Source organism: Pleurodeles waltl, chromosome 7, assembly GCF_031143425.1.
Source record: "Pleurodeles waltl isolate 20211129_DDA chromosome 7, aPleWal1.hap1.20221129, whole genome shotgun sequence".
Lineage (NCBI taxonomy): Eukaryota > Metazoa > Chordata > Amphibia > Caudata > Salamandridae > Pleurodeles > Pleurodeles waltl.
In genome coordinates this window covers 1,407,561,496-1,407,633,584 of record NC_090446.1, presented here as the reverse complement: position 1 = coordinate 1,407,633,584, position 72,089 = coordinate 1,407,561,496, and positions in this window count along the sequence as shown.

Below are 72,089 nucleotides of genomic sequence, written 5' to 3'. Positions count from 1 at the left end.
GCTATTTGACATTTTTAAATTTTAAATCCGGTCACTTTTAGTACTGTTTCTTATAGGTTTGATGGTTAGTGTAATTTTAGCATGGCCAATTCAAATTTTGCCAACATAAATGCTTTCTTGCCACATCCTGGCAAGTCAGCAGTTAAGTGGTGCTTGTGGTTACATGCTTTCAGGAAATATGTAATTGCTGTTGGTGCAGATGACTTTGAACCGAAACGAAAAGCTGCCATCCTGTACAGTCTTTTGGGGCAATAAGGGCAACAAGTGTTTGATAATTTTCCCGTTGTTCCTCATTGTCCAGAATCTGCTGCTGATTGGGATGAGTTTGCGGAGGCTATTGCATGTCTGCAAAATAAATTTTCGGAGGAACCCAGTATTCTTCGGTTAAGATTTAATTTCTATAAAAGGAAGCAAGCTGCAGATGAATCTGTTGAAGAGTTCGTTTCTGCATTGAGACATTTAGCTTCCACGTGTAATTTTGGTGTATCATTAGACATTTCTTTGCGTGATCAATATGTGTATGGCTGTTATTCAAGAAAGGTTGCTTACATGTAGAGATCCAACTTTAAATGAAGTTTTAGATTTGGCAAAAAGTATAGAAAGTTCTATTGTTTCTACAAGTGCAATGGCAATGAATAGCTCTGCAATGTTTTCCACGGCTATTAATTCACTTAATGATCAGGTTGGTTCAGTCCAACTCAAGCTTAATAGAAATGTTAAAAGTTACCCTATGAAAAAATAATTATTTTTGTTACAGGTGTGGTTCAAAGTCACATTTGGGTCATTTTCAAAATGCAGGGAAATTGGGCACTTTCTTGCTGTGATTAGGATGGGCAAAGGGGTAATGAAAGTTCATAGTGTTGAGGTGCCAGTTGAAGAGGTGCCTTGTGATTTGTCCAATTTAGTCTTAACTCTGGATGTTGATAATGAATTGGACGGCAAGATCAGGGACTCTGTTTGTCTGGTGAATCTGGGGAATGTTATTACTATTCAAATGTTGTGTGACTCGCGTGCCCCTATCACCGTCATTTCTGATACTTTGTTCAATTTACATTGGAAAGGTTCTGTGATATTGAGAGATTCTGATGTACAACATAAGGCGTATGGTGACCAAGACATTGACATGGTGGGATATTTTGAACAACAAATTGCTTGTTTAGGTCGGCAAGCAATAATAAAGCTTTATGTAGCAGTTAATGGTCGGGATATTATTGGGTGGAGAGACCTAGAAAAATTAAGCATTTTTCGTTATTGGATCTCAAGTATGCTTACCATCATATTCCTCTTGATGACATGTCACAAGATTTGACTACATTTGTCACCCCGTTTGGAACTTTTAAATTTACTAGATTACCTTTTGGATTAGCTTTGGCGGCTAGTGTCTTTCAGAGGTTGATGGATACAGTTTTAGATGGTATTGTTGGAGTTCAGGCTTTTCAGGATGATATTCTTGTATTTGCAAATAGTGTCTCTGAACATAACGGAATTTTAGCTAAAGTGTTTGACAGATTCAGAGAGTATGGTATTACTTTTTGTGCTGACAAATGTAGATTTAATGTTCAGAATTCTGACAACTTGGGGCATAGCATGAGTCCAGAAGGTATTTCTCCAAAGTTCTCACTTATTAAGGCTCTTCAGGATGCACAACCTTCCAGAGATAAAGATACTCTGAGATCGTTTTTAGGTTTAAGTGAAAATTATTCACGCTTTGTTAAGGGTTATGCTTACATTGCGCAACCATTAAGAAATTTACTAGAAAACGGGTCTAAGGCCCTCATTACAACCCTGGCAGTAAAGGCCGCTGACCGCCGTGCTGAAGGCCACCAACATACTGTGGCCACGGCAGAAATCCGCTACAGGTATTATGACCCACATCTAGAAATACCCCACAATACAGACACCCACACAAGTCCGCCACACCAAAGGTCAGTGATAGCAAAACCCACACCGTTACGCCAACAGGAATATGCCCACACGATCACGACCCACGAATCAATGCGTCGGTCTTTCAACCACGGTAATCCATTTGCGGTACACACAGCCACGCTCAAAATACACACACTTACAAAACACAACCACATTGGACTATTCAAAATACACACACCTGACACACATACACACACCACACCCACACACTCACACCACTATAAAACACACACTCACATTACCCACAACCCCTTAGAACGACATTTTTGGAAGAAGCAGAGAGAGAGAATAGCAAAGATAACACCAGCATCCAGAGGCACACAACACCATCACTCATACACCATCCACGCACCTCAAAGAACACACCCCAACACATCACCCCACACATCACATCAACCATCACCTCACACATCACCCACACCACATCATGGCACCTCAAAGACACCCCAGGTTTTCTGAGGAGGAGCTCATGGTCATGGTGGAGGAAATCAATCGGGTAGAGCCACAGCTATTCGGATCACAGGTGCAGCAGACATCCATTGCAAGGAAGATGGAGCTATGGCGGAGAATTGTTGACAGGGTCAACGCAGTGGGACAGCACACAAGAACACGTGATGACATCAGGAAGAGGTGGAACGACCTACTGGGGAAGGTGCGTTCCGTGGTATCCAGACACCAGGTGGCAGTACAGAGGACTGGCGGGGGACCCCTACCTCTTCCCCCACAACTAACAACATGGGAGGAGCAAGTCTTGGTGATCATGCATCCTGAGGGCCTTGCAGGAGTAGCTGGAGGACTGGACTCTCATAAGGCAAATCTTTACTATTATATCCTCCACCCTACCTGCATGCCATCACAAACACCTACCCCTACCCTCACACCCATCACCCCAACACCTCACAGATACCCCACTATCACAACCCACACATTCAAATACCAAGCCCTGCATGTCACAACAATGCATGGACACCCATCACAGACCTGCATGGACACCCATCACCAAAGCATGTCCAGTAGAGAGACTCAGCCAGGGCACACAATCACCACTCACACAAGGGTCAAGGCGATAATACAAGCACAGGAGTAGAGGGAAACTCACCCATTGCACAAGATGGCACACACAGATACAATAACTATGCATCTACACCCCAACAGGACCCCTACCCAACGTAACCGGACAGGAGGTGCCAGCCATATCCAGTCCACGCACAGAAGAGGCCCACAGTGATGACAGCAGCTCTGCACGCCTGGATCAAGATGACCAGCCCGGCCCATCAGGGACCTCTGGACAGTCAGTTAGCCTGCCACAGTCCCAAACAACCACTGAACCTCCCCCCTCAGGAAACACCACCACAGCACCCACCCAGCAGGCCCATGCCACTGTCCCCAGGACACGTCAATCAGCAGTGTGTCCACCACTACAGGGACACCAGGCAAACCCACTAACCCAGGACGATCAGGGGCCTGGGGTCAGTGGCAGTGGGCACACGGTTCAGGGGACAGAGGCACAGGACAACAGGGAAGCTGGGAGGACTGCTGTGCGACAGGGGGAGGACAGGCCCAGGGAACCCACTCTCCACGAGGCACTCTTCAACATCATGGGAGCTTACCACCATTCCCAGGAGACCATGGGCACGGTACTGGCCAAGTTTCAGGAGACCCAGCGGCTGCAGGAGGAACAGTACCTGGGGATCAGGGAGGACTTGAAGTCCACTAACACCACGCTGGTCACCATAGCAGGGGTGCTGGCAGACATGGCCAATACCATGAGGGAGACAGTAGCATAACAAAGGGCGCCTGACACCAGCTCGAACGATGAACAGCCCTCCACGTCTGCCGGCGCTAGTGGACAGGAGGTCCCGCCACAGGACCAACAGGCCACCAGCACCCCACCCCCTGCAGAAGGAGAACCACCACGCAAACGGTCCTTGTGATCCAGGCACAAGACAGAGAACATTGCCAAGACACCCGCCAGGAAATAAGACTCTCCTGATTGTCACCCTTCTGTCCCACTATGTCACCCTGACCACCCTGAACTGCCATTGCTCCACTTCCTCTGCCCCCTTGGACAATGCACCTGTGATACAAAGAGACTGGACTCTACCATGGTGTGAAGGGCCGGCTTCGGATCGCCCGCACATGGACGGGACTAGTGCTGGCACTGCCACTTGTGATCCTGACCTTCCCGGCCTCCGGGCCCGTGATTGGTGGACTGGACTATGGGCGCGGGATGCCGGGAGGTCAAGTACCCCGGTATCAGAACACACAGGCGGTGGAGGAGGAAGAAGTGACGGGACTGAGGAGCAGGAGGAGGACGGCGAAACCCAAGCAGACGAGGAAGACAGAAGTTGGATCCTGGAGCGGAGTTTGGAGATGAGGAACCCAGGTTCGGCGCAGAGAGAAGTTCAAGGCTTCCAACGGGATCCCTGACAGCAGGCAACCGGGAGGACGGAGAGCTGCGCCTGCCACGCTTCTGGAGAAGCGTAGCAGTTCCAGGTGCGTGGGCCTGAAGGGGGATTCACAAATAAGGGCACTGGGAGAAAAGGTGAGAGGGCGGGGGGAAGAACTGGGGAGCACTATCACTAAAGCACACCAAAGTACAGTAGCAACTATAGCTATCACCCAAGGCACCGAGCGCATGATCCTACAGCCACAGAAGAAGGTAGACAATGCATAGACCCAGATAAGAAGAAAAAATGAAAAGACGAAAGAGAGAAAAAGAATAGCTTAGAAAGCACTGTTAAAGAGAAAAACCCAGAGAAAGAGTATCAGAGAAGACAAGAACATAAGGGAGAGAAAGCAAAGGATGCTCACCAAGAAAAGAGACAGGAAGAGAGAATAATAAGTCTTACTGAGAGAGAAAAAAAACCTGACCACTAACCTCTGTTGTTCTGTTCTCTCCACATACGCTTCCCGGGGACACCTGTGAGACGAGGAGACGAAAGAGAAGAGTGAAGGACAGACTACGAGAGATAAACCCACCCTATCCACGTCCGGAGAAGATAGACTCAAATCTACCTTGACTGTAACCTACAAAAACCTGCTAATAAAACCCTTGTATATAGCACACGTGGGTCCAGAGTGATTCCACTGTGCCAATACGGTTACACATGGATATTCCTCCACCATCAACCCAGCCCATTGCACATCCCCCTCCACTTATTAGCACTTAAATAAACACCCTTGAATCACAAAACAATCTGGAGTCAGTCTGTACTTTCACAAATGTGTTATTACAACCTCTTTAACAAATCTCAATGTTAATGTTCATTTGCACATACCAAAGTATGACCGTTGTTGGGTAGCAGTGAACATAGCAGATGGGAGAATATGGTACCCAGATTTGTGAAAAGGAAAGCCAAAGTGAACTGTCAGGGTCCATACACAGAGGTAAAAAGGCAGACTTATACAATGTCCTACAGTAGTCTGATGTGAGAGGAGCAGTGCCAGTCTCTTACCTGTGTCTCACTGGAAGTACTGCATGATGATTTTGTTTTGGTTGCCAATATCTTCTTCTTCTGCCTCCTCTTCTTCACTGTCCACAGGCTCCACAGCTGCCACAAGACCAACATCAGGCCCATCCTCCTACAGAAAAGGCACCTGGCATCGCAAAGCCAGGTTGTGCAACATACAGCATGCCACGATTATTTGGCACACCTTCTCCGGTGAGTAATATAGGGAGCCACCTGTTAAATGGAGTCCGAAAGTCTGCTCTATAATCCTCCTAGTTCGCCCATGTGCCTCATTGTAGCGTTCCTCTGCCCTTGTCCTGGGATACCTCACTTGGGTCAGTAGCCATGACAGGTTGGAGTAACCAGAGTCACCTGCAAATGTAGAGGGATATCTGTTAGACAAACACCAACCCTTAGGGACTATTCCACACCCAGACACCTATCCATACTGTGTGGGGACCTTGGGCTCACCTATTAACCACACACGGTGCCTCTGGAGTTGGCCCTTCACATAAGGGATGCTGCTATTCCTCAAAATGTAAGCGTCATGCAGAGAGCCAGGATACTTGGCATTCACATGAGAGATGTACTGGTCTGCCAAACACACCAGTTGCACATTCATGGAATGGTAGCTTTTACGATTTCTGTACACCTGTTCATTGCTGCGGGGGGGGGGGCAAATGCCACATGTGTACCATCAATGGCACCAATGACATTGGGGATATGCCCCAGGGCATAGAAGTCACCTTTCACTGTGGGCAAATCCTCCACCTGGGGGAAAACGATGTAGCTGCGCATATGTTTCAGTAGGGCAGACAACACTCTGGTCAACACGTTAGAGAACATTGGCTGTGACATCCCTGATGCCATGGCCACTGTTGTTTGAAAGGAACCACTGACCAGGAAATGGAGCACTGACAGGACCTGCACTAGAGGGGGGATACCTGTGGGATGGCGAATAGCTGACATCAGGTCAGGCTCCAATTGGGCACACAGTTCTTGGATTGTGGCACGATCAAGTCTGTAGGTGATAATGATGTGTCTGTCTTCCATTGTTGACAGGTCCACCAGGGGTCTGTACACCGGAGGATGACGCCATCTCATCATATGCCCCAGCGGATGTGCCCTATGGAGGAGAATGGTGAGCAGAGGGTCATGTACTACATAGGTTGCACAAGGGTGTTTTGCACTAATGAAATTTAATCGGTGTGTGGCGCTGTCTGTCCGTATTCCTGCCCAAACGTGCTGTGACGCAGTTAGGTGCCCTGCCATGTGCCCCCCTGAAATGGCTGGTACCTGACCTTTAAGGAGGGACATTGGGAAATGAGGTAACTGCGCTGGTGTTGTCAGCATCACGGTAGGCGGTCGAAGACCGCCGCGCAATTCAGCATTGGTTATCATTGGGCCCTATGGGTTCCAGGAGCCAATGACGATGTACGCCGGCGGTGACGGTACGCACAGCCGAGGACGTGACCGCCATTTTCTATCTGTTCACTCACTTGATACCTGACCTTCAACAGGAGAGGACCTACACTGCAAGTGCTGCTGTGACCTCAGTCTGGATGCGACAATGGCTACAGTGTCTGGGGAAAGGGCCCCTGCCTTTACCTGCAGAGGAGTTGGACAAACTGGTGGAGGGGGTCCTCTCCCAAAACACGCTACTCTACGGTCCTCCAGGCAAACAGGTGAGTACACTGTGAGCATGATGGATGGGACATGAATATATGGAGTGGTCTGGATGGAAGATACATGTTGTGGGGGGGCTCTGGCCTGCATGTGGGGATGGTCAGTGTATGTGTTTCAGGGCATGGGTGGGAACTGGTGGCCAATGAGTAAGAAGGACCGGACAGGGGAGTAAGTTCCATTCTTACTTTACCTTTCCTCTAGGTCAGCACCCACCAGAAGAAGGGTATTTGGCGTGCCATCGCCAAGGAAGTGCGGACCCTGGGGGTATATCATAGACGGAGCACCCACTGCCGCAAGAGATGGGAGGACCTGCGTCGCTGGAGCAAGAAGACGGCGGAGGCCCAGCTGTGGATGGCCTCCCAACGTGGAAGGGGTGCCCGTCGCACCATGACCCCCCTGATGTCTGGATCCTGGCGGTGGCATATCCGGAGTTGGATGGGCACTTGAGGGCATCACAGCAGCCACAAGGGGGTGAGTACAGTCTCTTTCAGCTGACTCTGCGCGCTTTACGAGGTGTCTGGGTGGGGGATGTGGGCTGTGGGTTCCCCTAAGCCAGGGCGAACTTGGTAGGGTAGGTCCCTTGTTAGGCAGGCTCTCTGCCACTCCAACCCCAATAGTGGTAGTGGCCATCTACAATTAGTCATTCTCCTGTGGGTTCCAGGTGTGCAGCAAATGGGGTTAGGTATAGTCCCCCAGGGGCAGGTGATTTTCCTAAGAACTTTTAGTGCATGGGCTAGTGCATAGGGCTGCTCCCTGTGTGTTGTGTCCGCCAACGGTAGTGGTGTTGCTGGCATTGACCATGTGTCTCCTCTGTCTTTCCCTCCCTTTTTGTTTTGTCACCCTGTCCTTGTGTGCATTATCATCATCTGGCGCAGGAGCAGTGGCACCAGAGCATGAGGGAGCTGCAACCCACATGGCCCAGGAGGGTGAATGTACGAGTCTGAAGGCACCAGTGGGACGGAGGGCGAGGGGAGCTCCATGACAGGGACAGGAGGGGACACCAGCGACTCCTCCTCTGATGGGAGCTCCCTTGCGGTGGCGGGCTCATCTGTGCCCACCGCAAAAACAGGTAGTGACGCCACCCCCCCACCAGCACCGCCGTCCCAGCAGCCCCTCAGTGTGTTTCCCGTGCCCGCTCACCCAGGAGGGTGGGCATCTCCTTCGCCCCAGGCACCCCAGGCCCTGCCCCAGCCAGCCCTGCTATCCTCAGTGAGGAGGCTATTGACCTCCTGAGATCCCTCACTGTTGTGCAGTCAGCCATTTTGAATGCCATCCAGGGTGTAGAGAGCTATTTGCAACAAACAAATGCATACCTGGAGGGCATTCATTCTGGCGTGGAGGCCCAACAGAGAGCATTTCAGGCTCTGGCCTCAGCACTGATGGCAGCCATTGTCCCTGTGTCCAGCCTCCCCCCTCCAACCTCCACTACCCAGACCCAATCCCCTCTACCTCAGCCTATCCCAAGCACACCATCAGACCAGCATGCACACACATCAACACACAAAATTGGCTCAGGCAAACACAAGCACCATCCCCATGCAGACACACCAACATCCATTGCCTCCACTGTGTCCCCCTCCTCCACGTCCTCCACCTCCCTCCCAGTCTTGTCTCCATTCACACCTGCATGCACTACATCCTCAGCCACTACCTCCATCATCAGCACGCCCATCACAACACACCACTCATGTGCAATCACCACCCCCACTACCATTCACATGTCCCCTGTGTCCTCTCCCAGTGTGTCTGTGAGCCTTCCTTCCAAAGTACAAACGAAGGCACACACCCACTCAACAGCCATCCACCTCACAACAGCCTCCAACCCATGCACCTTCACCCAAACTCAGCAGACGCATACCTCCTACAACCACTACCTTTCCCTCCACTCCCAAACCCCCTCCATCTTCCCGTCCCAGTGTGTCTAAGAAACGTTTCCTGGCTAGCATTGACCTCTTCCCTACACCTTCCCCCCATCCTTCCCCTAGGGCCAGGTTGTCTCGAGCCCTGACCAGCACCTCAGCCACCAAATCCTCATCCAGTGTGGTCCCTGCAAGTCCGGGAACAGCAAAGGGGGCACCCATCAGGTCTGCCAGTGTGCCACCTAGTGAAGCCAAGGACCACCCTATTCCGCCACCTGCCAAGGTAAAGAAGGGGCCAGCATGCAGAAGAAAAAAGCTGTACCAACCACCCAGCGAGGCCTCTTCCAGAACCAAAGACTTCCAAGGTGGGGAAGGGACACAAGAGCAAAGGGAAGTCAGCTCAGGGCACGGAGCCTCCGGGTGAGGGACTGGTGTCACCCCTTTCACAAGACAGCCCAGCCACCTGTACCGCGATAGGCACCGCTGCAAAGACCGCCACCTGCACCACCACCTGCACTGCCACCTGCACCGCCATCTGCACCGCCACCTGCACAGCAGCTGCCTCAACTACAGTGACCAGCATCATCCCCAGTGGGCAGCCTTCCGAGGCTGCAGGAGACGGCCTTGTGTCTCCCTCCACAAGTGCAGATACATGCACCATTGGCAGCATCTCCGCCGCAGCCACCGCCGCAGCCACCACCACCTGCCCCGCTACGTGCCCAGCCAGTGCCACTACAGCGGACATCAGCAGCATCCCCAGTGGGCAGGCATCCGAGGCTGCAGGTGACGTCCTGGACCCTGCAAAGACTACATGAGGCACCACCACCAACACTGGCACTTCCAGCAGTTTGCAGCCTTAGTCGTCGCAAGGACGAGTATGGCTCTGCCTCCATGGAGTCACATGCTACCTGTTACCGGTAAATCTCGTGGCTCAGACACCCATGTGAGGGAATGGGAACTGCCACACCATTAGTGCAGCATCACTGGGCACCATGCCCCCTCCAGAACCAGTGGAGAACAGCATCCACTACCCCAGTCCTTGGCAGGATGAAGCACTCTGGGCTCCATGCCCCCTCCAGAACCAGTGGAGAACAGCATCCCCTACCCTAGTCCTTGGCAGGATGAAGCACTCTGGGCACCATGCCCCCTCCAGAACCAGTGGAGAACAGAATCCACTACCCCAGTCCTTGGCAGGATGAAGCACTCTGGGCACCATGCCCCCTCCAGAACCAGTGGAGAACAGCATCCACTAACCCAGTCCATGGCAGGATGAAGCACTCTGGGCACCATGCCCCCTCCAGAACCAGTGGAGAACAGCATCCACTACCCCCGTCCTTGGCAGGATGAAGCACTCTGGGCACCATGCCGCCTCCAGAACCTGTGGAGAACAGCATCCGCTAGAGGGACTGTGGCTTTGCACTCCCCAGGACCAAGCAGTGGTCAAACCACCCACTTGAGAGACTGTGGCTTTGCACTCCCCAGGACCATGCAGTGGGCAAACCACCCACTTGAGAGACTTGAGAGACTGTGGCTTTGCATTCCCCAGGACCAAGCATTGGGCAAACCACCCACTTGAGAGATTGTTGCTTTGCACTCCCAGGACCAAGCAGTGGGCATGGAGCCCCCTCGAGGAGCAGTGGCGTCAGTCCCATCCTCTGGCTGAGGTGCCCCCCCACTCCCCTTCCCCCTGAGGTGCCTGTGTTTTTTTCGACCTGATTCCCCTGCAGTGTTCTCTCCGTTTTGAGGCAGGTGTCATGTGTGGGCTTCGCCCATGCTTTTTGGGACCAATGGTCCACGGACATTTAATGGGACAGTGTACAGACTTGTGTACTTGCTGTAAATATTTATACATTCTGATGATTTCAAGTTATCTTGGTCTACCTGATTGTTCGATTATTACGCTTGTTAAACTCATTTCATTTGGTCCTTGCGCTCTTCCAGGGGGTGACGGGGTGTATCTGTGAAGTTATTGGATGTGTGTGTGTGTGTATGCTGTTGTGGGTGGGGGTGGGGGTGGGGGTGGGGGTGTTGCGTGTGTGTGTCACTCTCTTCCCCCCCGTGTACTAGGTTCAGTACTCACTGTCGTCATCACCGCCGTCTTTGATGTTCCTGGTAGATGAGGAGGTAAACCAACATGGGCAGGACCTGTAACTCGGGCTCCATGGTGTCCCGGTTCCTCGTTGGTTGTTGAGAGGTGAGTGGTTTCCCTTCCAAGTACTGCTTCCGCTGTGCTTTTGATGGCGTTGGTACCACCCCGGAAAAGCTGGCAGATTGGTGCTTTGTAATAGTGTGGAAGGTACATCCGGTTTTCCGCCTGTCTGTTGGCGGTTGCCGCCGCTGTGTTTGTTTCTACCGCTGTGACGGTCGGAGTGTTAAAGTGGCTGTCTGTGTTGGCAGTTTCCGCCATGGTCATGATTCCATTTTTTTCACCGCCGGCCTGTTCGCGGTATTACCGCTGCTTTATCACCGACTGCCAGGGTTGTAATGAGGGCCACAGTATGTTTGGACCAAATATTTGGATGAATCGTTCATTATGCTGAAGAACATGATAGTGACTACCCCAGCACTATCTCCTTTTGTTGCATGCAAAAACTGTATTATCACTGTGGATGCCAGTCAGATTGGATTAGGAGCAGAGTTGTCACAGTTTGAGCAAGGTATTGAAAGCACTGTTGCTTTTGCTTCACGTTCCCTTTCTAATGCTGAATCACATTACAGTACCATTGAGCGTGAAGCATTGGCAAGTACCTGGGCAGTAGAAAGGTTTCAAAATGTTATTTGGGGTGTGAAGTTTGACTTATTCAGTGATCGTAAGCCATTACTTCATCTCCTGAATGGTAATCGTTCTGGTAGAGCATCTTCTTGCTTAGTGAGATTACTTTCAAAGTTGCAGGAGTTTGGCTTTGTTCTATATATTCCAGGTAGCAGGAATGTCCATGCAGATTGTCTGTCCAGATTGCCAATGCAGTTTGAAACAGGTGTTGACAATCAGGGTGAGAATGATTGTGTTGTTGCTCTGGTGCACGACATTGTACATGTCACTTGAAGTTTGGGTCACAACTGCACAAGAAGACAAAACTTTGGTAGAGGTTAAGGCTTTCTTAAATAAAGGCTGGCCAAAAGAAAGGAATGCTGATGCTAGTTTGTGTCCTTATGTGCACATTTCTGATGAGTTATCTTTTGTTGATGGGGTATTATTACGTGGAAATCATTGTATTCCCCAGTGTCATTAAGGGATTTTCTCATTAGAGAGGCACATAAGGGACATTTAGGTGTTAGCAGTACTTGCAAGACACTCAAGCAGTTTTATTGGTGGCCAGGTTTGGAATCTCAAGTGGCTACATTTGTTGATGTATGTACAACTTGTCTGGTTTGGGATAAGCATGGGAAATCTTTTGCCACTCCTCTTTTCAATGTTCCTCTGCCACAAGAAGCTTGGCAGAAGGTAGCGTTCGATTTTGCAGAACCTTTTGTGACACTTCCAGTTTCATAGAGGTATATGATGGTTTTGGTTGACTATTTTTCAATGTGGCTATATGTAGGTTTACTTCTACTCCTAACACTGATTGTATCAGTTGAAGGCGCACCTAAGGAAATAGTGACCGACAATGGCACACATTTTGTTTCACACAACATGAAGGAGTTTATTGAGAAACAAAAACGAAAGTACACTGTTCCACAAAAGAAAAACTAAGGGGCCTGAATATTCAGGAGCAAAAAACCCTCAAGCATCACAGTGGATGACTAGCATCATCATCAGGTAGTGCTCCACGCCAGGCTGGCAGTGCAATGCCTGACGGGCTCCCCAAGCAGGGGGCAACAAGCCATTACGTTCTTGATAGTGACTGGTGAATTCCAGCTATCTAAAGCAAGTGTGTCTGTAATCGGACACCAGCGCACAGAGGAGAGAACAAAAGAATAAACTAAAATTGGTTATTCATCACTACATATTTCATAATTTACTCAATAGTAAGGGATGAAACCAAGATTAAAAACAAGGGAAAGTAATTAATTGAGGGTCAATGCTCAATTACTTTCAAAATATATATATATATATATTTTTTTTTTTTTAAGGAAATCATTCTGGAAATCCCTTAAGCTAGGTCGACATGTTTCGCGTCATGCGGTCCCTACAGGATCCAGTGACGCTTCATCAGGACCAAATTATACCAAACGGTGAAGCAGCTCTTCTCCTAACTAACAAAATTAAGTCACAGTGTATAAGTTCAAAAAGGAGGGTGTCAGCCGGTCACTTACATTGAAGTCTACAAGCTTAGTCGTTGTCAGGTCGCCCTGGAAAAGAGAATAAAAGTAAAACACAACACCGTAATGTACCCAACAGTGGTCACAGGTGTAAACATGCAAACAGGTGCATCATGGAAAATACTGTGGTGGAAAAGCAAGCCAACAATACACACAGGCTTACCGCCCCCAAGTCGAAAACGGGCTCCTTGGTAAGGGCGTTCCGGGGACTCGGACGATTACTAGATGTAATAGACATAAAAACATCCACAAGTAAAAATTTGTCAGATAATCATTATAAACCAGCCCTTATTAAGGAGGTATATGTCAAAATCCAAGTCAAAAACACTCATATAAGAGTGAAAGGTCAGTGTTCTGGAAAAATGTCTGTTAAAAGTATTTGGTAAAAAGTGATCTTTAAGGAAATACTTGTGTAGACAATATTATAGGATGATATAGGACGATGGTTACCTTAGTGACTCAAAATTGTTTAACAAAAACAGATGTAAAGGCCCTGAGAAGGTTAGTGCGGATCGTTTGCAAATGATGAAATGTGTAAACTCTGAAAACGTGACCGACTGGGTCACGGAACCGCTGGAATAACATTAAGGCTAACAATAAAATTGCCCATTTGTTGCACTATACCGCAGATAAACCGCGGAAAACCAAGAATGTATGCTAACCCGTTCCCGGAGCGGGAGTGTAGAAACGAGTACTTACTGACTCAATCGTCGGTCCGAAATGAGGACCTACCCTCCGTGAACGCCAAAACCGCAAGACAACGCGGTGTGCGTTCACGGAGCGTTATGTGCGCCTCATGGACCCGGAAGTTTCTCCGTGGCCATGGGAACCAAATGCCAAAGCGCATCCCGATGTCTGGTGCAGGGGCGCGTTGAGAGACCGTAAAAATAGAGGAAAGACTAAAGAACACGCCATATTGGTGGTAGCAAAATGCAGTTAAGCACCGGTGAACCTACAAAAAAAAGGTTCACAACAAAGGGAGCAATCATATTAGAAGGCATGTAAATAAATGGGATTACTAAGCAACACCCATTCCTTTACACAGGGGAATTCTATAGTCGTGTTAAAAACCTTCTTTATTAAGTCAAAATACAGAGTCAAGTCAGTTCTTGAAAATCAAGCCAATAAATAAAGGACGCAAAAATACCAAGATTCAAAAAATTCCCCAAAAATTTTACAAAATTATTATTATTATTTTTTTTTTTTTTTTTTTTTAGTGGCAAACCAAAATTCATTGTTAATGGTATTCAGGCAAGACTAGTCCAAGGAATGTCGTCATTAAGACCCAGCAGATTGGTACTCAATTTGAACACCCATCTCTGTTTGACTCTAAAGAGGTGTCCTGGGTCATTGGATCGGATATTGGGCGTCTCTAGTATCACCCACCAAAGGTCATCAGGAGAGTGTTTCAATGCCAGGAAATGTGCACTAAGCTTGGTGGTGATTCTGTGACACCGGATGTTGCTACGATGTTCGTTCATACGGTTCTTGACAGATCTCGTTGTCATCCCAATGTAACGCAGACCACAAGGACAAGTAATCATGTAGACACAGTTCCTTGTGTTGCAGTTGGTATGTTTGTTAAGATGCCATGTACCTATCGGATCAAGATTGATAGTTGATAAGTGCTTAGTAAGGGAACAGACATTACAGTTTCCACCGGGATGATGACCTACAACAGGGGGAAGGTCCCATAAGGTCTTTTGAGTGTTGGTATTACGCTGTGGACGTGGTCGAGTACGGATCACTATGTCCTTAATATTGGCTGACCGTTTAAAAGCAAAGAGCGGTTTAGAAATTTCACACCCTCCACTAGTAAGAATGGACCATCTTTTATTGACCAGTTTCTTGATTGAGTTAGATAAAGGAGTGTAGGTGGAAACACAAGTTATTCTTGTTTGAGATGTTTTCTCAAAACTGGTAAGTAGAGTATCCCTGTTGTTATTTCTAGCCCTCTTCCGTGCTAGACTTACAGTTCTGAAAGGGTAATGGCGAGCCACAAGTTTCTCTTGAAGAGCATCAGCCTGGCGTTCGAATTCATGAGACAAACTGCAATTCCGTCTGAGTCGTAAAAATTGGCCTACGGGTAAGTTGTCTCGTAAGGCCTTTGGATGGTGACTTTCATAGAGTAAAAGGGAATTACGGTCAGTGGGTTTATGGTAAACGGTAGTGGACAATTTGCCATTATGGATAGTAATCATTAGATCGAGAAAAGGTAATTGTGAAGCAGATACTGTAGTAGTGAACTTCAAAAAGGGATCAAGAGTATTGATCCAGGTGGTGAAATGGTCTGCTAGTGGTAAGGGGCCCTTCCAGATGATCAGAATGTCATCTATGTAACGGCGCCATAATGTGACATGATTCTGGTAAGGATTGGAAGGTGTAAGGATACATTTCTTTTCAAAATCAAACATATATAAACAAGCCAAGCTCGGGGCAAAAGTACTGCCCATGGATGTACCGCGGATTTGATGATAAAACTGATCCTCAAATTGATTTTTTTTTTCAGTTAATGCCAATCTGGCAAGCTGCATAATAAAGGTCACTGGAGTTGTGAGTGCATTTGGTGATTCCTGGAGAGCTGATTCAATAACCTGCAGTGTCGCCTCCTGTGGAATGTTGGTATATAATGCTTCAACATCCATAGTGATCAATCCTTGTACAGTGCCGGATTCGTTAATAGACTCAATCAAATTCAGGACATCTTTAGTGTCCTTAAGATATGTTGAGGAATTTTTAACGAGTGTCTGTAGAAAATGATTGCAAAACACAGATAAAGGTTCTAAAACTGAGCCAATCCCTGAAACAATGGGACGTCCTGGAGGGGGTGTAATGCCTTTTTGAATCTTTGGTAGGCAGTAAAAGTACGGAACACGGGGATGGGGAGTATCAAGGAAATCTGCCTCTTTAGGTGAAATCCAAAGATTATTCCTGGCTTCTTCAATAAGAATCCTGATCTGAGTCTGTAGTCTAGTAGTGGGGTCATGCCTGATCTTAGCATAATAAGTTGAATCACTTAACAGGCGTAAACATTCGTGCTTGTAATCCGTGGAATTCATAATTACAATAGCACCCCCTTTATCCGCCTGTTTGATAGTAATTTGAGAATCAGATGCTAAAGTGAGTAGAGCCTTCTTTTCGTTGTTAGGAATATTGATAAATGGGTGTTTAGGACATAGTTTATTAAGGTCAGCTAATACTGCTTTCTCAAAAGTGGTGACTTCACTGGGCATGACCACTTGCGGTGGAACGAAAGTCGAAGGTCTCTTAAGACCAGAATCGCTGGATGTAGGTTCTGTTGTCTTATCCTTAAAGAAGAAATGTAACCGGATTTTCCGGAAAAATTTAGCCATTTCAATGTTCAGGCGGAAAAAATCTTCCTCAGGGGTAGGGACAAATCCCAACCCTCTGTTAAGCACACCCATCTCAGTAGGTGTTAAAGGTCTAGTAGATAAATTGACCACTAGGTTCTCGCAGGAGGGCCTTTCGTTTGGCTCCTGGTCACCATCTGGGGTTCTTCTCGGGACCACTGTACACGCCTGCCTCTTCCTCTTCTTCTGCCTCTGCCCCTGCCCCGGCCGTGGCCTAAAAAAGGCATATATGGCATCATAGGGCGTGGCTGAAAGAAAGGGTAAGGAGGTTGCCAAGGCATTGGTTGGTGTACAGGGCAGGGTGGGTAGTTGTAGTAGGTTTGTGGCGGATTCTCGTCCGTACTCCAACCGTCAGATGATGAACCACTACTATAAGTCCGGGTTTTCTTCAGACTGGTGGTGGATTCATCAGAGGATCGGGATTGGGTGTCTACATCGTAATCTTCTTTGATATAAGGATAAACCTTCTCTCTACTAAATCTCACAATATCCTTTTGCAGTTTGGTGACTTTCTGTTGTGTCAGAAAATCTTTGGTTTCATTTAATTCAGCCGTAATTTCAGAAAGGCGGCTCTTAAAGGCTGTAAGTGTTATTGTCGTCTTAAGGTTATGTTCCAATGCATTAATTTGAACCATAATGGTATCGGCCAAACGTCTGGAGGTGTTGATAATAAGGACTAACCAATCTCTGGTACACTTCCAGGCTATTTGAGCCCAATCCTTCCTGAAAGCTAAATCTTGTAGAAATATCCGGGGAATGTTAGAAACTAGTAGTCCGTTAGGTGCAATGTTGGCTCGTAGGTACTCTGTCATGATGGTACCGTGCATGACAGTTTTAATTAAGTCTTTTTTTTAAACAGAGAGTTTATCCCATTCGGATTTGAGGCTACCCGTGGCGGCAGCCCCCTCATTATCAAGGATAGACGGTGTCTGTAAAATTGCTGACACCATGTCATCATCATAGCTGAGTCCCTGGAAGTCTTCCATTATGAAAATATTTACCAGGGTAGCCTCTAAACTAGTGAGTTAAACAAGGTCCCACAGCGGACTGCTGTACAAAGCATAGAAATAAGAAAGAGAAGGGGAGGGACCGGGAGATTAAGCTGGTCCAGTGTCGACTCGGACGATTACTAGATGTAATAGACATAAAAAACATCCACAAGTAAAAATTTGTCAGATAATCATTATAAACCAGCCCTTATTAAGGAGGTATATGTCAAAATCCAAGTCAAAAACACTCATATAAGAGTGAAAGGTCAGTGTTCTGGAAAAATGTCTGTTAAAAGTATTTGGTAAAAAGTGATCTTTAAGGAAATACTTGTGTAGACAATATTATAGAATGATATAGGACGATGGTTACCTTAGTGAGTCAAGATTGTTTAACAAAAACAAAAACAGATGTAAAGGCCCTGAGAAGGTTAGTGCGGATCGTTTGCAAATGATGAAATGTGTAAACTCTGAAAACGTGACCGACTGGGTCACGGAACCGCTGGTTTTTTGCTCCTGAATATTCAGGCCCCTTAGTTTTTCTTTTGTGGAACAGTGTACTTATGTTTTTGTACTATTGTTGGGAGAGTGTACACTGGACCAGCTTAATCTCCCGGTCCCTCCCCTTCTCTTTCTTATTTCTATGTTTATTGAGAAACACCAGATGAAGCATATTAGGGTTGCGTTATATTTTCCTTCTGCTAATGGTTTGGTGGAACGTATGAACAAATTTCTCAAAGAGGGAGTTCGGACTGCTTTGGCAAGTGAGGTTGAGGTTAAAACCTTTTTAAAACAGGAAATGTGGTTATATTTGATTACTACCCAAAGTAATACTGGGGTGTGTCCATTTGTGCTTTTACGCAGAAGATTTCCAAGGTGTGTCATTTGTCCAGACTGGATGAGGAAGTTCAACAAGCACAGGTTGGAAGATTTGTCTGAACTAAAGACAACAGTGTTAAAGAATCACGTTCGGTCTCAGGAATTATTTGATAAGAAACACAGAATTAAGGTTGTTAATTTTATGGTGGGTGATTGGGTACTTGTGAAAGTTCCTACGAGAGTGAGGAAAGGTCATTCTAAATTCATGTCTCCTGTACAGGTTGAGAAAGTGTCAAAGAGTTCAGTGTTGTTGAAGAATAAAGGCTGGTGAAGTAAAAGAGATATTATCAAAATCACTCTTCTTCAAGCAAGTCAAATTTTAGCAGCCAAGGATTGTGATGCTTTGTCAAGTTTTGCGTTTATTGAGGACCTACAAACTAGTTGTGGTAGTTGCAATTCTGATGAGTCTGATCTTGTAGATGTTTCAGAGCATGAAGCAGGGTCATCCTTTTCTGCAGACTGTAGTCAGCTACTACATCACGCAAGTTTTGCAATTAATGTGCCTAGCTCTGTTAGTGAGAAACGCAATGTGGGGATGCCTATCAAGTTTAAGGACTACTATGTTTCATGAGTTTTTTGTTTTTGTTGTTTTTCTATTATTTTTCTTAGGAGAACGTTGTTTTATTATGTTTAAAAGGGGGAAGGAGTTGTAGTGTGAGTCTTGTGCTCTATGATGTAATTAGTTCTGTGCCCAATGATGTAATTAGTTCTGTGCCCGGGCTGGTTCGTGGTTCGAGTGTGCTCGAGGCAGTAGTCAAGTTATTAGTTATTTTGATGTCAATTTGTTCATGTTCAAAAAAGTGCCTCATGTAATTACTATGTTCAATGTGGCACGTGTAATGTTTAACATTGAACGATTCGTGGTGTTGTCTTCGGATAAAACTGTTGAGACTTTGTCCTAAAGTCTGCAGCAGCACGGGTTGCGGGCTCTTTTTATCTACAATGAAAATAAACTCTGTTTGCAGATCTGTTCGTGTTACTGTGGAATGTATTACTTCACTTGGAGGACAATTTCACAACAGAAAGGCAGAGGAAGAGTAAAACGAAAGTGGATCACACGGAGAATGCATAAAATTGCAAGAGTGATCTGAAGGGGCATGGAGCGCCTGTAAATGGCTTGAAGAGGCCAGAGGTGGCTTTAGGATTGCACTGGTTCAGTATTCCGTGTTCTCACATTGAAATGCAGCAGCTGCGTGTTTCAGAGGAGAGCTTTGGGCACGTCACGTTTTTATTTACAAACTAAGCACTGGGCTCAGTGCACGTGAAGTAAAAGGTTTGGTGGGTTATCCTAGCAAGCCATATTAATATATAATAATGTTAAAACTTGAGGCAAAAAAAACAACAGTGACTGCTATCATATCTCTGCTTCATTTTTTCCCAGTTTCTTCAGGACTGGGCTTGTTGCCCTACCGAGTAGTAAAATAAGGTATGGAAGTCAGAATGACGAAAAAATATGCAGGTTAACCCCCCCCCCCCCCATTAAATGATCGCATATGCATTGGCTTCTACATATTCGCTGATAATATATACATATTCATTGTGAATATGTTGATATTCTTAATAGATTTTACCACTTGAAAGTCCAACCAGACTGGTCAGGATGTACTGGTTTGCTTTGCATTGCTGGAGAAAAACATGAGAAATAAATTAGAGGCTTCTGTGGAACACAGCATTCAGTGGTGGGCGGAAATGTTGGCAGGGCCTGGGAGACAGAAGCAGACGGTGGTAGGATCCCAACGCACCAGGTTTTGTGCCCAGACAAACAGGGAATTCATCACAAACAGACAGAAAAATGAGTTCAGAAATTGTAAACATGTCGAAAACATTCCAAACACAGTAATTTGCTCTTTGCTATGAAGATTTTAAAGACAGAAGAGTGCCTCGTACCGGTTCTGATCTTGATAATATATTTTGTAGTGAACAATTGTGTGATAAGAGTTGAAGATTGTAAACGACCGACCTTACTGGGGTGTAGTGGGATGGGGATCGCTGGGGTGTAGTGGGATGGGGTGGGTTGTTATCTGGTGGAGTGGTGGGGACTGCAGTAGAGTGTGATAGACTCATGTACAGTGGATTGGGGTATAGTGGTGGGGTAGATTGAGTGGTGTAGAGTGGGACAGATTTGGGAAGAGTCTGGTAGATTGGAGGAGTAGGTAGGGTATAGTGGAGTGGAGTAGATGGGAGTGGAGTAGACTGGAATTGAGTGTAGTAGAAGGCAGGGGAGTGGGGTGGAGTGGTGTCGATTGGAGTGGGGTAGAGATTGAAGTGGAGTGGAGAAGGGTAGATTGGGGTAAAATGGAGAGGAATGGGGTAGATTGGGGTAGGCAGAGTGGAGTGGGGTAGATTGGAGTGGGTAGACTGCAGTGGGTAGATCGGCTTTGAATGGTTTGGGGTGGGGTAAATAGGGGTAGAGTGGAGTGGTGTGGTTTGGGATAGATTGGAGTGAAGTTGGGTTGATTGGGGTGGAGTGGGGTACATTGGGGTAGCGTGGGGTGGACTGAGGTAGATTAGAGAGGAGTGAGGTAGATTGGGGTGGACTGGGGTAGATTGAGGTGGAGTGGAGTGAGGTATATTGGAGTGGGGTAGATTGGGGTAGAGTGGAGTGGGGTAGATTGGACTAGAGTGGAGTTGGGTAGATTTGGGTAGAGTGGAGTGGGGTACATTGGGGTAGTTCAGGGTGGACTGAGGTATATTGGAGAGGAGTGTGGTAGATTGGGGTGGACTGGGGTATATTGAGGTGGAGTGGAGTGAGGTAGATTGGAGTGAGAGCGGTCCGTCGGAGGAGACGTGCTGACCCCAGAACCGGAAACAGGACTCAGCGGCGTGCAGCAGCAACAGCCGAGCCATGGGTGAGCAGCAGCGAGTGGGAGCCCATCGGTCCTATGGACTTACAGACCCAAAGCCGCACGGCCCGCACAGCAACAAGCATGGCCCGGCCCTGCTCCTTCGCGGCACGAGGAGTGGCAAGCCGTGGGCGCGGGCTCAGGCAGAATGGACGTGGGCCCGCCCCACCTATTGCAACCTTCTGCGCCCGCACCACACCACACATTGCACCGCCAGCTGATTCAAATGAGCCAGAGCCCACCGCCATAGCAAGTAAGAGCCTGCCTGACCCCCTCCAGCATCAGCACCCCACCCCAACCTTAGCTCCCTTCTCCCTCCTCTCTCCCTCCTCTCCCTCTGCCTCCTCTTCTAAGAGGGGCACAGTGAGGCAAGTGAGGGATTTCAGGAGGTAGGAGGTGCGCAGAGGCACAGTAAGAGTTCGGGTGGCACGCGGGTGGTGGAGGAGAAGAGGGGGAGAGAAGGCTGGAGTGCCAGCTCAGGAGTCCTGGACTTGGTCCTGAGGAAGGAAAGTAACAAGGGAGGAAGCAGCACCTGCTAGATTGCACAGTGCAGGACAATACAGCACGACACCACAGCAAGTCAGCACAGTTCAGTGCAAGCGCGGCCGCCGTAGGCGGCTGCTGCTGTGAGAGCCCCAGTCCCCCACGAAACGGCCCAGCTAGGTCTGGGTGCGACATGTGGAGGAAACTGGTGAGACCCGCTCGCTACCGGAGTGATGCTGAAAGACTCTTGGGGCAGTGGGGATCAAAAGTGAGTGGGTGTCAATCTACACCACTCCACCGGCCCTAATCCAACAGCACGGTATGGCAAGGCTCCAACAGGCCTTACGAGGATCCAACCAACACCAGCTGGATTGAGTAGGATCATCAAGCTCATTCAAGCTCACTAAGGCCATCCAAGCCCTCGGCAGGGTATATTAGCGTGCACTCCCTGCACTCCCTGCCCTCCCTGCCCTGTGGTCTGTGGCAGCAAAACGATAAATTAATAAAACCACAAACAACAATAGAGCGAAAATAGTGCATACAGAAGGGCAGGGGGTGAGGCAGAGGGGTGAGGCAGCGCTCATCGTGTTCAACTGTGTGGGTGACGAGAGGCAACTAGCAAGTGGCGAGTGGCAAGGGGCCATCAAACCATTAGTGAACTATTTGGAGCCAATCTACTCTCATATGCTTATTGTAGGAAAGTCCTACTTTTTGCCCTGGTCACCCCCCACACTTTTTGGACAGGTACTGGTGGTTACTGACTCTTGGCTGTTCCCTGGGTACTGCTTACCAGTCCCAGGGCCAGTGCTCTGTGTAAAATGGATATGCAAATTAGGCTAATTATAATTGGCTAAGTTAACCTACCTATAAGTCCCTAGTATATGTTAGGGCATGTGGGTTTAGGGACACAGCATAGGTATTGCACCCATAGGTGCACCGCTGAGGTGCCCAGTGTCATTTTAAAGGCAGGCCTGCCTTGCTGGCTGCTTTTAAAATAAAGTTATATGCAAATTCGACTTTGGAATTAAAAGTAGTTCCAAAGTCTTAAACTACCTTATTTTTACATATAAGTCTCCCCTAAGGTGTGCCCTATGTGCCCCTAAGGCTGGGTGCCATGTAACTATAAGCAGGGACCTTATAAAAATAGTTTTATAAGCCCTGGTGAGGTAAAAACAGCCAAATTCGTTTTTCCCTCATTGTAGTAAATGGCCTTCATAGGCTAGAATGGGGAGACTTTATTTTAATTTTTAAAGTCTCCTTAAATGATGGATACCAAGAGTTTGGTATCAAATTAATTGTTGTAATAAATCCCACAACTTCCAGTTGTGGGATTTAATATAACTTGTTCAGGTAAAGAGTTTTAAACTTTACCTGAAAAGTTGCCAATTTCAGCCCTGCATTGTTTTTGCTGCTGTGCTCTGATTGGCCAGCCTCTAGGATCCTGGCCAGGCTGCCTTGATGAGGTGTGAAGTGGCCTGACTTCACACAAAGGAATGTGTCTGTGGGAGGGAATCTCCCCTCAGCAGATGGTGAGGCAGGAAGACGGAGGGCTGCCAAACTGGTCTTCAAAGGCAGAGAAGGACATTTGGAGCAACCAGCAACACCCCCACATCCTGCAACCCTAGACAACTAGATGCCCCCCAGCCATGATGGATTTTTGGAGAATTTGCGTCCTGGGATTGATTTTTGCCACACTTCCCAGGAAGTGGTCATCACAGGGGGAAGGACCCTGCACCTGATTGGAGAACCAGGACCCCCTGCTTTTCACCCAGGAGCAAGGATAAATCTGGCTGACCTGCACCCACACCTCAGATCCCCATCAGATTCCAACAAGGAAGAACCAAAGGAGAAGAAGGACTGCCCTGCTGGACCCCTGGCCTGCACCTGGAACCTGCACTCAGAAGGACTGCACCAGCTGCACACTTGGGCTTCACCACAAGAAGGACTTTGCCTGGCTTCAACTGGTTCAAGGAGGGACTCCCTGTTTGCTACAGGTGAAGAATTGCTATCCAGAGTCCCCTGCAACAACCCCTGAAGAAATCAACCAGCTGGCCACTGCCCAGTGGCCAAAAAGGAGTTTGCGTCAGGTGCATTCTGGGAGTTGTAGTCCGCACCCCCAAGGACCATCTCAGAACTTCTGGACCCTTGGGGTGAGCTGTGGACCTCAAAAGAACCTTAAAAGGACATCTGGGGGAAGCCCCAGAAGTTTGGAGAAGTTTGGAGAACTTTTGTAAAAAAGCTCCATAGAGGGATCGACCCGCCGCGGCAACTCTAGCCGGCTTGCCTCAACCGTGACCCGGCCTGATTTGCTGGTTCGTCCCGGTAAAGAAAATCTCCGAAAAAGAGACTAAGGGGGTCATTACAACCCTGGCGGACGGTGTTAAAGCTGCGGTAATACCGCAAACGGGCCGGCGGACCAAAAAAGGGAATTATGACCGTGGCGGAAACATAGACAGCCACTTTAACACTCCGACCGCCACAGCGGTACAGACAAACAGCTTGGCGGTCACTGCCAACAGACAGGCGGGAGACAATGTGCCGCCTACAGTATCACAACCCGCCAATCCGCCACCTTTTCCGGGGCAGATTCACCGTGGATAAAAACACGGCGGAAACAGCTTTTGCAATGGGAAAACGCTCACCTCAACACACGCCACGAGGAAGGAGGGCACCATGGAGCCTGAACTCCAAATACTCCCTGCGCTTGTCTACCTGCTCTTCTACGAACATCAGCAACGTAGGCACCGAAGACAACGGTGAGTACTGCACCTACGACATAGGGGAGGAGGGAGGCAAAAGTCAGGGGGACACACACGCAACACCCCCACCCCCCCCACCCACACCCACTAAAACACACACACCAATGCATATCTATACATCACAGTTACACCCTCCGACCCCCCCGGAAGAATGCAAAGACAAAAGGAAATCAGTCCAAACATTGTAATGTATTAATATAGAGTAACCAAATATATACAGATATATATAAACAATCGAAAATTATACATCACGAGTAGTACTGCAGGTATGCACATATCAATGTCCGTGGACCACTGGGCCCACAATGCATGATCGAGGCCCACACTAGATACCTGTCCACAAACGGAGAGAACACTGCAGGGGTATCAGATAGAAATACAACAGGCACCTCAGGGGAAAGGGAAGGGGGGGCACCTCAGCTGGATTACAGCACCACGCCAGATCCACGACAGGGCTCCATGCCCATTGATGTATCCTGGGGAGTGCAAAGCCACAGTCTCTCAAGTCTCTACAGTGGGTGGTTTGCCCACTGTTCCATCCTGGGGAGTGCAAAGCCACAGTCTCTCAAGTCTCTACAGTGGGTGGTTTGCCCACTGTTCCATCCTGGGGAGTGCAAAGCCACAGTCTCTCAAGTCTCTACAGTGGGTGGTTTGCCCACTGTTCCATCCTGGGGAGTGCCAAGCCACAGTCTCTCAAGTCTCTACAGTGGGTGGGTTGCCCACTGTTCCATCCTGGGGAGTGCAAAGCCACAGTCTCTCAAGTGGATGCAGGTCACCACTGGTTCTGGAGGGGGACTGGTGCCCAGAGTGCATCACGCTCCCCGTGACGGTCCCAGTTCCGTCACTGTCCCAGCTGCACATGGGCTAATGATGCTTGATTTGGCGGTCTTTGCCCTGTTCAGCGGTGCTTTGCCATGGCGGTCTTTGGCCTGTTCAGCGATGCTTTGCCCTGTTCAGCGGTCTTCTCCATGGCGGTCTGTGGTCTGTTCAGCGGTGCTTTGCCCTGTTCAGCGGTCTTCACCATGGCGGTGTTTTGCCCTGTTCAGCAGTGCTTTGCCCTGTTCAGCGGTGCTTGCCTCTGCTGTCTCTGACCTGTTCAGCGGTGTGTCGCATTACGGTCCCTCAGTGCTGAGCGGGGCTGTGGCTGCCGGGGCCCTCCAGGTCACTGACGCTGACGGTGGTCTTCTGACCAGTGACGATGCTGCTGCCCTCCAGGGCACTGACTCTGGCGGTGGTCTCCGGACCAGTGACGATACTGCTGCCCTCCAGGGCACTGACTCTGGCGGTGGTCTCCGGACCAGTGACGATACTGCTGCCCTCCAGGGCACTGACTCTGGCGGTGGTCTCCGGACCAGTGACGACAGTGGAGGGGTTGGCGTCCCAGCCGGCGGGGAGGATGGCGGCCTTCTCTGCTGTGCTGCTCTTCCCAGACTTTGGAGACTTCTTCTGCCCCTTCACCACCTTGGTAGGAGTCACAGCTGACTCGGCACTCCCCCCGGGACCCTTGTGAGCTGTTTTGCCGGCAGGAGTCTTCACCCTCTCCCGTCTGCCACTTTCCAACTTGTGCTTTACAGGGGGTGGCCTGGCAGTGCTTTGGCTCCGTGTCACACTGGCTGCCCTGGTGCACTCCACACACCTTTAACACGCACCACTGGTACCTGACTTTTTTTGGCTGAGGTGCTACTATAGGACCTATGAATTGGAGGGGTGGGGGTGGTGGGAAAGAGCTCAACGTTGCTGAGGACGAGTTTCTGACGAACACTGGGATGGGTAGCTGGAGGGGGTCTGGGAGTGGAGGAAGAGGAGGTGGTTGTAGGAGGTGTAACTTTAGGTGATTTGGGTGCAGGTGCAGGTACTGGAGGATGTCATGAGGTGGATGGATGTTGGGTGTGTGGATGCCCGCGTTTGTGTACTTTGGGAGGGGGCGTCACAGACACACTGGAGAGGACACAGGGGACGTGTAAATGGTAGTGGGGGTGGTGAGTGCAGGTGAGCGGAGTGTGGTGCTGGGTGTTCTGGTTCGAGTCCTAGTGCCTGTAGATGTAGTGCATGCAGGTGAGAGTGTAGATGAGACTGGGAGGGAGGAGGGAGACGACGAGGAGGGGGACACAGTGGAGGCAGTGGATGTTGCTGTGTCTGTATGTGGGTGATGCTTGTGTGAGTGCCTGTGGGTTGTGTGGTGCTTATGTTTGCCTGAGCTACTTTTGGGTGTTGAGGTGTGTGCATGTTTGTCTGATGGTGTGCTTGGGATAGGCTGGGGAACAGGGGACTGGGTCTGGGTGGAGGAAGTTGGAGGGGGGAGGCTAGACACAGGGACAATGGCTGCCATCAGTGCTGAGGCCAGAGATTGCAGGGTTCGATGAAGGGCAGCCTGACCAGAATGAATGCCCTCCAGGAATGCATTACCGTGTTGCAACTCCCTTTCTACACCCTGGATGGCATTCACAATGGTAGACTGCCCAACAGTGAGTGACCTGAGGAGGTCAATGGCCTCCTCACTGAGGGCAGCAGGGGTGACTGGGGCAGGGGCTGAGGTGCCTGGGGCGAAGGTGATGCCCACCCTCCTGGGTGAGCGGGCATGGAGCGAAGGCTGAGGGGCTGCTGGGAGGGCGGTGCTGTAAGGGGGGTGGCGGCTGTACCTGTAGAGGTGGGGGGCACAGATGGTGCCGCCACCACAAGGGAGCTCCCATCGGTGGATGAGTCCGTGTCGCTGTTTGGTGATCCGGTGACCGACGTGAAGCTCCCCTCGCCCTCCGTCCCACTGGTGTATTCAGAGTCTGTGGTGTGGCCCTCCATGGCCATGTGGGATGCAGCTCCCTCGTGCTCCGGTGCCACTGGACCTCCGCCTGATGATGCTGATGCACAAAAGAACAGGGAGACCACAAAAAGGGGGGGGAACGACAGAAGAAAGACAGGTTGAGTGCATGGCTTATCGCTACCGTTGGCGGACAATACAGACACAGAAGCCCCCTGCACTACGCCGTGCTCTTGGCCTCTACAGATGCAATTCCTGGCATCTGGCCTACATGGCTATGGTGGACATCTGCACACATAGATGACACAGGGGCATGTATACCTGTACTTGGCACTCTACAGAGGTGGGGTGGATTGCCACATGGCCTGCATTACGGAGGGGCCTAGCCTACGTAACTCGCCCTGGCCTAGGGAAACCCACAGCCCTCCTTCCCCACCCAGACCCCTCCACTGCGTGCAAAGTCCGCAGAATGATGTTGTACTCACCCCCTTGTGTCTGCTGTGATGCCCTCAAGCGCCCAGCCAACTCCGGGTAGACCACCGCCAGGATCCGGAACATCAGGAAGGTCATGGTGCGACGGGCACCCCTCCCACGTTGGGAGGCCATCCCCAGCTGAGCTTCCGCCGTCTTCTTGCTCCAGCGGCGAATGTCCTCCCATCTTTTACGGCAGTGGATGCCCCGTCTCTGGTGGACCCCCAGGGTCCGGACGACCTTGGCGATGGCATGCCAAATGTCCTTCTTCTGGTGGGCGCTGACCTACATGACATGTACAGGGGAAGAAGAGAAGTCATTACCAACTGCACCGTCGATGTGAGTGGCCCCCATCCCTACCCTTGCCATGTGGCACATGCATTCACAGTCCTTCATGGTCGCTGAACTCTGCCCCCTCCCTACTGACATCCAGCCCTCTCCACCCAGCATAGCCCATACAACGTGCTCCCTGTGTACTTACCTGTTGGTCTGGAGGACCGTAGAGTAGCGTGTACTGGGGGACGACCCCGTCGACTAGCTTCTCCAACTCCTGAGCAGTGAAGGCAGGTGCCCTTTCCCCAGACGCAGCAGCCATTGTCTCTTCCAGACCGAGGTCACAGCAGCACTTGCAGTGTAGGTCCTCTCCTGTCGAAGATCAGGTATCGAGTGATTGAACAGATAGAAAATGGCGGTGACGTCCGCGGCGGTGCGTATCATCACCGCCGGCGCACTTTGTCATTGGCTCCTGCGACCCATATGGTCCAATGTTAACCAATGTAGCATTGCGCGGGGGTCTACGACCGCCTACCGCGACGGTGTACAACGCCATCGCAGATACCTTACATCCCAATGTCCCACTTTAGAGGTCAGGCAGCCGCCATGTTCAGGGGCCCACATGGCTTCATTTACTACTGCGTCACATATACCTAGGCCCACACTCCACACACATACAGGAAGAGATTTGTATTTGGTGTCGTGTTCTGTGTAGCTGTGGGTACATACCTGGGAATTTGTTGACTCTGTGGTCGCTGTTGTCCTTCTTAGGCACCGTCAGCTGGGACATTTGAGGAGATGGCGGAATCCTCCTGTGTACAGACCGCTGGTGGACCTGTTAACAATGGAGGAGCGACATTTGATCATCACCTACAGGTTTGACCGTGCCACAATCCAGGAACTGTGTACCCAGTTGGAGCCAGACCTGATGTCACCAATCCGCCATCCCACAGGAATACCCCCTGAAGTGCAGGTGCTATCAGTGCTCCATTTCCTTGCAAGTGGATCATTTCAAACAACAGTGGCCATGGCATTAGGAATGTCCCAGCCTATGTTTTCAAACGTGTTGACCAGAGTGTTGTCTGCCCTGCTGAAACACGTAAGGAGCTACATCGTTTTCCTTCAGGTGGAGGATTTGGCTACTGTTAAAGGTGACTTCAATGCCCTGGGACATATCCCCAACATCATAGGTGCTATTGATGGCACCCGTGTAGCTCTGGTCCCCCCCCACAGGAGTGAACAGGTGTACAGGAACCGGAAGAGTTATCATTCCATGAATGTACAGATGGAATGTTTGGCATACCAGTACATCTCGCAGGTAAATGCTATGTTCCCTGGCTCAGTGCATGACGCCTACATCCTGCGGAATAGCAGCTTCCCGTATGTGATGGGTCAACTCCAGAGGCACCGTGTGTGGCTATTAGGGGACTCTGGTTACCCCAACCTGTCATGGCTATTGACCCCAGTGAGGAATCCCAGGACCAGGGCAGAGGAACGCTACAATGAGGCCCATGGGAGGACTAGCAGGGTGATCGAACGCCCCTTCGGCCTCCTGAAGGCCAGGTTCAGGTGCCTCCAAATGACAGGTGGTTCCCTATTCTACTCACCAAGGAAGGTGTGCCAGATCATCATTGCCTGCTCGATGCTGCACAATCTTGCTTTGCGACGCCAGGTGCCTTTTCTGCAGGAGGATGGTCCAGATGACGGTGTTGTGGCAGCTGTGGAGCCTGTGGAGCCTGTGGAGCCTGTGGACAGTGATGAGGATGAAGCTGAGGAAGAAGACATAGACAACAGGGAGTCAGTCATACAGCAATATTTCCAGTGACACACAGGTGAGAACAATTTTTCTACTATTACATTCACTTTCACACTTCTACCTCTATCCTGTCTGTCAATTAGTAGCAGTTTTTGTTAACTGAGTTGTACATTTCCATTACGGTTTCACAGGTGTGGTTACCAACGTGTGTCAACTGCTTGCATCCTTCATGGACTTGTGATGTTTGACATAGGTATGTTGGCATTACATTAGAAAACGCATTTTGTCACTGTCATTGCTAATACACATTTTCCAAATCACAGACTGACTCCAGATTGTTTTGTGGTTCAAGGGTGTTTATTGACGTGCTAAATATTGGAGGGGGTGGCAAAATGGTGATGGGTGATGGTGGAGGAATGTCCATGGCAGAGTCCAGTCTATTAGTCTCACAGGTGCACTGCCCATATGGGCATAGGAAGTGGAGCTGGGGCAGTTCCAATCTGGACAGGGTAACAAAGTGAGACAGTGGGAGGACAATCAGGGTGGTCCCATTTCCTGGCGGGGGTCTTGCCATCTTGCTCTGTCCTGTTCCTGGATCTCAGGGACCGCTTGCGGGGTGGTTGTCCGTCTGCCGGGGGTGTGGTGCTGGTGTGGTGGTCCTGTGGTGGGGTGTCCTGTCCACTAGCGCCGGCGGAGGAGGTGGGCAGTTCATCGTCCATGCTAGTGTCAGGGGCCCCTTGGAGTGCCACGGTGTCCCTCATGGTCTTTTGTATGTCCTTCAGCACCCCTACGATGGTGCCCAGGGCGGAGCTGATGGTTCTGAGCTCCTCCCTGAACCCCAAATATAGTTCGTCCTGCATGCGCTGGGTCTCCTGAAACTTGGCCAGGACCTTTGCCATCGTCTCCTGGAAGTGGTGGTATGCTCCCATGATGGAGGAGAGGGCCTCGTGGAGGGTGGGTTCCCTTGGCCTGTCCGCCCCCTGTCGCACAGCAGCCCTCCCAGTTCCCCTGTTTTCCTGTGCCTCCGTCCCCTGGACCGTGTGCCCACTACCACTGCCCCCAGGTCCCTGTTGTTGTTGGGGTGGTGGGTTATCCTGGGTTCCCTGTAGTGGTGGACACACAGCTGATTGACGTGTCCTGGGTACGGAGGTATGGGCCCGCTGGGTGGGTGCTGTGCTGGTGTTACCAGAGGGTGGAAGGTCAGTGTTGGGCTGTGCCTGTGCAAGGGGAACCGACTGTCCCGAGGCCCACGATGGTCCGGGCTGGTCATGTGGATCCAGTTGGCCAGAGCTGCTGTCGTCACTATGGGCCTCTTCTGTGGGTGGAGTGGAGAAGTCTGGACCCTCCTGTGCGGTGACGTTACGTAGTGGTCCTGCAGGGGTATAAGAGCATGATTATTGCATGTGTTTGTGTCATGGTGTGCAATGGGTGGGTGTGCGTGTACCCCAGTGCAAGCAGTCCTGTGTGGGGGCTTGTGTGATGATGGTTGGGGGGGTGTTATGGGTATGTGCAGTGAGCTTGCTTTAGTGCTGGGTGTCCATGCTTGGTTGTGTCATGCAGGGCTTGGTGTTGGGATGTGTGGTTTGTGTTATTAGTACATTAGTGAGGAGTTGGAGTGATAGGGGAGGGGGTGAGGGTGGGGTTGTGTGATAGCATGCAGGTAGGGTGGGGGATATGATAGTTAAGATTTGACTTACCAGTGTCCATTCCTCCACCGACTCCTCCAAGGCCCTCTGGATGGCTCCCATCGGCGGACGAGTCCGTGTCGCTGTTTGGTGATCCGGTGACCGACGTGAAGCTCCCCTCACCCTCCGTCCCACTGGTGTATTCAGAGTCTGTGGTGTGGCCCTCCATGGCCATGTGGGATGCAGCTCCCTCGTGCTCCGGTGCCACTGGACCTCCGCCTGATGATGCTGATGCACAAAAGAACATGGAGACCACAAAAAGGGGCTTGAACGACAGAAGAAAGACAGGTTGAGTGCATGGCTTACCGCTACCGTTGGCGGACAATACAGACACAGAAGCCCCCTGCACTACGCCGTGCTCTTGGCCTCTACAGACGCAATTCCTGGGATCTGGCCTACATGGCTATGGTGAACATCTGCACACATAGATGACACAGGGGCATGTATACCTGTACTTGGCACTCTACAGAGGTGGGGTGGATTGCCACATGGCCTGCATTACGGAGGGGCCTAGCCTACGTAACTCGCCCTGGCCTAGGGAAACCCACAGCCCTCCTCCCCCACCCAGACCCCTCCACTGCGCGCAAAGTCAGCAGAATGATGTTGTACTCACCCCCTTGTGTCTGCTGTGATGCCCTCAAACACCCATCCAACTCTGGGTAGGCCACCGCCAGGATCCGGAACATCAGGGAGGTCATGATGCGACGGGCACCCCTCCCACGTTGGGAGGCCATCCCCAGCTGAGCCTCCGCCGTCTTCTTGCTCCAGCGGCGAATGTCCTCCCATCTTTTACGGCAGTGGATGCCCTGTCTCTGGTGGACCCCCAGGGTCCGGACGTCCTTGGCGATGGCATGCCAAATGTCCTTCTTCTGGTGGGCGCTGACCTACATGACATGTACAGGGGAAGAAGAGAAGTCATTACCAACTGCACCGTCGATGTGAGTGGCCCCCATCCCTACCCTTGCCATGTGGCACATGCATTCACAGTCCTTCATCGTCGCTGAACTCTGCCCCCTTCCTACTGACATATAGCCCTCTCCACCCAGCATAGCCCATACAACGTGCTCCCTGTGTACTTACCTGTTGGTCTGGAGGACCGTAGAGTAGTGTGTACTGGGGGAGGACCCCGTCGACTAGCTTCTCCAACTCCTGAGCAGTGAAGGCAGGGGCCCTTTCCCCAGACGCAGCAGCCATTGTCTCTTCCAGACCGAGGTCACAGCAGCACTTGCAGTGTAGGTCCTCTCCTGTCGAAGATCAGGTATCGAGTGATTGAACAGATAGAAAATGGCGGTGACGTCCGTGGAGGTGACGTCCGCGGCGGTGCGTATCATCACCGCCGGCGACTTCATCATTGGCTCCTGGGACCCATAGGGTCCAATGTTAACCAATGTAGCATTGCGCCGCGGTCTACGACCGCCTACCGCGACGGTGTACAACGCCAGCGCAGATACCTCACATCCCAATGTCCCACTTTAGAGGTCAGGCAGCCGCCATGTTCAGGGGCCCACATGGCTTCATTTACTACTGTGCCACATATACCTAGGCCTACACTCCACACACATACAGGAAGAGATTTGTATTTGGTGTCGTGTTCTGTGTAGCTGTGGGTACATACCTGGGAATTTGTTGACTCTGTGGTCGCTGTTGTCCTTCTTAGGCAGCGTCAGCTGGGACATTTGAGGAGATGGCGGAATCCTCCGGTGTACAGACCGCTGGTGGACCTTTTAACAATGGAGGAGCGACATTTGATCATCACCTACAGGTTTGACCGTGCCACAATCCAGGAACTGTGTACCCAGTTGGAGCCAGACCTGATGTCACCAATCCGCCATCCCACAGGAATACCCCCTGAAGTGCAGGTGCTATCAGTGCTCCATTTCCTTGCAAGTGGATCATTTCAAACAACAGTGGCCATGGCATCAGGAATGTCCCAGCCTATGTTTTCAAACGTGTTGACCAGAGTGTTGCCTGCCCTGCTGAAACACGTAAGGAGCTACATCGTTTTCCCACAGGTGGAGGATTTGGCTACTGTTAAAGGTGACTTCAATGCCCTGGGACATATCCCCAACATCATAGGTGCTATTGATGGCACCCATGTAGCTCTGGTCCCCCCCATAGGAGTGAACAGGTGTACAGGAACCGGAAGAGTTATCATTCCATGAATGTACAGATGGTATGTTTGGTATACCAGTACATCTCGCAGGTAAATGCTATGTTCCCTGGCTCAGTGCATGACGCCTACATCCTGCGGAATAGCAGCATCCTGTATGTGATGGGTCAACTCCAAAGGCACCGTGTGTGGCTATTAGGGGATTCTGGTTACCCCAACCTGTCATGGCTATTGACCCCAGTGAGGAATCCCAGGACCAGGGCAGAGGAACGCTACAATGAGGCCCATGGGCTGACTAGGAGGGTGATCAAACGCACCTTCGGCCTCCTGAAGGCCAGGTTCAGGTGCCTCCATATGACAGGTGGTTCCCTATTCTACTCACCAAGGAAGGTGTGCCAGATCATCATTGCCTGCTCGATGCTGCACAATCTTGCTTTGCGACGCCAGGTGCCTTTTCTGCAGGAGGATGGTCCAGATGATGGTGTTGTGGCAGCTGTGGAGCCTGTGGACAGTGATGAGGATGAAGCTGAGGAAGAAGACATAGACAACAGGGAGTCAGTCATACAGCAATATTTCCAGTGACACACAGGTGAGAACAATTTTTCTACTATTACATTCACTTTCACACTTCTACCTCTATCCTGTCTCTCAATTAGTAGCAGTTTTTGTTAACTGAGTTGTACATTTCCATTACGGTTTCACAGGTGTGGTTACCAACGTGTGTCAACTGCTTGCATCCTTCATGGACTTGTGATGTTAAGACATAGGTATGTTGGCATTACATTAGAAAACGCCTTTTGTCACTGTCATTGCTAATACACATTTTCCAAATCACAGACTGACTCCAGATTGTTTTGTGGTTCAAGGGTGTTTATTGATGTGCTAAATATTGGAGGGGGTGGCAAAATGGTGATGGGTGATGGTGGAGGAATGTCCATGGCAGAGTCCAGTCTATTAGTCTCACAGGTGCACTGCCCATATGGGCATAGGAAGTGGAGCTGGGGCAGTTCCAATCTGGACAGGGTAACAAAGTGAGACAGTGGGAGGACAATCATGGTGGTCTCATTTCCTGGCGGGGGTCTTGCCATCTTGCTCTGTCCTGTTCCTGGATCTCAGGGACCGCTTGCGGGGTGGTTGTCCGTCTGGAGGGGGTGGGGTGCTGGTGTGGTGGTCCTGTGGCGGGGTGTCCTGTCCACTAGCGCCGGCGGAGGTGGTGGGCAGTTCATCGTCCATGGTAGTGTCAGGGGCCCCTTGGAGTGCCACGGTGTCCCTCATGGTCTTTTATATGTCCTTCAGCACCCCTACGATGGTGCCCAGGGCGGAGCTGATGGTTCTGAGCTCCTCCCTGAACCCCATTTACAGTTCGTCCTGCATGCGCTAGGTCTCCTGAAACTTGGCCAGGACCGTTGCCATCGTCTCCTGGAAGTGGTGGTATGCTCCCATGATGGAGGAGATGGCCTCGTGGAGGGTGGGTTCCCTTGGCCTGTCCGCCCCCTGTCGCACAGCAGCCCTCCCAGTTCCCCTGTTTTCCTGTGCCTCCGTCCCCTGGACCGTGTGCCCACTACCACTGCCCCCAGGTCCCTGTTGTTGTTGGGGTGGTGGGTTATCCCTGGTTCCCTGTAGTGGTGGACACTCAGCTGATTGACGTGTCCTGGGTAGGGAGGTATGGGCCCGCTGGGTGGGTGCTGTGCTGGTGTTACCAGAGGATGGAAGGTCAGTGTTGGGCTGTGCCTGTGCAAGGGGAACCGACTGTCCCGAGGCCCACGATGGTCCGGGTTGGTCATCTGGATCCAGTTGGCCAGAGCTGCTGTCGTCACTGTGGGCCTCTTCTGTGGGTGGAGTGGAGATGTCTGGACCCTCCTGTGTGGTGACGTTACGTAGTGATCCTGCAGGGGTATAAGAGCATGATTATTGCATGTGTGTGTGTCATGGTGTGCAATGGGTGGGTGTGCGTGTACCCCAGTGCAAGCAGTCCTGTGTGGGGGCTTGTGTGAAGATGGTTGGGGGGGTGTTATGGGTATGTGCAGTGAGCATGCTTTAGTGCTGGGTGTCCATGCTTAGTTGTGTCATGCAGGGCTTGGTGTTGGGATGTGTGGTTTGTTTATTAGTACATTAGTGAGGAGTTGGAGTGATAGGGGAGGGGGTGAGGGTGGGGGTGTGTGATAGCATGCAGGTAGGGTGGGGGGTATGATAGTTAAGATTTGACTTACCAGTGTCCATTCCTCCACCGACTCGTCCGAGGCCCTCTGGATGCATGATGGTCAAGACCTGCTCCTCCCATGTTGTTAGTTGTTGGGGAGGAGGTGGGGGTCCGCCGCCAGTCCGCTGAATCACGATGTTGTGTCTGGAGACCACTGAACGCACCTTCCCCCGTAGGTCGTTCCACCTCTTCCAGGTGTCCTCCCGATTTCTTGGATGTTGTCCCACAGCGTTGACCCTGTCGACGATTCTTCACCATAGCTCCATCTTCCTGGCTATGGAGGTGTGCTGCACCTGTGCTCCGAATAGCTGTGGCTCTACCCGCAGGATTTCCTCCACCATGACCCTGAGCTCCTCCTCGGAAAACCTGGGGTATCTTTGGCGTGACATGGGGTGGTGTAGGTGATGTGTGGGGTGGTGTATGTGTTGATGAGTGTGGTGATGTGTGGTGGTGTGGGGTGTTTTGTGTGTGGATGTTGTATGGGTGATGGTGTTGTGTGCCTCTGTGTGATGGGGTTGTCTATTGCTGTAGTCTCTCTCTGGCCTTCGTCTCTAATTTTTGGTCATAGGGGTTTGTGGGTGATGTGGGTGTGTGTTTTATATTGTGTTGGGTGTGTGGGAGTGGTGTTTGTATGTGTATCAGGTGTGTGTATTTTGAATTGTCCAATGTGGCGGTGTTTTGGAGATGTGTGTGTATTTTGAGCGCGGCGGTGTGTACCGCCAATGGAATACCGCGGTTGAAAGACCGCCGCGTTGATTCGTGTGTCGTAATAGCATGGGCCTGTTTCTGTTGGCTTGATGGTGGAGGATTTGTTTTCGCCAGTTTATCTCTGACCTTTGGTGTGACGGACTTGTGTGGGTGTCTGAGTTTCGGCGGATTCCGAGATGTGTGTCATAATAACTGTGGCGGAATTCCGCGGCGGTGTATTGGCGGTCTTCTGCAGGGCGGTAAGCGCCTTTTACTGCCAATATTGTAATGACCCCCTAAGTCCGAAGGTAAAAAGTTGACCGGGACCTCCCAGCCAGCGTATCCGGGGAGGGCTCCAGGGACGTCGGATCAAGATCCAGGTTTACTCCGGTCGAAGGATTTTCACCTCGAAAAAACGTCTAAGTCCGAAGGTAAAAATCTCCACCGAGGATTCCCGCATTGCGTATCCGTAGAATGGCTCCAGGAGGTCGGATTGGACTGGCAGGTTCGTCCCGCTGAAGAAAATCTTAGAAAAAGAGACTAAGGGGGTTATTACAACTTTGGAGGAGGTGTTAATCTGTCCCAAAAGTGACGGTAAAGTGACGGATATACCACCAGCCGTATTACGAGTCCATTATATCCTATCGAACTCGTAATACGGCTGGTGGTATATCCGTCACTTTACCGTCACTTTTGGGACGGATTAACACCTCCTCCAAAGTTGTAATAACCCCCTAAGTGTGAAGGTAAACTTTTAACCGAGGCCTCCCGCAGCCTGTAACCGAGCAGGGCTCCATCGCGGTCGGCCTTAAACTTTGACTTTGCCCTGGTCGAGGTGCAACCAGATGACCCGATTGGCGCTTTTTGTTTCTAGGCCCTAAAAAACAATAAGGGGGTCATTACAACATTGGCGGTAAAAGCCGCTTACCGCCGTGCAGAAGACCGCCAATACACCGCCGCGGAATTCTGCCACAGCTATTATGTCACACATCTCGGAATCCGCCGAAAGTCAGACACCCACACAAGTCCGCCACACCAAAGGTCAGTGTTAAACTGGCAAAAACAAAACCTCCACCTCCATGCCAACAGAAACACGCCCATGCTATTACGACCCACAAATCCACTCGGCGGTCTTTCAACCGCGGTATTCCATTGGCGGTACACACCGCCGCGCTCAAAATACACACACATCTCCAAAACACCGCCACATTGGACAATTACAAATACGCACACCTGATACACATACAAACAACACTCCCACACACCCAATACTATATAAAACACCCACCCACATCACCCACAAACCCCTACGACCAAAAATCAGAGACGAAGGCCAGAGAGACAGCACAGCAAAGACAACCCCACCATACAGAGGCACACAACACCATCACCCACACAACATCCACGCACAAAACACCACACACCACTACACATCACCACACACATCAACACTCACACCGCCCCACACATCACACACACCACCCAATGGCACGCCAAAGACACCCCAGCTTTTCAGAGGAGGAGCTCAGGGTCATGGTGGAGGAAATTGTCCGGGTAGAGCCACAGCTATTTGGCTCACAGGTGCAGAACACATCCATAGCCAGGAAGATGGAGCTATGGCGAAGAATAGTGGACAGGGTCAACGCTGTGGGACAGCACCCAAGAAATCGGGACGACATCAGGAAGAGGTGGAACGACCTACGGGGGAAGGTGCGTTCAACGGTCTCCAGGCACAACATCGCGGTTCAGCGGACTGGCGGCGGACCCCCACCTCCTCCCCCACAATTAACAACATGGGATGAGCAAGTCTTGACCATCATGCATCCAGAGGGCCTCGGAGGAGTCGGTGGAGAAATGGACACTGGTAAGTAAAATTTTAACTATCATATCCCCCACCCTACCTTCATGCTATCACACACCCCCACCCTCACACCCTCCCCTATCACCCAAACTCCTCCCTAATTTCCTAATAACACAAACTACACATCCCAACACCAAGCCCTGCATGACACAACTAAGCATGGACACCCAGCACCTAAGCATGCCCACCGCACATACCCAGTACAACCCCCTAACCATCATCACACAAGCCCCCACACAGGAATGCTTGCACTGGGGTACACAAACACCCACCCATTGCACACCATCACACACACACATGCTATAATCATGCTTTTATGCCCCTGCAGGAACACGAAGGACCATCACCACACCAGAGGGTCCAGACAACTCCACTCCACTCACAGAAGAGGCCCACAGTGACGATAGCAGCTCTGTCCTATTGGAGCCTGATGACCAGCCCAGACCATCGTGGGCCTCGGGACAGTCGGTTCCCCTTGCACAGGCACAGCTCAACACTGACCTTCCACCCTCTGGTAACACCAGCACAGCACCCACCCAGCGGGACCAAACCTCCGTACCCAGGACAGGTCAATCAGCGGTGTGTCCACCACTACAGGGAACCCAGGATAACCCACCACCCCAACAACAACAGGGACCTGGGGCAGTGGTAGTGGGCACACGGTCCAGGGGATGGAGGCACAGGAACACAGGGGAACTGGGAGGGCTGCTGTGCGACAGGGGGCAGACAGGCCGAGGGAACCCACTCTCCACGAGGCCCTCTCCTCCATCATGGGACCATACCACCACTCCCAGGAGACGATATTGACGGTCCTGGTCAAGTTTCAGGAGACCCAGTGCCTGCAGGAGGACCAGTATTTGGGGTTCAGGGAGGAGCTCAGGACCATCAGCTCCGCCTTGGGTACCATCGTAGGGGTGCTGGAGGACATACAGCAGACCTTGAGGGACACCGTGGCACTCCAAGGGGCCCCTGACACTAGCATGGACGATGAACTGCCCACCACCTCCGCCGGCGGTGGTGGACAGGATGCCCCGCCACAGGACCACCACACCAGCACCCCACCCCCTGCAGACGGACAACCACCACGCAAGCGGTCCCTGAGAGCCAGGAACAGGACAGAGCAAGATGGCAAGACCCCCGCCAGGAAATGAGACCACCCTGATTGTCCCCCCACTGTCCCACTTTGTTACCCTGTCCATACTTGAACTGCCCCAGCTCCACTTCCTATGCCCATATGGGCAGTGCACCTGTGAGACTAATGGACTGGACTCTGCCATGGACATTCCTCCGCCATCACCCATCACCATTTTACAACCCCCCTCCATTTTTGAGCACTTCAATAAACACCCTTGAATCACAAAACAATCTGGAGTCTGTCTATGATTTGGTAAAATGTAATATCTATGACAGTGTCAAAATGCGTTGTTAGATGTAAAGGCAACATACCAATGTCACACATCACAAGTCCTTGAAGGATGCAAGCAGATGACACACGTTGGTAACCACACCTGTGAAACTGTAATGGAAAGAAACAACTCAGTTACCAAATAATCCCATGAAATTACACACAGGATAGAGGAAGACGTGTGACAGTGAATGTAATGGTAAAAATGAAAATGTTCTCACCTGTGTGTCACTGAAAATATTGCTGTATGACTGACTCTCTGTTGTCGTTGTCTTCTTCCTCAGCTTCCTCCTCATCACTGTCCACAGGCTCCACAGGCTCCACAGCTGCCACAACTCCGCCATCTGGACCATCCTCCTGCAGAAAAGGCACCTGGCGTCGCAAAGCAAGATTGTGAAGCATTGAGCAGGCGATGATGATCTGGCACACCTTCTTCGGTGAGTAGAATAAGGAACCACCTGTCATATGGAGGCACCTGAACCTGGCCTTCAGGAGGCCGAAGGTGCCCTCGATCACCCTCCTAGTCCGCCCATGGGCCTCATTGTACCGTTCCTCTGCCCTGGTCCTGGGATTCCTCACTGGGGTCAATAGCCAGGACAGGATGGGGTAACCAGAGTACCCTAATAGCCACACACGGTGCCTCTGGAGTTGACCCATCATATCAGGGATGCTGCTATTCCGCAGGATGTAAGCGTCATGCACTGAGCCAGGGAACATAACATTAACCTGGGAGATGTACTGGTCTGCCAAACAGACCATCTGTACATTCATGGAATGATAACTCTTCCTGTTCCTATACACCTGTTCACTCCTGTGGGGGGGGACCAGAGCTACATGGGTCCCATCAATGGCACCAATGACGTTGGGGATATGTCCAAGGGCATAGAAGTCACCTTTCACTGTAGGCAAGTCCTCCACCTCAGGGAAAATGATGTATCTCTTTACGTGTTTCAGAAGGGCAGACAACACTCTGGACAAGATGTTGGAAAACATAGGCTGGGACATCCCTGATGCCATGGCCACTGTTGTCTGAAATGATCCTCTTGCAGGGAAATGGAGCACTGACAGCACCTGCACGTCAGGGGGGATTCCAGTGGGATGGCGGATTGGTGACATCAGGTCTGGCTCCAACTGGGTACATAGTTCCTGGATTGTGGCACGGTCAAACCTGTAGGTCACGATTACATGCCGTTCCTCCATTGTCAACAGGTCCACCAGCGGTCGGTACACCGGAGGATTCCGCCATCTTCTCAAATGACCCAGCTGACGGCGCCTAGGAAGGACAACAGCGACGATCAAGTACATTTTTTTCCAGGTATGTACCCACAGTTACACAGAAGACGACACCAAACACAAAACCCTTTCTGTATGTGTGTTGAGTGTAGGCCCAGCTATGTGTGACGCAGAAGTAAATGAAGCCATGTGGGCCCCTGAAATGGCGGCTGCCTGACCTCTAAACTGGGACAATGGGATTGTGGGGTAACAGCGTTGGCGTTGCACTCTGTCGCGGTAGGCGGTCGTAGACCGCGGCGCAATGCTGCATTGGTTAACATAGGACCCTATGGGTCCCAGGAGCCAATGAACAGGTGCGCCGGCGGTGATGATACGCACCGCCGCGGACGTCACCGCCGCGGACGTGACCGCCATTTTCTATCTGTTCTATCACTAGATACCTGATTTTTGACAGGAGAGGACCTACACTGCAAGTGCTGCTGTGGCCTCGGTCTGGAAGAGACAATGGCTGCTGCGTCTGGGGAAAGGGCCCCTGCCTTCACTGCTCAGGAGTTGGAGAAACTGGTAGACGCGGTCCTCCCCCAGTACACGCTACTCTACGGTCCTCCAGACCAACAGGTTAGTACACAGGGAGCACGTTGTATGGGCTATGCCTGGGTGGAGAGGGCTGGTTGTAAGAGGGAAGGGGGCAGAGTTCAGGGAACATTAATGCATGTGAATGATTGTGCCACATGGCTAGAGTAGGGAGGGGGGCCACTTACATCGACGGTGCAGTTGGTAATGACTTCTCGTCTTCCCTTGTGCATGTCATGTAGGTCAGCGCCCACCAGAAGAGGGACATTTGGCGTGCCATCGCCAAGGACGTCCGGACCCTGGGGGCCCACCAGAGACGGGGCACCCACTGCCGTAAAAGATGGGAGGACATTCGCCGCTGCAGCAAGAAGACGGCGGAGGCTCAACTGGGGATGGCCTCCCAACGTGGGAGGGGTGCCCGTCGCACCATAACCTCCCTGATGTATGGGATCCTGGCGGTGGCCTACCCTGAGTTGGATGGGCGCTTGAGGGCATCACAGCAGACACAAGGGGGTGAGTACAACAACATTCTGCGGACTTTGCGCACAGTGGAGGGGTCTGGGTGGGGGAGGAGGCCTGTGGGTGTACCTAGGCCAGCCAGAAATACGTAGACTAGGCCCCTCTGTAATGCAGCCCATGTGGCACTCAACACCACCGCAGTAGAGTGACAAGTACAGGTATAGATGCCCCTGTGGCATCCATGTGTGCAGATCCACCATAGCCATGTAGGCCAGATCCCAGGAATTGCATCTGCAGAGGCCAGGAGCACGGCGTAGTGCAGGGGGCTGCTGTGTCTGTCTTGTCCGCCAACGGTAGCGGTATGCCATGCACTCAACCTGTTCTTCTTCTTTCTTCCCCCCTCTTTTTGTGCTTTCGTTGTTCTTTTGTGCATCAGCATCATCAGGCGGAGGTACAGTGGCACCGGAGCACGAGGGAGCTGCATCCCACATGGCCATGGAGGGCCACACCACGGACTCAGAATGCACCAGTGGGACCGAGGGCGAGGGGAGCTTCACGTCGGCCACCGGATCACCAAGCAGCGACACGGACTCGTCCGCCGATGGGAACTCCCTTGTGGTGGCGGCACCATCTGTGCGCCCCACTTCTACAGGTACAGCCACCACCTCCCCTACCAGCACCGCCCTCCCAGCAGCCCCTCAGCATTTGCCCCGTACCCGCTCACCCAGGAGGGTGGGCATCACCTTTGCCCCAGGCACCTCAGGCCCTGCCCCAGTCACCCCTGCTGCCCTCAGTGAGGAGGCCATTGACCTCCTCAGGTCACTCACTGTTGGGCAGTCTACCATTGTGAATGCCATCCAGGGTGTAGAAAGGGAGTTGCAACACACTAATGCATTCCTGGAGGGCATTCATTCTGGTCAGGCTGCCCTTCATCGAACCCTGCAATCTTTGGCCTCAGCACTGATGGCAGCCATTGTCCCTGTGTCTAGCCTCCCCCCTCCAACTTCCTCCACCCAGACCCAAGCCCCTGTACCCCATCCTATCCCAAACACACCAACAGACAAGCATGCACACACCTCAACACACAAAAGTAGCTCAGGCAAACATAGGCACCACACATCCCACAGGCACTCACACAAGCATCACACACATACAGACACAGCAACATCCACTGCCTTCACTGTGTCCCCCTCCTCATCGTCTCCCTCCTCCCTCCCAGTGTCGTCTACACTCTCACCTGCATGCACTACATCTACAGGCACTAGGACTCGCACCAGAACACCCAGCACCACACCCCGCTCACCTGCACTCACCACCCCCACTCCCATTTACACGTCCCCTGTGTCCTCTCCCAGTGTGTCTGTGACGCCCCCTCCCAAAGTACACAAACGCGGGCACCCACACACCCAACATCCATCCACCTCACGACAGCCTCCAGTACCTAAACCTGCACCTGCACCCAAAACACCTACAGTGAACACCTCCTACAACCACCTCCTCTTCCTCCACTCCCAGACCCCCTCCAGCTACCCATCCCAGTGTTCGTCATAAACTCTCCCTCAGCAATGTTGACCTCTTTGCCCCCATCCCCACTCCTCCAATTCATAAGTCCCGAAGTAGCGCCTCAGCCAAAAAGACTCCAGTACCAGTGGTGCGTGTTACAGGTGTGTGGAGTGCACCGGCCACCAGGGCAGGCAGTGTGACACGGAGCCAAAGCACTGCCAGTCCACCCCCTGTAAAGCATCTCAAGTTGGAAAGTGGCTGACGGGACAGGGTGAAGACTCCTGGCGGCAAAACTGCTCACAAGGGTTCCAGGGGGATTGCAGAGTCAGCTGTGACTCCTCCAAAGGTGGTGAAGGGCCAGAGGAAGTCTGCACAGTCTGGTGAGAGCAGCACAGCGGAGAAGGGCGCCATCCTCCCCGGCGGCTGGGACGCCACCGCCAGCACCGTCGTCACTGGTCAGGAGACCACCGCCAGAGTCAGTGCCCCGGAGGGCAGGAGTATCGTCACTGGTCAGGAGACCACCGCCGGAGTCAGTGCCCAGGAGGGCAGAAGTATCGTCACTGGTCAGGAGACCACCGCCGGAGTCAGTGCCCAGGAGGGCAGGAGTATCGTCACTGGTCAGGAGACCACCGCCGGAGTCAGTGCCCAGGAGGGCCCCAGCTGCCACAGCCCCACTGGAAAATGAGGGACCGTCATGCCACACACCAATGCACAGGTCAGAGACCGCCATGGCAAAGCACAGCTGAACAAGGGAATCACCGCCATGGTGAATACCGCTGAACAGGGCACAGCACCACTGAACAGGGCAGAGAACCGCTGAACAGATCAGAGACCGCCATGGCAAAGCACCGCTGAACAAGGGAATCACCGCCATGGTGAAGACCGCTAAACAGGGCACAGCACCCCTGAACAGGGCAGAGAACCGCTGAACAGATCAGAGACCGCCATGGCAAAGCACCGCTGAACAAGGGAATCACCGCCATGGTGAAGACCGCTGAACAGGGCACAGCACCGCTGAACAGGGCAGAGAACCGCTGAACAGATCAGAGACCGCCATGGCAAAGCACCGCTGAACAAGGGAATCACCGCCATGGTGAAGACCGCTGAACAGGGCACAGCACCGCTGAACAGGGCAGAGAACCGCTGAACAGATCAGAGACCGCCATGGCAAAGCACCGCTGAACAAGGAAACACCGCCACATCAAGCATCGTTATCCCATGTACAGCTGGGACTGTGACGGAACAGGAACCGTCACGGGGAGCTAAATGCAGTGTGGGTACCATTCCCCATCCAGAACCAGTGGAGACTGTTATCCACTTGAGACACTGTGGCTTTGCACTCCCCAGGATTGTTCAGTGGGCAAACCACCCACTGTAGAGACTTGAGAGACTGTGGCTTTGCACTCCCCAGGATTGTTCAGTGGGCAAACCAACCACTGTAGAGACTTGAGAGACTGTGGCTTTGCACTCCCCAGGATTGTTCAGTGGGCAAACCACCCACTGTAGAGACTTGAGAGACTGTGGCTTTGCACTCCCCAGGATTGTTCAGTGGGCAAACCAACCACTGTAGAGACTTGAGAGACTGTGGCTTTGCACTCCCCAGGATACATCAATGGGCATGGAGCCCCGTCGTGGATCTGGCGTGGTGCTGTAATCTGGCTGAGGTGCCCCTCCCTTCCCTTCCCCCTGAGGTGCCTGTTGTATTTCTATCTGATGCCCCGGCAGTGTTCTCTCCGTTTGTGGGCAGGTATCTATTGTGGGCCTCGCCCATGCATTTTTGGACCAGTGGTGCACGGACATTGATATGTGCATATCTGCACTGCTTCTCGTAATGTATATGCTTTTGAATGTGGATATATATATCTGTATATATTTGGTAACTGTATTTTGATACATTACAATTTTTCGACTGATTTCCTTTGGTCTTTGCATTCTTCCGGGGGGGTTGTGGGTTGTTACTGTGATTTTTGTACATGCATTGGTGTGTGTGTTGTAATATGCGAGGGTGGGGGTGTTTCGTGTGTGTCCCCCTAACTTTTGCCTCCCCCCTCCCCTATGTCGTAGGTGCAGTACTCACCGTTGTCTTCGCCCGCACCGGCTTTGGTCTTCGTAGATGAGTAGGAATACAAGGGCCAGTAGAATGTGTAATTCGGGCTCCATGGAGTCCTCGTTCCTCGTGGGATAAGTTGAGGTGAGCGTTTTCCCATTGAAATGGCTGTTTCCGCTGTGTTTTTATCCACGGTGAATCCGCCCCGGAAAAGGTGGCAGATTGGCGGGTTGTGATAGTGTGGGCGGTACATTGTCTCCCGCCTGTCTGTTGGCGGTGACCGCCGCGCTGCTTGTCTGTACCGCTGTGGCGGTCGGAGTGTTAAAGTGGCTGTCTATGTTGGCGGTTTCCGCCACGGTCATGATTCCCTTTTTTTGTCCGCCGGCCTGTTTGCTGTATTACCGCACCTTTAACACCGTCCGCCAGGGTTGTAATGACCCCCATAATCTATTTTTATAAATTGGTTTTGGATTTTTAAACTGTTTCCTGTGTTTTATTTGCTTTACACTCTGGTGGTCATTATGACCCTGGCGGTATTACAACGCCAGGGCCAAAATGACGGGAGCACCGCCAACAGGCTGGCGGTGCCTCCCGGCGTATTTTGACCGCTGAGCGCTGCCCAGGGGATTACGAGTCCCCGACCACCAGCCTTTTTCTGGCGGTCTGAACCGCCAGGAAAAGGCTGGCAGTACGGGGAGTCATGGGGCCCCATGCAACTTTTCACTGTCTGCTGTGCAGACAGTGAAAAGCGCAACGGGTGCAACTGCACCCGTCGCACGGCCGCAACACCACCGGCTCCATTTGGAGCCGGCTCCCATGTTGGGGCCCACATCCCCACTAGGCCGGCGGGCGGAAACTTGGTTTCCGCCGCTGGCCCAGTGGGGATGTCCAAATGGGCACCGCGGGAGTGAGGCCGCATCGCCCGCCAATGTTGTAATGAAGCCCTCTGTCTCCTAAGTTAAGCCTTGACGCTCGTTGCCAAGCTACCAAGGGTTGAGCTGGGTTTAATTTACTGAGATCTACCTGGACCTTAGTGGAGGTTATTGGCCTATTGTTAAGTGTAGGTACCTACCTGCCCTTACCAATAACCATTCTCCAACACTTATACCTTTAAACGCCTACTTTTATGCACTCACATTGCAAAAAGCCACTCTACCCACTTGAGCAAGTTAATCGAGCGATTTCTATGTGAAGCGGGCCCAGCAGATCGAGCAGGCCTATGACTCTCCTGGAAGGGGGGCAGGCACAGAATATATAGGAATACGCACGGGAGTCAAGGCAGGGAGAACCATCAACAACTCTTATACCATCACCAACACAAAACTCGCTTGGAAATTGGAAGTGTCGGAAACAAGTGGAACAGGGGCCTAAGGGTGTAGAATAAACAGGGAAATTGGAAAGGAGCTAGAGCTTTCAAAATATTCGGCGGTTGCTGGAAACCGGCGCACAGGATCTTTACTACACGCAGGGCTCATGTAAAGATGAGGAGGCAACCCGACATAGTACAACACACCCCACTCAGGCACATGATTGACCATTCAAGCATGGGCAAATTAGGAATGGTGAAAGTGGATGAAGGAGGCTGCCCCACCTGTCCGAAAAGGCCTGCAGGCCCCACGAGGATCAAAGCAATTGCTGCGGAAATTATGGAAACTATAGAAATTAATTGTCAAGATGGAGATATAATTGTAGATGACAATGGCCTGAATGTTAAGGTAGCCGTATCACCCACAGCCCAGAAGGATCATAAGACAGGACTCAAGCGAAAGGTTCTGAATACAAAGAGGTCATAAATACACAACTACTTTACAAGAGCAGAGTGGAGTAGGAGAATCCAATAACCTTATGGCTAACAAAATCACACAAACTGTGCTTCTCACTGGCCCTCCCAATCCAACACCGGAACTTGATTCCTCACTTAGGCCCTCACAATCCGAACATGCACCAGGCTGCAGTAGAGATGCACTAAGTTCTAGCCTGGACGCTTCAACTATAGGAGAATTGTTAGATCTGGCAGATTCCACAGGCACCGCAAGGGGAGAAAGTAACAATATCCACAGCAATCTTGCCAGCCCAACTCGCTCCAACGCTTGTCCAGCGGGCCATGACTGTGGACCTGATGAAACCAGAACAGCCCCCTCGGCATCGACTTGCCACCATTTGAACAAAGGGCAGGCCTATCCTGTAAAAACAACAAATGGCAAATAGAGGCAGAGATTCATCAGCTGGAGTATTCACAAAAATAGAAAATCCCTGTAACCGGTCCTACTCTACCCCTTGACAAGGTACAAAGGAAGCGCCCCTGGCATATTTTCTGGCATTGGAAGTGGACACTAGTGCTTCTCAAGAACCTAGCATGGAAACGCCAGGAAGTGGTAATGAGACGAGGAGGAGGCAGGGAGAGTCCACGGGGGAGGAGAGCCAGCCAAATGAGGAAAAGGGAGTCGAGGGCAGACCAGACCATATGATTATAAATACGATCAACACATATCTTCTTGCAGCAGTTAAAGCACTTAGCCCCATATTTATACTTATTTTGCGCTGCATTTGCATCACGTTTTGACGCAAAAGTGGTGCAAACTTACAAAATACAATTATATTATGTAAGTTTGCGCCGCTTTTGCGTCAAAAAATATCACATATGCAGCACAAAAAAAGTATAAATATGGGCCTTACTTGGCAATCACACAAGATGGAGATCCATCTAGAACTAACCTACATGTTTGCTCAAAGCGTACTTGCACTTGACAACAAACTAAACCTGTTAAGTGGTAAGATAGACAAACTGGGTAATATTTGGCAGGATGACAATGTGACTAAAGGGACCCACAACAACGAAATAATAGACAAACTATCAACCTTTCCAGATCTACTAACTAGTCTCATTCAACACTGCAAAACTGGAGACGAATCTAACAAGATAAAAAGTGTGTCTCCAGTGGAATAGCAGTGGGTCCCGGTGCCCACTGAATCAACACATAAAAGGGGACTGTTGGAAAATGGGTCATTGGTAGGGCAGGTAGGTACCTACACCTAGCAACAAGCCACTAACCTCCACATAGGTACAGTTAGGTCTCAGTAAATTAATCCCAGCTCAACCCTTGGTAGCTTGGCAACGAGCGTCAAGGCTTAACTTAGGAGACAAAGGCCCTCATTCTGATTCTGGCAGGCGGCGGAGGCCGCCCTCCAGAATTCAGCCCTCCATAGTACCGCTCCGCGGTCAAAAGACCGCGGAGGGTATTATGAGTTTTTCCCTGGGCTGGCGGGCGGTCTCCAAAAGACCGCCCGCCAGCCCAGGGAAAAACTCCCTTCCCACGAGGATGCCGGCTCGTAATCGAGCCGGCGGAGTGGGAAGGTGCGACGGGTGCTGTTGCACCCGCGCGTATTTCACTGTCTGCAAGGCAGACAGTGAAATACATTTTGGGGCCCTCTTACGGGGGCCCCTGCAGTGCCCATGCCGTTGGCATGGGCACTGCAGGGGCCCCCAGGGGCCCCGCGACTCCCCCTCCCGCCATCCGGTTCCCGGCGGGAGAACCGCCAGGAACTGGATGGCGGGAGGGGGAGTCGGAATCCCCAAGCCGGCGCAGCAAGCTGCGCCGGCTTGGAGGATTCCTTGGGGGCATCGGGAAACCGGCGGGAGACCGCCGGTTTCCCTTCTCTGACCGCGGCTAAGCCGCCGCGGTCAGAATGCCCCGCGGGGCACCGCCGGCCTGTCGGCGGTGCTCCCGCGTGCCGCGGCCCTGGCGGTTCTATACCGCCAGGGTCGTAATGAGGGCCAAAGTGTAAAGCATTCAAATATCACAAAACAGTAATTAAATAAAACACAGGAAACAGTTTAAAAATCCAAAACCAATTTATAAAAATAGTTTATATTTTTATCTTTAAAATGACACAAAAACGATTAAAATCGGTTCAGGGGAACCGGAGATATGAATTTTTAAAGAATTATTACTTTTCTAGCGCTTAGAAACAAAAAGCGCCAATCGGGTCATCTGGTTGCACCTCGACCGGGGCAAAGTCAAACTTTCAGGCCGACCGCGATGGAGCCCTGCTCGGCTACAGGTCGCGGGAGGCCTCGGTTAAAAAGTTACCTTCTGACTTAGTCTTTATTTTGAAGTTTTTCTTCACCGGGACGAACCTGCCAGTTGAATCCGACCTCCTGGAGCCCTTGTCCGGATACGCGATGTGGGTTTCCTCGTGGAGACTTTTACCTTCGGACTTAGTCGTTTTTTCGAGATGAAAATCCTTCGACCGGGGTAAACCTGGATCTTGATCCGACGTCCATGGAGCCCTTCTCGGATACGATGGCTGGGAGGTCCCGGTCAACTTTTTACGTTCGGACTTAGTCTCTTTTTTGGATGTTTTTCTTTACCGGGACGAACCACGAAGTCAGGCCGGGTCGCGGTTGAGGCAAGCCGGCTAGAATTTCCGCGGCGGGTCGGTCCCTCTCTGGAGCTTTTTCTCCAAAAATTCTCAAATCTTTTCCAAACTTCTGGGGCTTCACCCAGATGTTCTTTTAAGGTTCTTTTGGGGTCCACAGCTCACCCCAAGGGTCCAGAAGTTCTGTGATGGTCCTTGGGGGGTGCGGACTTCAACTCCCAGAATGCACCTGGCGCAAACTCCTTTTTGGCCACTGGACAGTGGTCAGCTGGTCGCTTTCTTCAGGAGTTGGTGCAGGGGACTCTGGTTTAGCAATTTTTCACCTGTAGCAAACAGGGAGTCCCTCCTTGAACCAGTTGAAGCCAGGCAAAGTCCTTCTTGTGGTGAAGCCCAAGTGTGCAGCTGGTGCAGTCCTTCTGAGTGCAGGTTCCAGGTGCAGGCCAGGGGTCCAGCAGGGCAGTCCTTCTTCTCCTTTAGTTCTTTTCTTGTTGAAATCTGGTAGGGATCTGAGGTGTGGGTGCAGGTCTGCCAGTTTTATCCGTGCTCCTGGGTGAAAAGCAGGGGGGCCCTGGTTCTCCAATCAGGGACAGGGTCGTCCCCCTGTGATGACCACTTCCTGGGAAGTGTGGCAAAAATCCATCCCAGAAGGCAACAGTCTCTAAAAATCCAACATGGATGAATCTGATTTTTGGAGGTTACATCTGGCTGAGCCCACCCACTGGTGTGGCTAAAAATCATAAACACACCCCTCTCCTGCCCTCTCCTAATCTAATCAAGGGGGCACCTAATTGTCTGGGGTTGCAGGATGTGGGGGTGTTGCTGGGTGCTGCAAATGTCCTTCTCTGCCTTTGAAGACCAGTTTGGCAGCCCTCCCCCTTCCTGCCTCACCATCTGCTGAGGGGAGATTCTCTCCCCCAAGCACATTCCTTTGTGTGAAGCCTGGCCACTTCACACCTCATCAAGGTAGCCTGGCAGAAGCTGCTGCAGGCTGGCCAATCAGAGCACAGCAGCAAAAACAATGCAGAGCTGAAATTGGCAACTTTTTAGGTAAAGTCTAAACTTTTTACCTGGACAAGTTATATTAAATCCAACAACTGGAGGTTGTGGGATTTATTACAACAATCAATTTGATACCAAATTCTTGGTATGTAACATTTAAGGAGACTTTAAAATTTAAAATAAAGTCTGCCCATTCTAGCCTATGAAGGCCATTTACTTCAATGAGGGAAAAACGAATTTGGCAGTTTTTACCTCACCAGGGCTTATAAATCTATTTTTATAAAGTCCCTGCTTATAGTTACATGGCACCCAGCCCTAGGGGCACATAGGGCACACCTTAGGGGTGACTTATATGTAAAAATAAGGTAGTTTAAGACTTTGGAAGTACCTTTAATTCCAAAGTCGAATTTGCATATAACTTTAATTTAAAAGCAGCCAGCAAGGCAGGCTTGCTTTTAAAATGACACTGGGCACCTCAGCAGTGCACCTAGGTGTGCACCACCTATGCTGTGGTCCCTAAACCTACATGCCCTACCATATACTAGGGACTTATAGGTAGGTTAACTTAGCCAATTATAATTAGCCTAATTTGCATATCCATTTTACACAGAGCACATGCCCTGGGACTGGTTAGCAGTACCCAGGGCACCATCAAAGTCAGGAAAACACCAGCAAAAAGAGGAAAATGGGGGCAAAAAGTTATGGGGCCTCTGCAATCAGCCCTGTTTTCTCACAGGGACCCTCCGCTTCCATCGAACTATCACTTAAAAGGGAATCCTCAGCTCTCAGAGAAGGTGAGGAAGGAAGCAAGGAGATGGAATTAGACAACAGGCAACCAAGTACAACATACTAAGGGGGTCATTACGACCTCGGCGGTCTTTTTGCAAGACCGCCGAGGGACCGGCGTGCGGAAGACCGCCTGTGCAGGAGGTTTGCCGCTCGGCGTATTATGACTGTTGGCTGCTCTCCGTCGTTATTCAGACGGAGAGCCGCCAACAGCCATATTTGTGGGCGGCGGGGAAGTGGAGGTTACTCCACCTCCACCGCCACGCCAACAGAACACCTCCCAGCGAATCACGTCCTGTGATTCGCCGTGGCGGTGTTCTGTTAGCGGTGTGGTGTCTGCGGAGCTGCCCCCATGGCTCCCGTCCCCTCCCGGAGGATCGACGGACCAGGTAAGTCGATCGTCCGTTAGGGGAGGGGGGTGGGGGATGTTGTGTGTTGTGTGCGTGCATGGGGGTGTGAGTGCGTGTATGCTTGCGGGGGTGTTGTGTGTATGGGAATGAGTGCGTGTATGGCTGTGGGTATGTCTGTATGGATGTGTGCATGTATGTTTGAATGTGGGTGTGCGTTCTGACTGTGTGTGTGGATGTAGGCATGTATGTCGGGGTGTGTGCGTGTGTTTGTTGGTGGTGCCTGCATGCATGTCGGGTGTGTATGAGTAATGTTATTACGGGGTGGGGAGGGGGGCCCTGCCACCTTTGGGAGGTGGTAGGGGAGGGAGTCGGGTGGGGGTGGGGGAGACCCCTATCAGTGCCTGGGAAGGAATTCCCTGGCACTGATAGTGCTTACCGCCATGGATTTCATGGCGGTTCAAACCGCTGGAAATCCACGGCGGTAAGCCGGGTCCAAATACCGCCGGCAGTATACTGACGGCCGCCGGGCTGGAGACCCAGGTCTCCAGCCCGGCAGTCGTCCCCGCCCTGGCGGGCGGGACCGAGAACCAGCGGTTGACCATGGCGGTAACCGCCATGGTCATAATACACCAAGGTAAGACCGCCAGCCAGTTGGCGGTCTTACCACCGGTTCTCCGCAATCCGGCAGGGTTGTAATGACCCCCTAAATGCTGTTGACCGCTTTTGATACCAATGTTGGTGGAAACAGTATAGAAGAGCGAGATTCTAGGGTGATCGCTGAGACATCACATGTGTCTGATGCCAGGAACAACCAACAACTAACAAGAAGACAGAAGAAGAAATTGAAAAAATTTCTCAAAGTTGCAAAAAAAAGAAACAGACTGAACCGCACAGGAAAGGTATCACAGGCCTCGGGGAGTATGCCAGTTTAGCTGGAGACTTACCCAATCTTCCAGCAGAGACCACCATCTACGCTGGCTACCGAAACATCATTCTAGATCTTGGGGAGGACTCAGGCAGAAAAGGAAAAAGCAATCCTCAAACAGGTGAACATGCGGAAAGCAGTGGCACAACCCAGGCAACATGGGTTACACCAAGCTCCTCGCAAGTGCTTCACAATGGTGAAGGTCGTGAATGGTTAACAAAGGTCTCAATCACAAATAAACAGGTATCCTCAAAGTCGGGTGTAATAGAACCTGCAATGGATATAGAACAACTTTGCATGGGTGAGGGAGGTGGCGCTTCCCTGGATGGGACATCCTCAAGAAGAATCCTATGAACTATAAGTCTTTAGTGGAGGACGGGATAAGTGCCACCGTAGGGTTGACCCAAAACACAAATAATGAAGAACAAATTCTGTATAACAAACTTAATAGAGAGGCCACAATGATGCCTGAAACCAGGAAACAATCACAGGAAGAAGCATCACAAGGATCAATTTGTCAAAGAATCAGAATAGAGTCTGAAGGCTGGCGGGAGGAAAGCCCTCTGGTATCCAAACAATCTACCCCGGCAGGCAACTAGGCAACAATTCCAGGAAGATCCCCAACAAGAAACCTATAATCGAATAATCAGAGAAGATCTCAAAGGGGGCGGGAGGCATGCCCTCTGGTAACCAGACAGGCAATCCCGGCAACCTGGCAACAACACCAGGAAGAATCTCCTCAAGGAACAAACTATTGAACAACCAGAATAGATCTCAAAGGGAGACGGAATGCAAGCCTTCCAGGCTAGGACATGTGAACTGGCACCATCAGGCCCACAAATCTACCCAAGAAACAAACCTATTTTTAGAAGCAACAGAGCAGGCACAGGAGCATTCATGGAATACAGAATGAAACCACTGTACAGCGGCCCGCATAGTCACCAGAGAGAATTCCGTTATATATAGGTCTGAGAACGTACAGGAACACTGTGGTGCATTGAAACTAAACAATGGAATTCCACAGGAACTAAAGGAACAACTGGCAATTAGTTTTTCCCCCTTATATGCATCTCAGGGTCCTTGGGCCATGCTCAATAGATCAAATATACTTTGGCTGTTGCATCATATACCAGCTTTAGCGTATCTCTCAACAGAGGATCTCTTAACGGTAAACTTTAACACATATGAATGGATCACCCAGAGAGAGTCTACGTTAACAACATGGGCTGACCAAAGCACAGTGGAAAGAATACTCAAATATGAGGGCCTGCTGGAAAACTGGGGCATAAAAATAAGCTTTGACCACCAAAGGGGAAATGCAGGTTTAGCAAAAGAGGTCCCCCACCAAATGAAGCCAACAAGGTGATTAGGATACTCAGCTGGAATGTGGCTGGCCTGGCCCCCCTCATTGCTAGCCCCAATTATTAAGGCTTCTTTAGTAATGCAGATATTCTGTGCCTACAGGAAACTTGAGGCATGAGCCTGAGCCCCTGCCTATATCAGGCTTCATAACAACACAGTTCCCTGCACAAAAGAAAAACTTGTTTGGAAGACACCTGGGTAGTCTTGCAACATACGTCAAGCTAGACTTAACGGTTAAGCTGGGTTCTTGGGAGAAATCGGCCAGTGACGTTCATATGATGACCATATGCGGTCTAGATCTCTCCAAAAAAACGACACCAATATCAATCATAAACTTGTTCATAAATTCTAAGCAGGAAAGCAAGAAGACAAGGGTTAAATCTATCCTGGATCTATTAAATGAGTTCCTAAATGAATACCCGGACCACGAACACCTAATTGCAGGAGATTTTAACACTCAGCACCTTGGTCAGGAGGAAGGACTCCCCGGAGACGTTATAAGATCAACCCTAGAAACCTTTTTTAAGGAATGCAACCTGAGAACATCTAATTGCAGTAATACAGTAGCAGGCACTCATCCCTATGTTCAGAAAGATATACACATTGGATTACATCTTCTTAAGCCCAGCCTTACTATATAGATGTGTATGCCATAAGGTGATAGAAAGATCAGAGAGAGATCACAATCCCATAGCACTAGAGATCGACATCCAAGCACCGAGAAACCAGTCCTACAAAACTGGCAGGCAGCAACTAAGCAACTATCAACCAAGCTATGCCCTTTGACAAAAGGGATCAAATGCAGCATGCCCTGCAAGATGAAATACGAACTATGGAAGCAGGTGAAGCCCATTAAATCTGGGAAGTGGGACAGGCAGAATTAGTGACCAATGGGCAAACACGATCAGGAAATTACATGACTCCCTATGCATCTCAACGCACCAAGAGATTGCAGGAATCAAAAGACAAAAAAACTGCCAGGTTCACAACAACTAGGGAATACAGACAGTGTAAGAGGAAATGCAGGTGGACAGAAGCATACTGCAGAAGGAATAAAACCCCTGAAGGGGAAGTACTTAGGAGGTTGGTGGGGAAAGACTGCAAAAAAGCAATATGGGAGCTGAAACAAAAGGAGATTGAGAAACGCTGAATCCATTTACATTCATTACTACCACGGCGCATAAGTAAAGAATTTTGGGACTATGTCAACTCTCTGCTCCATGCTACAATAAGTAAAGACAATGCGAATGCGATATCGGCCAGCTCGTGGGAAACCCATGTGGGCAATCTCTACATGGATCCAGAACACACTACGGCCCTAAGCACCACGGCATGGCAACAGAATCTGGATGGCCTAGTAGACATGGCACTAGAGACTACAGTTAAATCAGTGAAAACAGTGATCTGCAACATTAGGAGGGATGGAGCTCTGGGACCAAATGGCTCCCAGGGTGCATATTCAGAGATGACCAAGATTATTGGGCTGAACCCCTGAACACTCTTTTCAACTACTGCTCACATCATTCTGTGTTCCCAGAGGCTTGAAGAGGCTCAATATTGCACCTAATCTACAAAAAAGAAGACCTCACTCTCCCGGAAAACTATAGGCGAAAAGCCCTTCTGGGTGTGGACAGCAAAGCCTATGTGAGGGTGCTGCTACAAGAGCTGGAAAAATTGATTTCAGAGAACAAGATTATACCAATATATCAAACTGGCTTCAGACCTAGCTCGTCCAATTTAGATAATGTTAGCTCTCTCATACCTAGGTCAGAAAGCACTGAAACCATTGGCCCAGCAGCTGTTTGCTTGTTTCATTGACTGTAGTGCAGCCATTGATGGGGTGGTGTGCCACATCCTCTGGAAGAAGTTAGCAGCATGGGGGATACCAGGGAAACTGCTCGCTTCCATAATCGCGCTATATTCCGACACCTGAGTGAAACTTAAGACCCAAATTCACATGTGACCAGGACAGTTTACACCAATAAATGTTTAAAACAAGGATGTGTTATTGCGCCTACCCTTTTCAACATGTATACGGCAGATCTGGGAGTGGAATTTCTGAGAGGAAACACATTCCCCCCAAAACTGAGTAAGACAGCGCTCCCATAACACAATGTGCGTATGACCTGGTATTGCTTGCTTAGACCAGGATAGGTCTGAAAAGAGGCTTAGACATACTACATAGATACAATGAAAATAATGATTTAAGGGCAAATGTGGCAAAAACCAAGGTTCTGGTTTTTGGGAGTCAGACCAAAAAACATCAAAGAGAGTGGAAGCTTGGCCCACTAAAAATAGAAACCGAAGATAAATATCACTACCTCGGAGTCTGGTTATCGAACACGGGGAAAACATCATACCAGGTAGCGGCAATTAAAACCAAGGTGGAAAGTGCCACCTTTGCCCTAGCAAAACTCCACCTTGGCTATGGTCACCAACACGTCAGACAATCTGGAGGGTTATCAAAGCGAAACTACTACCGGCTATTACCCTTGGACACCTGGGATACCCTGGCAGGATTACCGCATCATTAGAGAAGTGCCAGATGAGAGCCTACAAAAGGATATTTCAGGCCCCTAATTCAACCAGACACACAGGGTTACGTTTAGAGTTTAATATAACAAGAATGGACACCCTGTGTGAAATGGATATAATCAAGCTCTTTCCTTGTGTCTGCAGGGCCAACTCGGATAGCCTGAGGGGTTTCCTGAATATAATCTTTAATGATGACGCAAGCAGTTGGGCCATCTATTTCAGGCAGGCCGAGGAATATTTCAACTTAGTTCCCACCTGTGTACTGGACCCTCTCATAATGAAGGCACTCCTAAAAAAGACTCTGAAAGATCAGGGCGTGCAAACTTCTAGAAAAAATGATACAGCCATAATCAGGAATATCACCAGAGCAGAGGGCTTGGCCGAGTCTTACTTAATTAACAAGGTCCAACCATATATGAAAACAGCACTGGGAGCTCGTATTCTGCTAATGCGTCTCCTAACACTCCCCATCTGGGACTTTAGACACAAGTGGAATCCTACATGGGGATATTTTCAAGAATGTACCTTGTGCAAATATCATACTGAATCTATAAGACATCTAGGCCCTCAGTACAACTCTGGTGGTAAATGCTGCTGACCGCCGTGCAGACAGCCGCCAACATACTGTGTCTGTGGCGGAAATCCGCTACGGGTATTATCACCCACACTCAGAAATCATCCACAGTACAGACACCCACACAAGTCCGCCACACCAAAGGTCAGTGATAAACTGGCGATACCAAAACCCACACCGTCACGCCAACAGAACTACACTCACACTATCATGACCCACGAATCAATGCGGCGGTCATTCAACTGCGGTAATCCATTGGCAGTACACACCGCCGCGCTCAAGATACACACACACTTACAAAACATAACCACATTGGACAATTCAAAACACACACACCTGACACACATACACACACCATACCCACACACTCACAACACTATAAAACACCCACCAACATTACCCACAACCCCTCACAACGACAATTTTGGAAGAAGCAGAGAGACAGGAAAGCAAAGACAACACCAGCATCCAGAGGCACACAACACCATCACTCATACACCATACACATGCCTCAACAAACACACCTCAACACATCACCCCACACATCACATCAACCATCACCTCACACATCACCCACACCACATCATGGCACCTCAAAGACACCCCAGGTTCTCTGAGGAGGAGCTCAGGGTCATGGTGGAGGAAATCATACAGGTAGAGCCACAACTATTTGGATCACAGGTGCAGCAGACGTCCATTGCAAGGAAGATGGAGCTATGGTGGAGAATTGTCGACAGGTTCAACGCAGTGGGACATTATCCAAGAACACAGGATAACATCAGGAAGAGGTGGAATGACCTACGGGGGAAGGTACGTTCCATGGTATCCAGACACCAGGTAGCCGTACAGAGGACTGGCGGTGGACCCCCACCTCCTCCTCCACAACTAACAACATGGGAGGAGCAAGTCTTGGCGATCATGCATCCTGAGGGCCTCGCAGGAGTAGCAGGAGGACTGGACTCTGGTAAGTCATATCTTTACTACTATATACCCCACCCTACCTGCATGCCATCACAAACCCCAACCCCTACCCTCTGACCCATCACCCCACACTGCACAGATACCCCACTATCACAACCCACACATCCCAATACCAAGCCCTGCATGTGACAACAATGCATGGACACCCATCACAGACTTGCATGGACACCCATCACCACAGCATGCCCAGTAGAGAGACTCACCCACCCCACACAATCACCACTCAAACAAGGGCCAAGGCGATAATACAAGCACAGTAATAGACGGAAACACACCCATTGCACAAGATGGCACACAAAGATACAATAACAATGCATTTATACCCCAACAGGACCCCTCCACAACGTAACCGGACAGGAGGTGCCAGCCATATCCAGTCCACCCACAGAAGAGGCCCACAGTGATGACAGCAGCTCTGCACGCCTGGATCAAGATGACCAGCCCGGCCCATCAGGAACCTCTGGACAGTCGGTTCCCCTGCCACAGTCACAACCCACCACTGAACCTCCCCGTAGGAAACACCAGCACAGCACCCACCCAGTGGGTCCATGCCACTGTCCCCAGGCCATGTCAGTGAGAATTGTGTCCACCACTACAGGGACCCCAGGCAAACCCACTAAGCCAGGACGATCAGGGGCCTGGGGTCAGTGGCAGTGGGCACACGGTTCAGGGGACAGAGGCACAGGATAACAGGGTAGCTGGGAGGACTGCTGTGCGACAGGGGGAGGACAGGCCCAGTGAACCCACTCTCCACAAGGCACTCTCCAACATCATGGGAGCATACCACCATTCCCAGGAGACCATGGGCATGGTACAGGCCAAGTTTCAGGAGACCCAGCAGCTGCAGGAGGAACAGTACCTGGGGATCAGGGAGGACTTGAAGTCCATTAACACCACCCTAGTCACCATTGCAGGGGTGTTGGTAGACATGGCCTACACCATGAGGGAGAAAGTGGCATACCCCTGGGCCCAGCCCGAACGATGAACAGCTTTCCATGTCCGGACGGCGCTAGTGGACAGGAGGTCCTGCCACAGGAACAACAGGCAACCAGCACCCCACCCCCTGCAGAAGGAGAACCACCCTGCAATCCAGGCACAAGACATAGAACATTGCCAAGATCCCGCCAGGAAATAGGACTCTCCTGATTGTCACCCTTCTGTCACATTATGTCACCCTGTCCACCTTGAACTAACATTGCTCCACTTCCTATGCCCCATTGGACAATGCACCTGTGATACAAACAGACTGGACTCTACCATGGATATTCCTCCACCATCACCCCAGCCCATTTCACATCCCCCTCTACTTATTAGCACTTAAATAAACACCCTTGAATCACAAAACAATCTGGAGCCAGTCCGTACTTTCACAAATGTATTATTACAACCTCTTAGACAAATATCAATTGAAATGTTAATTTGCACATACCAACGTATGACAGTTGTAGGGCAGCAGCAAACATAGCAGAAGGTACCCAGATCTGTGAAAAGGGAAGCCAAAGTGAACTGTCAGGGTCCATACACAGAGGTAAAAAGGCAGCCTTATACAATGTCCTACATTAGTCAGACATGAGATGAGCAGTGCCAGTCTCTTACCTGTGTCTCACTGGAAGTACTGCATGATGATGTTGTTTCGGTTGTCAATATCTTCTTCCTCTACCTCCTCTTCCTCACTGTCCACAGGCTCAACAGCTGCCATGAGACCAACATCAGGCCCATCCTCCTGCAGAAAAGGCACTTGGCGTCGCAAAGCCAAGTTGTGCAACATACAGCATGCCACGATTATCTGGCACACCTTCTTCGGTGAGTAGTATAGGGAGCCACCTGTTAGATGGAGGCACCGAAATCTGGCCTTCAGGAGGCCGAAATTCCGCTCAATAACCCTCCTAGTTTGCCCATGTTCCTCATTGTAGCGTTCCTCTGCTCTTGTCCTGGGATTCCTCACTGGGGTCAGTAGCCATGAGAGGTTGGGGTAACCAGAGTCACCTGTAAATGTCGAGGGGTATCTGTTAGACATACACCAACCCTTAGGGACTACCCCATACCCAGACACCTATTCATACTGTGTGGGGACCTTGGGCTCACCTATTAGCCACACACGGTGCCTCTGGAGTTGGGCCATCACATAAGGGATGCTGCTATTCCTCAAAATGTAAGCGTCATGCACAGAGCCAGGATATTTGGCATTCACATGGGAGATGTACTGGTCTGCCAAACACACCATCTGCACATTCATTGAATGGTAGCTTTTACGATTTCTGTACACCTGTTCATTCCTGCAAGGGGGGGGGGACAAATGCCGCATGTGTACTATAAATGGCACCAATGATGTTGGGGATGCGTCCCAGGGCATAAAAAACAGCTTTCACTGTGGACAAATCCTCCACCTGGGGGAAAACGATGTAGCTGCGCATGTGTTTCAGCAGGGCAGATAACACTCTGGACAACATGTTAGAGAACATTGTCTGAGACATCCCTGATGCCATGGCCACTGTTGTTTGAAGGGAACCACTGGCTAGGAAATGGAGCACTGACAGGACCTGCACTAGAGGGGGGATGCCTGTGGGATGGCGGATAGCTGACATCAGGTCTGGCTCCAATTGGGCACACAGTTCTTGGATTGTGGCACAATCAAGTCTGTAGGTGATAATGATGTGTCTGTCTTCCATTGTCGACAGATCCACCAGGGGTCTGTACACCGGAGGATGACACCGTCTCATCATCTGTCCCAGCGGATGTGGCCTATGGAGAAGAACGGTGGGGAGAGGGTAATGTACCACATAGTTTGCTCAAGGGTTTTGCACTAATGTGATTAAATCGGTGTGTGGCGTTGTCTCTCTGTATTTGTGCCCAAATGTGCTGTGACGCAGTTAGGTGCCCTACCATGTGCCACCCTGAAATGGCATCTGCCTGACCTGTAAGGAGGGACAAGGGGAAATGAGGTAACTGCGCTAGCGTTGTGCAGCATCGCGGAAGGCGGTCAAAGACCGCAGCGCTATTCTGCAATGGGTTATCATTGGGCCCTATGGGTTCCAGGAGCCAATGACGATGTACGCCGGCGATGACAGTACGCACTGCTGCGGACGTGACTGCCATTTTCTATCTGTTCACTCACTTGATACCTGACCTTCAACAGGAGAAGACCTACACTGCAAGTGCTGCTGTGACCTGTGTCTGGAAGCGACAATGGCTCAAGTGTCTGTGGAAAGGACCCTTGCCTTCAGTGTGGAGGAGTTAAAGAGACCAGTGGATTGGGTCCTCCCCCAGTACACGCTACTCTACAGTCCTCCAGACAAACAGGTGAGTACACTGTGAGCATGATGCGTGGGACATGAATGTATGGAGTGGTGCTGCTGGTAGATACATTTTGGGAGGGGCCTGAGGGCTGCATGTGAGGATGGTGAGTGTATGTGTGTCAGGGCATGGGTGGGAACTGGTAGGCAATGAGTATGACGAACCGGGAGGGGGAGTAAGTTCCTTTTTTACTTTACCTTGCCTCTAGGTCAGCTCCCACCAGAAGAAGAGTATTTGGCATGCCATTGCCATGGAAGTACGGACCCTGGGGGTCTATCATAGACGGAGCACTCACTGCCGCAAGCACCTGCATGCACTACATCCTCAGCCACTACCTCCATCACCAGCACGTCCATCACAACACACCACTCATGTGCAATCACCACCCCACTACCATTCACACGTCCCCTGTGTCCTCTCCCAGTTTGTCTGTGAGCCCTCCTGCCAAAGTACACAAACGCCGGCACACACCCACTCAACAGACATCCACCTCACAACAGCCTCCAACCCATGCACCTTCACCCAAACTCAGCAGACGTACACCTCCTACAACCACTACCTCTTCCTCCACTCCCAAACACCCTCCATCTTCCCGTCCTAGTGTGTTTAATAAACTTTTCCTGGCTTCCCTTGACCTCTTCCCTAAAGCTCCCCCTGTCCATCCCCTAGGGCCAGGTTGTCTACAGCCCAGACCAGCACCTCAGCCACCAAATCAACGTCCACTGTGGTCCCTGCAAGTCCGGGAGAAGCGAAGTGGGCACCCATCAGGGCTGCCAGTGTGCCACCTACTGCAGCCAATGACCACCCAATTCCTCCACCTGCCAAGGTAAAGAAGGGGCCAGCATGCAGGAGAGAAGAGCCGCACCACCCACCCAGCAAGGCCTCACCCAGAACCAAAAAGGAAAGTGCCAGGGTCCCAGCAGCGACTTGCAAGATGGGGAAGGGAGACAAGAGCAAAGCAAAGTCACCTCAGGACACAGAGCCTCTGGGTGAGGGACTGGTGACCCCCATTTCTCAAGACAGCCCAGCAACCTGTACCGCGGTGAGCACTGCCGCAACCACCGCCACCTGCACCCCCACCTGCACGGCAGCTGCCGCAACTACAGTCACCAGCATCATCCCCAGTGGGCAGCCTTCCGAGGCTGCAGGAGATGGCCTGGTGTCTCCCTCAACTACTACTTACACCTGCACCACGGGCACCAACGGCAGCATCTCCACCGCAGCCACCGCCACCTGCCCCGTGACGTGCCCAGGCAGTGCCACTAAAACGGACATCAGCACCATCCCCAGTGGGCAGCCATCCGAGGCTGCAGGAGACATCCTGGACCCTGCACACACCACATGAGGCACCACCACCAGCACTGGCACTACCAGCAGTTTGCAGCCTAAGTCGTCGCAAGGTGGAATGTGCCTCTTCCTCCATGGAGTATCATGCTACCTGTTGCCGGAAACTCTTGTGGCTCAGACACTCAGGTGAGGGAATGGGAACTGCCACACCCCAGGTGCAGCATCACTGGCCACAAAGCTCCCTCCAGAACCAGTGGAGAAAAGCATCCACTAACCCAGTCCTTGACAGGATGAAGCACTCTGGGCACAAAGCCTCCTCCAGAACCAGTGGAGAAAAGCATCCGCTAACCCAGTCTTTGGCAGGATGAAGCACTCTGGGCACAAAGCCCCCTCCAGAACCAGTGGAGAAAAGCATCCGATAACCCAGTCCTTGGCAGGATGAAGCATTCTGGGCACCATGCCCCCTCCAGAACCAGTGGAGAAAAGCATCCACTAACCCATTCCCTGGAAGGATGAAGCACTCTGGGCACCATGCCCCCTCCAGAACCAGTGGAGAAAAGCATCCACTAACCCAGTCCTTGGCAGGATGAAGAACTCTGGGCACCATGCCCCCTCCAGAACCAGTGGAGAAAAACATCCATTAACCCAGTCCTTGGCAGGATGAAGCAATATGGGCACAAAGCCCCCTCCAGAACCTGTGGAGACAAGCATCCACTTGAGAGACTGTGGCCTTGCATTCCCCAGGACCAAACAGTGGGCAACCCACCCACTTGAGAGACTGTGGCTTTGCACTCCCCAAGACCAAACAGTGGGCAACCCACCCACTTGAGAGACTTGAGAGACTGTGGCTTTGCACTCCCCAGGACCAAACAGTAGGCAACCCACCCACTTGAGAGACTTGAGGGACTGTGGCTTTGCACTCCCCAGGACCAAACAGTGGGCAGCCCACCCACTTGAGAGACCTGAGAGACTGTGGCTTTGCAGTCCCCAGGACTAAGCAGTGGGCAACCCACCCACTTGAGAGACTGTGGCTTTGCACTCTCCAGGAGAAGGCAGTGTGCAGCCCACCCACTTGAGAGACTTGAGAGACTGTGGCTTTGCACTCCGCAGGACCAGGCAGTGGGCATGGAGACCCCTTGAGGAGCAGTGGCATTGTCCCATCATCCGGCTGAGGTGCCCCCCACCCCTTGCCCCTAAGGTGCCTGTGTGTTTTTGACCTGATGCCCCTGCCGTGTTCTCTCCGCTTTGAGGCAGGTGTCATGTATGGGCTTCGCCCATGCTTTTTGGGACCAATGGTCCATGGACATTTTATGGGACAGTGTACGGACTTGTGTACTTGCTGCTAATATTTGTATATACTGATGATTATAAGTTATCTTGGCCTATCTGATTGTTCGATTATTGCACTCATCGAACTCATTTCATTTGGTCCCTGCGTTCTTCCAGGGGGTGACGGGGTGTATCTGTGATGTGATTGAATATGTGTGTGTTGTGGGTGGGCGGTGTGGGTGTTGCGTGTGTGTGTCATTCTCTTTTCCCTCCGCCGCTCCCCGGTGTGCTAGGTGCAGTACTCACCTTGGTCATCACCGCCGTCTTTGATGTTCCTGGTAGATGAGGAGGTAGACCAGCATCGGCAGGACCTGTAACTTGGGCTCCATGGCATCCTGGTTGTTCATAAACTGTCGAGAGGTGAATGGTTTCCCTTCTGTGTTCTGTTTCCGCCGTGCTTTTGATGGTGTTGGTACCGCCCCGGAAAAGCTGGCGTATTGGTGCCTTGTAAAAGTGTGGGCGGTACATTGTCTTCCGCCTGTCTGTTGGCGGTTACCGCCGCAGTGTTTGTTTCTACCACCATGGCGGTCGGTGTGTTAAAGTGGCTGTCTGTGTTGGCGGTTTCCGCCATGGTCATAATTCAATTTTTTTTCTGCCGGCCTATTCGCGGTATTACCACCGCTTTATCCCCGACCTCCAGGGTTCTAATGAGGGCCCTAGTATGTTGCTGTCCGCGTTTGGCCTTGCAGAGACGTCTCCTACTAAAACTGCTTTTCCTAAAATATGGTGTGAGATCATGCATAGAAGCTATAATGCTAATATTGAGGGCCGACACCCCAATGGAACTTGCCTACAGAATGCCTGGAGCCACCAACGTGCAGAATTGAAAAGGGGAGAGGTGGCCACTAAAAAACATAACTAAGGAAGTGGCTTACTCACCTACGAAAAGCTCCCTCTTAGTTTGAGACTCCAAATTATATCTTGGAGTGATAGGCCAGACAGGGCATCTTTGTTCGATCTTTCTGTTTTTACTATTGTGCATTACTTTACTCTGTGTTTTACCGCTGCTACCTCAATTGCCAGACTGTTGGGAGTCTTGGCATAAGCAACAACTCTTAAATCGCCGTGCCTGTGGATTGCACACCAAAGGATGAGACTATGCGGTAACATCATGCACTTCCTGTGATTGGCACCCTAGTTTTAAGGTTTTAGATGTTTTATAATAATTAATGGTATCAGATGTAATGACAGATCTCAATGACAGCTTTTGGCTTGAGCATCTAAACTGATATGCAGATAGCATAATATGTAGGATGCTCATATATGTGATGTCATTAGAACTGGTAACAAATGACAGGATTCTGATTCTAGTACAATTTGCACTGACATTTACACCGGATGCAGTGAGGCGGATGATATTGTATGTGACTAGAAGTGTTTTTATGGTAAATTATTTGTATTTTATGCAATGATTTTAAGTAGTTATGCAATAAAGCTATTATTACTAGATTGGAGTTGGGTAGATTTGGGTAGAGTGGAGTGGGGTACATTGGAGTAGCTTGGGTTGTATTGGGGTAGAGTGGAGAGGACAGGGGTAGATTGGGGTTGACTGGGGTAGACTGAGGTTGAGTGGAGTATATTGGAGTGGGTAGATTGGAGTGGCATGGGGTAGATTTAGGTGAAGTTGCGAGAGGTTGATTGGAGAAGGGGCAGAGTGGAGTGGATTGGGATGAAATTGAAAGGAATGGATTGGAGTGGGGTAGAGTGGAATAGATTAGAGTGGAGTGGGGTAGATTGGGTGGATTGGAATGTGGTAGATTGGAATGGAGTAGGCTAAATTGGGGTAGATTGGAGAGGAGTAGGGAAGAATGGGGTAGTGTTAGAAATGGGGTTTTTGGTTGGCAGTCAGGTTACCTCCTGTCCAAGCAAAAGCCCTCACTCTAGTCAGGGTAAGTCACACACTATCCAAGATTATCCTGTGCCCACCCTCTGGTAGCTTGGCACGAGCAGTCAGGCTTAACTTAGAAGGCAATGTGTAAAGTATTTGTGCAATAAATCATACAATACCACCATATAGCACCACAAAACTACACCACACAGTGTTTAGAAAAATATATAATATTTATCAGGATAATTGTAGGTCAAAAAGAATAAAGTTGCAATGGAAAATTGTAGAAATATCACAGGGAAGTGATATAAAGTGTCTTAAGTCTTTAGAATGCAATACAGTGTCTTTCAAGCACAAAGTACCTGGTTTCTGGTGGAAAATCTCCTCAGAGGGCCACGGAAGAAGAGATGCGTGGAAAAAGGGGTGTGTGCGTCGATTTCTCCTCAGCACACACAGACTTGCGTCGGTCTTTTCCACGCGGGGAAGTCGGGCGTCGTTTTCCGGCGCGCAGACAGTCTCTTTTTTGTGGATCGCGGGGATTACCAGATGTCCCGGGTCTGTGCGTGGATTCTCCTGCTTGTTTTCCGGCTGCGCGTCGTTCTGCGGGGCTGCGCGTCGAAGTTTCGATCTCACGGTAGGCGTCGCGTCGATTTCTCCTTGGAAGTCGGGCGGCGTTGTCCTTGCGAGGCCGTGCGTCGAAAGTTTGGTCTCACGGCAGGCGTCGCGTCGATTTCTCCTTGGAAGTCGGGCGGCGTTGTCCTTGCGAGGCCGTGCGTCAAAGTTTCGCACTCACGGTGGGCGTCGCGTCGATTTCTCCTGGAAAGTCGAGCGGCTTTGTCCTTGCGAGGTTGTGCGTCGAAGTCTCGATCGTCCCGAGGGCGTCGCGTCGATCAGCGCCGGTGTGCGGCGTTTTTCTCGCCGCGAAACAAGCTGTGCGTCGAAATTTTCGGCGCACGGAGCGTCCAAGTGAAAGGAAGAAGTCTTTTTGGTCCTGAGACTTCAAGGAACAGGAGGCAAGCTCTATCCAAGCCCTTGGAGAGCACTTTCACAGCCAGACAAGAGTTCAGCAAGGCAGCAGGGCAACAGCAAGACAGCAGTCCTTTGTAGAAAGCAGACAGGTGAGTCCTTTGAGCAGCCAGGCAGTTCTTCTTGGCAGGATGTAGTTTCTGGTTCCGGTTTCTTCTCCAGCAAGTGTCTGATGAGGTAGGGCAGAGGCCCTGTTTTATACCCAAATGTGCCTTTGAAGTGGGGGAGACTTCAAAGAGAGGCTAAGAAGTGCACCAGGTCCCCTTTCAGTTCAATCCTGTCTGCCAGGGTCCCAGTAGGGGGTGTGGCAGTCCTTTGTGTGAGGGCAGGCCCTCCACCCTCCCAGCCCAGGAAGACCCATTCAAAATGCAGATGTATGCAAGTGAGGCTGAGTACCCTGTGTTTGGGGTGTGTCTGAGTGAATGCACAAGGAGCTGTCAACTAAACCTAGCCAGACGTGGATTGTAAGGCACAGAAGGATTTAAGTGCAAAGAAATGCTCACTTTCTAAAAGTGGCATTTCTAGAATAGTAATATTAAATCCGACTTCACCAGTCAGTAGGATTTTGTATTACCATTCTGGCCATACTAAATATGACCTCCCTGCTCCTTTCAGATCAGCAGCTGCCACTTCAACAGTGTATGAGGGCAGCCCCAATGTTAGCCTATGAAGGGAGCAGGTCTCCCAGTAGTGCAAAAACGAATTTAGGAGTTTTACACTACTAGGACATATAACTACACAGGTACATGTCCTGCCTTTTACCTACACAGCACCCTGCTCTAGGGGATACCCAGGGCACACATTAAGGGTGACTTATATGCAGAAAAAGGGGAGTTCTAGGCTTGGCAAGTACTTTTAAATGCCAAGTCGAGGTGGCAGTGAAACTGCACACCCAGGCCTAGCAATGGTAGGCCTGAGACAAGGAAAAGGGGCTACTTAAGTGGGTGGCACAATCCGTGCTGCAGGTCCACTAGTAGCATTTAATCTATATGCCCTAGGCACCTGGAGTGCACATGACTGGGGACTTATAAGTAGATTAAATAGTTCAATCAGGTATGATCCAAAGTTACCATGTTTACAGAGAGAGAGCATATACACTTTATCACTGGTTAGCAGTGGTAAAGTGCGCAGAGTCTAAAAACCAGCAAAACAGTATCCAAAACGAGGAGGGAGGCAGGCAAAAAGTTAGGGGTGACTACCCTAAGGCTGTCAGGTCTAACATGTGTCCCCCCCAGCTGAAAGTGGGGAGAGCTACCCGACCTCCTGGGAGCTCTCATCGCTAAGGCGGAAGTACCTGGAGAGACCATCAGCATTGGCGTGGTCAACCCCTGGGCGATGTTCCACCGTAAAGTCCATCCCCTGTAGGGAAATGGACCACCTCAGAAGTTTTGGATTCTCACCCCTCATCTGCATGAGCCATCTGAGGGGTCTGTGGTCTGTCTGAACTAGGAAGTGAGTCCCAAACAGGTAGGGCCTCAGCTTCTTCAGGGCCCAGACCACAGCAAAAGCTTCTCTTTCAATAGCACTCCACCTCTGTTCCCGTGGTAATAGCCTTCTGCTAATAAAGACTACCGGTTGATCTTGGCCCTCCTCATTTAGCTGTGCTAGGACTGCCCCTATGCCATGCTCTGAAGCGTCTGTCTGCACGATAAATTCCTGGGAGTAGTCAGGGGCCTTGAGCACGGGGGCCGTGCACATGGCTTCCTTTAGGGCGTCAAAGGCTTTCTGACAAGCCTCTGTCCAATTCACCAACCTAGGTTGCTTCTTGGACGTGAGTTCTGTCAAGGGGGACACAATGGTACCATAGCCCTTGACAAACCTGCGGTAGTATCCGGTGAGGCCTAAAAAGGCTCTCACCTCAGTCTGGGTTCGAGGTGGTTGCCAGGCCTTGATAGTTTCGATCTTGGCCTGGAGTGGCTGCACCTTGCCACCACCTACTAGGTGTCCCAAGTACACCACGGAACCCTGCCCAATCTGGCACTTACTAGCCTTGATGGTCAGGCCTGCCTGTTGCAGGGCCTGAAGCACCTCCTTGAGGTGGAGCAGGTGTTCCTCCCAGCTGGAACTGTAGACAGCTATGTCATCCAGGTAGGCTGCACAGAAGGCATCCTTGCCAGCCAGGACCCCGTTAACCAACCGTTGGAAGGTAGCGGGGGCATTTTTTAATCCAAACGGCATCACTCGGAACTGGTAATGGCCGTCAGGGGTGGAAAAGGCGGACCTTTCCTTTGCCCCCTCAGTCAGGGCGATCTGCCAGTACCCTGAAGTAAGATCAAACGTACTCAGGAACTTGGCAGCGCCTAGCCTGTCCACGAGCTCATCAGCTCGGGGGATGGGGTGAGCATCAGTCCGGGTGACTGAGTTGAGACCCCGGTAGTCCACACAGAACCGGAGCTCTGGCTTCGCACCTGGGGCAGTAGCCTTAGGGACCAATACCACTGGGCTGGCCCAGGGACTACTGGATTTCTAAATGACCCCTAGAGTCAACATCTTGGAGACCTCCTCCTTGATGCTGGCCTTCACCTTATCCGACAACCTGTAAATTTTGTTTTTCACAGGGAGACTGTCACCGGTGTCAATATCATGAACACAGAGGTGGGTCAGCCCAGGAGTAAGGGAGAACAGGGGGGAGAACTGCTCCAACAGCTCATAACAGTCTCCTTTCTGATTTAGAGTCAGGGTGCCAGACAAAATGACCCCGCTTACTGACCCATCACCTTCTTGGGCAGAGAGGAGGTCGGGGAGAGGTTCACTCTCCTCTTCCGTTCCTTCATCTGTGACCAGAAGCATGTTGATCTCCGACCTCTCACAATGAGCTTTTAGTCGGTTCACATGGAGCACCCTTAGGGGATTCCTAGGGGTTTTGAGGTCCACTAGGTAAGTGGCCTCCCCTTTCCGCTCCTTTATTTCAAATGGGCCAGACCAGCGGTCCTGGAGAGCTCTGGGCTCTACTGGCTCCATTACCCACACTTTGTCTCCAGGTTGAAACTCTACCAGGGTGGCCTTCTGGTCATACCATTGTTTCATCACCTCTTGACTGGCCTCAAGGTTATCTTGGGCTTCTTTCCAGAAGCGGGTCATCTGGTTGCGGAGGGCCAACATATAGCTGACCACATCCTGAGGGGGTGCCTTTGGAGCTTTCTCCAATCCCTCCTGGACAATGCTTAAGGGTCCCCTGACAGGGTACCCATAGAGAAGTTCAAAGGGACTGAACCCTACCCCTCTCTGGGGGACCTCTCTGTAAGCAAAGAGAAGGCATGGTAAGAGGACGTCCCACTTACGCCTCATGGCCTCAGGAAGGCCACCAATCATGCCTTTCAGGGTCTTGTTGAATCTCTCCACAAGACCGTTCGTCTGGGGGTGATAGGGTGTGGTGAACTTGTAAGTTACACCACACGCATCCCACAGCGACTTCATGTATGCGGACATGAAGTTAGTGCCTCTGTCAGACACTATTTCCTTGGGGAACCCCACACGGGTAAATATCCCCATCAGGGTTCTGGCCACCACCGGTGCAGTTACTGTCCTTAGAGGGATTGCCTCTGGGTAACGGGTGGCATGGTCCACCAAAACCAGGATGAACCTGTTGCCTAAGGCAGTTTTGGGGTCCAAGGGGCCAACAATGTCGATGCCCACCCTTTCAAAGGGGGTGCCAACGACAGGAAGTGGAATCAGGGGGGGTTTAACCCTTTTTCCTGCTTTACCACTGGCCTGGCAGGTAGGACAGGATCTGCAGAACTTGTCTGAGTGTGTCCTCATTTTGGGCCAATAAAAGTGGGTGACAAGCCTGTTAAAGGTCTTGCCCTGCCCCAAATGTCCTGCCAGGGGAATGTCGTGAGCCAGACCCAGTAGGAAGGTTCGGTAACATTGGGGGACCACCAGCACACGTGCTGCCCCAAAGCCCGGAACCTTAGGCTCACTGTAAAGGAGATCATTCTCCCAATATAGGTGGTGATCGCCAGAGGCGTCGCCGGCTGCCTGGTTTGAGGCTTGTTTCCTCAAACCTTCTAGAGTGGGACATTCTTTCTGCGCCTTGCAGAAGTCCTCCCTGGTGGGTCCACCCTCAACTTGCCAACCAGCAAGCTCAGGTAAGTCACTTAGGGCGGCGATGTCTTCCCCAGTTGGCTCGGAAGCCTCCTCCTCAGGAGCCCCGTCAGCCACTGTGGGAACAGCGGGGGCCGGTTTCCCGCACCCCTGGTCCCTCCTCCTGGCAGCTCTCTGGGCCATCGTTCCAGGCTCCAGATGCCCTTGACTTCCCTCTCGGTCAGCCATGGACCGTGTGGTCATGCAGACCCACTCAGGTAACCCTAACATCTCCAGGTGAGACCTGAGCTCCACTTCTTTCCAAGCAGTGTGCTCAAGGTCATTGCCTAACAGACAATCTACAGGCATGGCAGGACTCACAGCTACTTTCAGAGTACCAGAGACCCCCCCCCACTCAAAGGGAACCAGAGCCACCGGTAGGTGACTCTCGCGATTGTCAGCTACTCTGACCTGGTGGAATGTATTAGGCATTATCTGCTCTGCTGACACCAGCTGACTCTTGATAGTAGTCATACTGGCTCCTGTGTCACGCAGAGCCTCCACCCTCTGCCCATCAATGGTGACCCACTGCCGGTACTTGGAAGTATTTCTAGGCATGTGGGCCTTGGGCACCATTTCTCCTTCTCCCAGGGACACTAGGGAAATCTCTACCTGTTCCCCAAAGCTAGTTGGGTCCATCTCCCCCCCGAGTGCTACACTAGTCAACCCAGGTGCCTGTCCGGTAGTGGACGGTGCCCTCTTGGGGCACTGAGGATCGCCTTTGTAGTGACCATATTGGTAACATTCCATGCATTTGGGGCTAGATTTTCCTGACTTGTCAAATGTCCCTGGCTTTCTCCCAAATTTGGAAAAGGAAGGGTTGCC